This window comes from Narcine bancroftii, chromosome 2 (genome assembly GCF_036971445.1).
Source record: "Narcine bancroftii isolate sNarBan1 chromosome 2, sNarBan1.hap1, whole genome shotgun sequence".
NCBI classification, from domain to species: Eukaryota; Metazoa; Chordata; class Chondrichthyes; order Torpediniformes; family Narcinidae; genus Narcine; species Narcine bancroftii.
In genome coordinates, this window is record NC_091470.1 from 106,704,955 (window position 1) to 106,777,043 (window position 72,089).

The 72,089-nt window shown below is 40.4% G+C and overlaps 1 protein-coding gene across 2 annotated transcripts; it reads right to left on the reverse strand.

Annotated features, from left to right (window-relative positions):
- Positions 1–19,852: 19,852 nt before the first annotated feature.
- LOC138754091 (scavenger receptor cysteine-rich domain-containing protein DMBT1-like) lies at positions 19,853–55,624 on the reverse strand. Of its 2 annotated transcripts, XM_069917910.1 has the most exons (17): positions 55,508–55,624; positions 49,424–49,456; positions 48,552–48,866; positions 43,586–43,891; positions 38,090–38,404; positions 37,008–37,322; positions 34,246–34,560; positions 32,358–32,675; positions 32,204–32,272; positions 31,803–32,114; positions 31,650–31,685; positions 30,056–30,166; positions 29,819–29,926; positions 22,937–23,047; positions 22,442–22,555; positions 21,835–21,961; positions 19,853–20,675 (listed from the first exon to the last, which is right to left on the reverse strand). In XM_069917910.1, the coding sequence occupies exons 1-16, from the start codon at positions 55,566–55,568 to the stop codon at positions 21,879–21,881; spliced, it is 2,922 nt and encodes a 973-aa protein (XP_069774011.1). In that variant the 5' UTR covers positions 55,569–55,624; the 3' UTR covers positions 19,853–20,675; positions 21,835–21,878. The 2 variants fall into 2 exon arrangements, with proteins under 2 accessions (XP_069774011.1, XP_069774012.1); XM_069917911.1 differs by lacking the exon at positions 38,090–38,404.
- Positions 55,625–72,089: the final 16,465 nt, after the last annotated feature.

Sequence of the window (72,089 nt, forward strand, 5' to 3'; positions counted from 1 at the left end):
TCAGGAATTAAATTGGCTTAACGTTCTGATTCTTTCTGTTCTTGTGCCCTTAATATAAAAGATAAGGCAAATCACCAATTAGATGGGTGAAAGATTCACCGCTCAAGGACATATTTACCGTCCTAAATATATTTCACCACAGTGAAAACATTCAGAGACAAAAGGAAATGTTGCTTCCTCTGTTTCTCGATGTTCTGTTGACAATCAATTTAAGCGAAGCTAAATTTTAATTATGACAACGTAGCAAATAAAAACCGGATGCCATCAATATTCATAACAAACTCACAGTTCCAGATGATCAATCTCATCAGTATCAAGAAGGGCCGCAGCATTCTCCCGGTGGTCATTTACTGTGACGGCTTGAACATGATCCCTGAAGCAGTTTCTCCAAGATTTCTGATATTCCACTTCATCTGAGACTGAATTATTTTATAACTGCCTGACCTCTATCTCATGTTATACCATGACCAATAAAAAAACAATCCTTTGACTGAAATAAGGCGTGAACTGCAGTCTGTATGAATGAACCAATGGGAAACCACCTGCCAATTCATGGTAATAACAGGGTCATCGTTTTGCTTCCCCCTCTCCTGAGAAACAAATGGCTCGAGTGAGTCTGTGCAGAGACGCGACTTAAACTTGTACCAAGGAACATACAGAAAGTGAAGCGTACTCTCTTGCAAAGAGTGTATTCAAGGTCTTTTGGGTACTTTCTGTGACTCTCATTTCCCCGTAATACCTCCCACCCTTACCTACCGCACTTAATAGCGCTGAATCCCCATCTTGCTATTCTGAACAACCTCTTTCCAACATCTCACAAGGCCGAACGTCGCATTTTGTTACATATTCAAGGGGCTTAAAAAAACAAAACAGCAGAAATCTCTCGTTCATTTTATTCTTCTGAATACTTGGATGACGCATCCACTACAGACTGATCTTACATAGAGCGCGCCGAGTAAAAAATAAATGTAAAGTCCAGGATAAGCACAAATATTTTCGCGACGTTGCTGATTCTTTCGAGGTGGACGGATGATCTCCAGCCCAAGTAATCCTTCATATTTCTGCTAAAAAAATATTTCCATATAGTGCACATTCTCTCCCACCACCTTTTCTTTTCCCGGTATTGCTATTCCTAACCAGTGCAATGAATTTGCTTTATTGACATTTTCCCTGGATCAATGCAGGAACGTGCTGGGGAAAGTCAGCAGGTCACCCAGATTCGATTGCAACCAAAGTCTAACCAACCTTTCCGGGCTGGGCACTTCGTCATGTCTGATGATGGATTGCCTCAGATGCTGCGTGACCAGCTGAATTTTACTGCACATTTGTCTTGAACTTGAATCCAGGTTCTGCAGATATTATTTTTCTTTATCCCGTGGTAGAATTTTCCATGTGCTCAAAATCACTTTTTCATCATTCTTCTTCCTCTTTTTGAGAAAGTGGTGAAATTCTAGTGTCAATTTCTTATATGTGATGTCGGGGAATTGGCCAACGCGGTCAAACTTTCTTTCATTACAGGAAACTGTATCCAGCTGTCAGGATGCAAAATAGAGTTCTTTCTGTGTTCTTTCCACTCCACCATGGTTAACAGGCTTCCCGACGTTATCTCACATTTCCCTGTGCTTGGGTAAGTCCGGAAGATGCCCGTTTGACCACCACTTTCTCCAAAGATATTCAGCCATGCTATTGTGGCAAATCCACTTTCTCATAGGCTAATTGCTTTAAAATCAATTTAAATGTGAAATGACACGGACATAACTGAAAATCATCCCAATGTACAAAGAGAACAAATTACCATGATGTAAAACTGCAATGGTAGTAACATACAGCAGGCCAGGAATGCTTGATGAATAAAAAGTCTCAAGTCCTTGCCTTTGACTTTCCACTTCCTCCAACAATAGTGCTGACAGTGAATGGATACGAGCTAGTGCTGAGGTAAATGAAAGGGTAACGGGAGCAGAGACAGAAGGTAAGGAATGTTCATAGTAAGACAGACTGTGTACACTATAGAATGAATAGATGGTCCATTCAATGCATATGGGAGCAGTGTTTAGATACTGAAAGTTATGAATTCACTGTTGCATCACAAAATATGTGATCAACCATCAGGAATGTAGATGAAAATTATTCCCAGATTATTTTGATTTTCTTGAAACAGAATATCCTCTCAGTGAAAGTGGGAATGAAATGAAAATGAAAGAGGTATGTTCAGTAGCTGAACAATATTGGGAAAGAAAAGAAGTCGTGAAAGAAAAGTATGTTATAAATATTGTGGGAAATATCTCAGCCTGTGTCTTAGCTACAGTCAACAGTGACTCTTCCAATTCAATCGGCACCACTTTTCACCTTTCCCTTTTCCAATCGGATTCTATTCCAACCTTTCAGAAAAGCAATGGTTTTGTTTTCTCCTCACTGGCCAGTAGGGTCAACCAAATCTCTGGGTGTTTTTCCAAATGCAATCATGAACACAAATCTCCTCTTCCAACCGCAATGTCTACTGCATTAATGATACTTTCGCAGAAACAGTATTGTTATATTAATTTCATGAAAGACTATCTGCATTACAAGGAGCTAAATCTTAGTAAGTATTTGAGCAGATAGAGTATTTCTAAGGAAACAAATGTCAATTTATAACATCAGTGGTGAATGCAAAAAAGCTAATCAACTTGGGAAAGGAAGATAATGTTCAATCATTGCATCGTGGATAAATTTATAAAAGAGAACACACAAACATGAAGGTCATGTTAACTTTTGGAATGATGTTTAATACGTGATTCTTCGTTTGCTTTTTGTGAATTACACTTTATAGAAGACTGAGCAAAAACAGTTCAGGCTAACAATAAAAAAACATATTTTAGTGATACAGACATTAGAGAAACTGTCCTCTTGAGGTTGACTCAGAGATTCAGTTTATTTTTTTTTACAACGCATTCATTTATATTCACCAAGACATCTTTTGCTGAGTGATGTTTTATTTCATTAATCCTTCTTCTGTCCTCAACGTGCCGTAGTCTGTGTGTTATTGTGACCACACAGATACATCTTTCAGACAGGAATTCATTTTCGGTATTGTTGCTGCATTTTCCTATTTGGATTGACCACTTTGTCTATTGTCAGATATATGTGTTTATTCTACTCACACTGCAACCAGCATCTGGTATTTTTCCATTGTGGTGATATATTAGCTGAACAGGCACACTCAGAATTACTTGAAAATAACCTTGCCTCATATTTTCCGCATGGTTTTGGAATCACTGACACGTTTGTAGAAATCATAGTTTTTCAATACCAATGACCTTTAACTTGTCTTCTCTTCAAGCAACTGGAGATGTGCTTCCAAAATAGTAATTTTTTAGCATTGCACCTAATATCTTAAAACTTACAATAGTTAGTGGCACATACATTGGCCGCTATTTTTCTATCTATTTTTTCAAATCATTTAAATGTGTAATTGGACAATTCACAATGCAATCTTGAACATGAGGACCAGAATTATGCCAATGATATTCAAAGAAGCCATTAGCAGATGGATAAATAAACAGAAATGATAAGGAATATCGACCAAAGATTAGGATTACCAAATCATCTGTTGGAACATCATTAAGAAGAAAGAGCACTGTGGCGGCATAGTAATCACAAAGAGATGGGAGGCCAAGAAAGGCAACCAATCTAATAACACAGGAATTCTCATAACACCTGTCTGGAAGAGCAGAAGCACACTTCAGGAGACAGGTGTAAATGACTACTGTTCACAGAAGGCTTCATGAAAAGAAACACAGAGGTTAATCTGCAAGATCCAAACCATTAATTAATTACTGAAACAGGATGGCCAGTTTACATTTGGCCAAAAGGTATACAAAAGAGCCAGTAAAAATTTGTGCATAGGTCTTCTGGTCAGAGGAGACAAAGATTAACTGTTTCAGGTGGATGGCAAGTGCAAACTGTGTAGGCATGAAGGAACTGCCCAAAATCTAAATCAAACCACTTCATCTGTGAAAAATGGTGATGGGGGTGTTATGGGCTGGATATTTATGGCTGCACAAGAACTGCCAATGTTACCTTTAATGATTATATAACTTCTGATTGCAATAGCAAAATCAATTCTGAGGTACTTCAAACATCCTATCTGCTCACGTTCGAGCAAATGCCTGCATACTCATTCAATGGTCCTACCGAAATACACTGATCCCAAACATATTGCTAAAGCAACAAATGGCTTTTTCAAAGCTAAGAAATGGAAACTTCTCACTTGGGTCATGAATCAAAAGATAATTGAGCATGCTATGCCAGTCCTGAAGAGAAAATATCAGGAGAGTCGCCCCCAACAGAAGTAGGAGCTGAAGATGGCCACAGTCGTGGGCTGGCAGAGCATCAACGGAGATGATCTCTGCACCTGGTGATGTCCCTGAATCACAGAACTCAAGCAATCAATTCATGCATGCAAGGGAGTCAAAACAAAGTACCAGACTGACAACATTAACATGGATATTATTGCCATGACCCAAACTGAATCATGTACTGAAATGAGGAGTTTATGAAGAAAATATGCTGTAATTTTGACATAATCATAATGAAATGAACACATATACTCTTTAATAAAATCAGGAATGTGCACTTTAATCACATGTGAATTGTTTGATTACAAATGTAAAACTGTGGATCACAGAAGAAAATAAACAAATAAAATTGTGTGTTTCTCCAAACCATTATGGAGTGCACTTTAAAAGTCTCAGTAAAATTTGTTTTGCAGTTCAGCTGGCAGGAAGCACCTGACATTGTGGTATGAGACATGTTTCTCTTTTATTTGCCTTCTCCCCTGAAACAGCGATATGCTGATATATGTTTGTTTGCTTGCAGATCTCTGAATCTTCCCAGTTCTACTCCAGACATTTAATCCAAATGCCAAAGTCAATTTTTTCCAGTCTATTGCTGAAGGAATGGCATGAGGTAAACGACAGTATTTTTTAAATGAGATGCTTTTCACAATTTTAGGCACATCCATTGTTCTTCTCTGATGATCCAGAAACAATAATAAGTGTATGTCCAACATGTGCTCACAGCTAATAATGGATAATATAGATAACATCCTTCTGAACCTTGCAATCCGCATATCCTTGTTCCAATGAGTGAACCAGAATTGTTTGCAATACTTCCAATGCGCCCAAACCACATTTTGGTACAACATTTATACCCAATGGCTCCACTGATGCAGGAAGGTTTGGCCTCCATTTTGGACATCTTTAACCCCACCTTTTCAACTAAAGGTTTGAAGAATAAAACATAAGCATTGCAGTGTCCAAAGCAGGAAGTACTAGAGTTCACGTACTTCCCACACGAGTATATTAATGGTAAATCTCTTAAAGAACAAAAGGAGGGTGTTTTCTGAAACAGATTGACTCTGCTCAACAGACGATGCATCTCATGTACTCTAAACGAGCAGTTCTATTTTCCAGAACTGGTCCTGCCTTTTCTTCTGTTTAGTTATTGATCTCTAGCAACAAGCAGCAACAAACATTTTGCAGTGACTGCAACCTTGAACTGGACAGAACAGCATAATGTTTGAAAGTGCACATCTTACACAAGGATAATGCAAACAGGAAATCTAAATTTTCCTCGGATCAGACCGAAATATCCCTTAATATTTAACAATAGCCAGTTTAACTGCCACCCCCACAGAAGCTAATGTTGGATAACATTTCAGATCAAATCATATCACAACAGATTTATGATGAAGTAATACAAAAGAAATGTACAGTACCCTGCATAATATTTGGAGAAAAAGACAAGAGTCTCCTTCATTTTCCCTTGGACTTCACATTTTTAAAATTGTAATCAAATAATTCACATGTCATTAAATTTCGCATTCCTGTGATTTTGTAAATGGTATTTGTATACATTTAGGATTAAAAGAGAACTCCAGCACATTTTTTGCATAGTTGGCTCATTTCGGGGCACCAAAACACTTGGGACAGGGCAATGGTATGTAGATTGAAGCAGTCATGTTTAGCATTTTGTTGTATATCCCTTGCATGTAGCGACATCTTGAAGTCTGTGATTCAAATACATCAACAGGAACAGAGAATCTTCTCAGTTGATGTTCTGCCAGATCTCGTCTCAGCCATCCGCAGCTACTTCTTGCTTTGGTGGCTTGTTCACTTAAGATTTCTCTTCAGCATAAAACCATAGAAAAATTACAGCACAGAAACAGACCCACCTTAACATCTGGAATGCATGTTGAGATTATTGGCTGATTAGGCCACTCAATTGGTTTCCTGTTTTCGTTTTGAAAATCTCCCTTGTTGTTTTTGCATAATGTTTGTGATCGTTGTCCAGGTATATAATGGGTTTGGAGGAATTTGCCTGAACCTGAGCAGTTAAGTTATTTTTTGACTCATCAGAATATATTTTGCTACTGCACTACTGCATTCATCAGTCACATCATCAATGAAGATAACTGTGTTAGTACCTTTCATACCATAAATGACCAGGCCATGACATCTTCAGTGCCGTGTTTCACACCTGAAGTGGTTTCTTTGAAACTTGTATGTTCTATAATGCTTCCACACTTTGCTCGTGCCGTCATTCTGATAGAGGTTAATCCTAGACACATTTCTCCACAGGACATTTTTCTGAATTCTGCAGACTCTTTTCTATACTTCTTGGTAAATTGTGATGTGGACATCCTGTTTCACTGATTATCTAATGATTTGGATATTGCAATGCAGCCTCTGTGCTTCTGTGGACAGTAGTTATTGACACATACACAGCTACCTCATGAAGAGTGTTTCTGGTGTGCCCCACAGTCATTTGGGGAATATTCATGTGATGAGGATTCCTCTGTAATCAGGGGTGGATGCCTTCCTTGGACAACCACCTCTCTCTGATGACTGAGTTGACCACAATGTTCTTTATTTTTATGATGTTCCAACCTGTTGACTTCGGCCATCCTAAGGTTTGGGTGATGTCTCTTACTATTCTACTCCTGTGTTTCAGCCTCATAATGGCTTCTGTGACTAGCATTGGAACAACTCTGGTTCCCTAATTTTAAAAATAGCCTCTAGCAACTCAAAAGATTATCACAAGTTTAGAAGCATGCCGGATTCCCTTAAACCTGCACCAAAGAAGCAAGTACATATATCTGAGAATCACAAACCCCTGTGAAACCAAATGTGGCTAACAGTATGGTGCCCTCGACGAAGGGTCCCTTTATTAAATGTCCTATAATTTCTTCACGTTCAAACAAAAATATGTACAAATAAGTATTAAAATAACGTGCAATTTTCACTTTAATTACATATGAATTGTTTTATTTCAATTTGAAGCTCTGGAGTACAGGAGCAAATAAAGGGGAAATATTGTCTTTGCCTCAAACATGATGGAAGGCCCTGTAATTCTACACGAATATGCATTTCATCTGCCATAAGGCAAACAAATATTCGCCATTTACATTCCCCGGCGTCCTCTGCCGATAGACAAAAAAAAACAGAAGAGAAACATACCCATTTAGAATCACTTGTGTCCTCGGCTCGGCTTCCCACCCTCCCGTTGCCTCTGCACCCGCACTGTACTTCGTTTCCCCTTTGTCCCATCAGGAACGCAATCCATTTTATCAATCTCCGACATCATGAAGTGCCCTTCTGGATCCATTTTTGCCTTCAGCACCATTATCACTCCCGCTTCCGAAACCTTGATCTCATCTGCCAGTCTCCAGCAGTGCGTAGACTGGTGTGAGTATTTTGACCACAAGTCTCCAGCAGTCTGCAGCCTGTGTGGGCACTTCGCCCCCAGGCGCCATCATCTTGGGCCCAGATAATCGTTGTTGAACGACAAAACAAGAATAGTTAGATGTAAACAAAAAATATTCATCTTAACAGTGACACATTCATCTTCTAAATTATTCGAGTACCAGAAACCTGCGGGGCCTCGTGCATTCAGGACTTGTCTACATTCCATTGTAAATATTTTAAATCCGCAGCCTCATGTCAATGCTGCAATAGTTTGGAGATTTTCTCACATGTGCTGTGTCTGCTATGTGTCTAACAGATAGCTCTAAATAACACAAACACCATTACCTCATCAGAACTCACCTAGTGTTTGATTAGGTCACAATTGAGATTGTGCCTGCAGTTCTGGACATCACACCACAGAAAGAAAGCAATGATACTGAATAGGATGAAAAGTAGAAATGCCTGGAGAAAAAAATGTGTGGCATTGTTTCTGTGATACGTAGAGAGGGAACTGACTGTGTTTTTTAAATCGGAGCAAAAAGGCTGGGCAGGAATACAATAGATTTCTACCACATTATGGATGGTAGATCACAAGAAGCCTGTTCCCCATCGCAAAGGAATCTGAGAACAGTCAATGTACCATGTATGTTAATCACCTCGAGTAACATTGCAACATGAAAGTCAAGACCTGGAGAAAGTGAATGGCAAAGACTGCGTCCCCGCAACACATTAGATGCAACGGGTGGAATACGGGAATCACCAAGGAGTAGCCAGAAATCCACCAAATGCTGTTAAATGGGATAAGTAGAGATGTGTTCTTGTTCATCCACATTGAAATGTGGGGGCATAGGCCCTGTGTCTGGGATTAGAACTCGATTGCTCGATAATTGCTTTTTTAGTAACTTTGAGTTTGCCCTCAGCACCATTTTGACTCCCGCTTCTGAAACTTTGATCTCATCTGCCAGTCTCCAGCAGTGCGTAGCCTGCTGTGAGTGTTTTGACCACTAGTCTCCAATAGTCTGCAGCATTTGTGGGCACTTCTCCCCCAGGCACCATCATCTTGGGCCCAGATAATCGTTGTTGAACGACAAAAGAACAGTGAGATGTAAACAAAAAAAAACTTTGAGTTTATTTCAACATTTGACATTAAACACTGTTTTATTCATCTACAGCTATTTTCATTTGTATTATTGTAATGCCCTTTCAGCGTTCATACCAGGCTTTAACATGGGAGGGCAGGCCTAAATGTGACTATCATCTCATGCTTGGACAGAGGAGAGATCCGACCAACTTTTCTTCCTTATTAATCGACTGGACAAAGTGGGTTGGGAACACAAATTCATAGGAAAGGAGATGGGGCACATATATTCCACTTTAAGAAATGGCTGGGATCACAAGAACAGACACCAAGACTCGACTGTGAAAATGTTCGTTGTTTTCAGTAGAGTAACGAAATCTGTAGGTCAAAAGTATTCCTCGAGCTGTAGTTATTCGGCATAAATATTCAGATATGTATTGAATTTTAGCTACTTTTGAATTCAAATTGAAGAAATTATGAATTAATGAAATTTATCCTCGATTTGACCACATAGTATTAATATTCTGCTCCATGTTCCTTTATTTCCCTTCCCATCTCACACTCTTTTCCCATCCCTCTGGCTCATTTCCTCCAACTCACTTTTCTCTCCATTCAGAGGGCTACTCATTTCTTCCGTCACTTTTCAGTGTCCTGCTCTCGCAGCCATATACCCCTCCACCCTCTTTCCTGTATGCCTGTGCAAATCCTTTCCCGCTTCTTCCCTCCTCTCCTCTACTGCATCCATCTTTGTTATAGTTAGGCGCCAACCTGGTTTTTCTTTGGATATTGACGAAGGACTCAAGCCGGAAACTTGCGTGGCCCTTTACTTTCTGTAGCTGAACCGTGACGTGTTGTGTTTATGAAGCATTTCAGTGCTCTGCACTGCAATCCAAGCTGGTGCAGACTTTTCTGGTTGACTCGTAAACGACTACCGCTTCAAGTAGTCCCTGGCGTCCACTTCTGCCTCCAGTGCTCAACAGATAAACCACATCTGCATCACCGAAGAATGAAACCAGATGCAGGATTTTAAAGCCAATGTCATTCATTTCCTAAAAAGAGCCAATTTGGGTAATGATTAAACAAATCTTCAGTTGCCACAAAATATTGTGTGCAATTGTTTACATCCATCTGAGCGCCATCAATGTATCATGCCCAGTTATTCTGCGAAAGATATCATTATTCAGGTTCAGTCACTGCTTTGCACTCAATTTTAATAATCGTAATATTCAGCGTGAATGACACCCGCACCCAGTACCTTACGCTGGCCACTCACTCTCGTGACCTTCTGGGTGAAAACATTCATATCTTAACATACCTCTGTCAAATCTCCCGGCATTCTGCGAAGTTGTGGGGGAAACTGTCCTAACCTAATCATCTATCCTCCAGTCCCGAAAATTCTTGTAGATTCTCCTTTCACCTTTTCAATCTTATTGTTGCTTTCCCTATAGCAGATGACGAAACGTGCGAAACAAAATACACAAAATATGGCTTGAAAAATGTTTATATTGCTTTAACATAAAATACCAATTCCTGCACACAATACTTTGATTTATGAAGGCCAATGAACCATAACACTCTTTTGGACCCCACCCAGATGTAACGCAACTTTAAATGATTCACAAAATTCAGTCGCAATTAATGAAAGACATTAACATCTGATCAGGTTCTGGTGATGGAGATCGCTATTGATTGGTATTTATTGGTAAAACTCGTCATGTGTAACCAAGGGCTTGTTCCCGGCCTCTATGAATTACTTACTCAATGCAATTACATGAGCGAACTTCATCTGCTTCTATCATCCCTTGTATCCTAATTCCCAAGTATCCTAATTCAGTCCCGCTGCTTCATTGATCATAAGGTTAATACGATGTTCACAGTTTTCCTGTCCATCTATGTGTGCCATCACACCCCATGTGTTTCCAGAGTGTAGAGCTAAACATAGCTTTCAGGTCTTAAAATATACTGCGGCAAGGAAAATTAATAACAACACATAAACTAATATGGCAGGATCTGAATAAGATCAATGCCCCTATCTCGCTTTAGACTGGATTGAATAACACACATACCTACCAGGAAAGCAGTGTGCCTGGAAAAGCTCCTGTTATATTTTGTAGACTGAGGAAACTATTGTGACTGACTTCCCTCATTAGCATTTTTGGTCATTAATGATTATTTGCTTTTTTTCTGATTCCTTTAAGATCAACGTGATGACTTACTATTCAAGTTTTCTTGCCATCAACAAAGAAAACTAGTTCTCAGAAATTGCATTCACAGCGCCCTCTTGCCATTTGTTCTAAGAATGCACACCTCCCTTTAACTTTCCAACAACTGAACAGTACCTGAATTCCCGGCGGGAGAGACCAGCTGTTGGGACTTCATGTTCATTAGCATTTATTTCCCTTGAGAAATCCAAATGGGTAAAGTTTAAAATATTTCCTGTGGCTACCAAAACGGTGAAGGGGATATTGTGAGGGAGTGTTTAAATCCTCCTGGTACACCCTTTCACAGACATTATGTACATTACTGTGAGGCAAATATCACTTTCATTCCTTAACTGAACAAAGGACGGTGTTACGAAGTTTGGTCAACAAGTTAAGTAGCTTTTTTCATCCCCGAGAGACCAGACTTCAGTCTTGCCCTCATCTTTTATCTGAGTGGATTTTGCACATATTCCGTGATTTTGATCTGGGTGACCAGCTTTCTCGCCCCATGTCAAAGACCACTGTTTTGCTGGGCTAATTGACCACTGTCAATTGTCTGTTGTGTGTGGTTGAGTTTCAAAATATGTGTCGATGAGAATGATGGAAAAATAACAATGAATAACATAATTGGGTTTTGCAGGTCTGTGCATTTTCATTGGGATGTATGGCCTAATTCTATACTGTATGTCTCCTAAGTCTTCTTTAACTGCATTGAATTTGAGTCAGCGATATTTCCAATGAGATGTCATTGGAATTAATTCATCTCATTGAGAGAGCTGCAGACGCAAAAAAATTGAAATGGGACCGTTTATTGCAAAATGCAGAAAATCTCTCAATTCATATGTTGTTAACAATTGCAAAGTGTGAAAACAAATTTAGTTGGCATAACAGTATCATAATTTCTCCTGCTTCACCACGAGTATTTAATACTGCTGATAATCCACGTTAATAATTCATGTTTTATTTGAAGTTTTCAGTAACAGACATTCATCATTTTGAAACCTTGCTGAAGGTGGCTTAGTTTATAGTCTACATATTCATTACTCTGAAAGCAAAAGGTTGTTTTTAGCTTCCTTTTCAAAGTTCAGTAAGATAGCCATGCTCATGTATTTTCCAATCTGTCTCTATTGATAACTCAGTGAGAAGATGAGTAATGCAACAGGTTGTTCTTTTTGGTGTATCTTGGATTCGAATGCATTTTGTACAAACTATGAGTATATAAATATATGGAATTCAATATGAAACATAAGTGATGTTTCCTTGATTATTACATTTGCAACATCAGCTTTCAACGGTTATTGAAGATTACGCAAACTTAATATATGGATGTAAATAAAGGCATCATATAAACAACGAAAATTTAACTTGTTTCCATCAGGTTCCCAGGCATATACATGTGGATATAAATTAAAAGCAAAGGGTAAAAATTCTAATAAATTGTGAATCCATTTAGTTGAATTTTAAACATTCGTCCAATTTACACGTGAACCGAGCAGGATGAAGATAGTTGCATTCAATTTAAGCGGAAAACTATGAAAGAAAATTCAGCAACTGTATTTTACATAATATTGCGAGTGATGATAACACACATCATCAGGAAGGACAGGTGTGACACTGAGGTTAGACAGTTTATTGAAGACATTGATGTGCTGAGTGGCACATTATTGGAAATGTTTTTACAATAAGTTGATTTGTAAATTTGAAAAACTGTATGCTGATGTGCATGGAAAGCTGAAAGTAATGTTCTAGCCCTGAAATCGGATTTAGAAGAATGAATCAGGATATTAATGCTGGATTTACCTAGAATACAGGAAAAATGTAGGTTTGCATGATATACCTCCTTACTCTGTTGACAACATTCACTTGCAATTCACTTTATATTTACTTGTGAAACCATGTTGTAATCAATCTGAATATATCAGAGCAAATAAATGGGGAAAATAAGGTAGGACATAGTTAGAAAATTGAACAAAATGAAAAAGGCCGTTTTCTTTACATTCCCAGTAACTTGCGTTTTCTCCCTGATGAAGTTTTATTCCAATTCATTATCGTTAAATATGAACACCAAGTAGATGTGCACCACGCAAATAGTTTGATCGGTCGCATTCATGGACGCAGACCGTCATGTTTATCAATGCAAATCGTTTGATCATTATGCTTGAATTCGTTTGTATTCCGGGCAAAAAGCCTCGTGGTTTTCTTTGTTCCTGTCTCTTCCAGCTCCCCGAGCACTTTCTTCCAGAAGCAATCAACACTCTGAGTGGTGTACCTTCCCATTCAGACTTTACTTAAACACATCTTGTGTCTTTAAAACGGTGGCCTTTTAATTCGACACCATAACCCTTACAAAATAAGTGTGATTATCTAACATATCCAATAGGTCCATAAATTATGATCCACTTTAAAGGCAGCCTCAGCCTCCTGCGCACCATAGACAACAGTAGCAGCCTCTCGAAGTCCCACAATTCACATTATGTGACAGATTTCATCTGGTCCCGTGGAAGCTTACAGTGGTTGTCAATCAATATCTCTGAAAACACTTTCGCCATACACCCATGGAAGATCACAGATGGACAGATTCGTTGAAACTGGTTTGTCCACTCACGCCTGATAGTGATTTTAAGATATTTATAGACTCATATATTCCAAATAAAGCGAACACATTTTAACGAAAAAATAATAATTATCATGTAAATTATATGTTATTTTTTCCATATAAATACAAGACCTCAATTCATTATGCCAACGATCTATATTAACCTCGACATTATCTTTCCAAGTAATTGCAACACATTCCCGTGACCCTGATAACGAGAAATGAACAAAAGCTATCTTTAACTAATCCAACCACAAATCAGTCAAAGAAACCACATAACCCAAAAAAAAATCTTCTGGGTCTAATGGCAATTTAATTTTGTTCTAGATATGTCAAATAAATCAAGAGATAATCAGCAAATAGATTAATCTTATCTGCGTCATTTGCAATTCTTATCTGATAATATTCTTAGATTGATAATGTTGATCAATGCATCGAGAAAACATCCCAACCAACCAAATGGTAGTTGCGCTTGATGTGGAAAAAGCATTTGATTGGGTTGAGTGTAATTTTTATGGGTGTTGGAGAAGTTTAATTTCCGCCCCCTATTTACTGGTTAGGTTAAATCATGATATAAAAATCTGATTGCTAGCGTGCTGACGAATGGCCAAACCTCTTTGCCAGTTAAATCATGCAGGATTATATTCAAATAGTTCATTTGATGATAACTGTCTGTGCCTGTATTATGAACGCTTCTTTTCCTGAAAACAAGAATTTATTTAATTTCTCCCCGAACTTTCCATACTTGCTTCTTACTTTTACATGCTCTTTGCTTTGTTCTTCTTTTAGAACTGGCATATCCGCAACCACTCATCTAGCCCGAGCCCATAGGAAATGAAAAGAAGCAATGGGAGAGTTTTGCTTACCGTCCTCCCAGGGAAACTGTGAATTATGGAAACGGACCGTCATCTCATGTGTGAAACTTTCATTGTGACCATAAGCACATACGTTTGAGGAGCTGTCAACAAGAAAATTTGGGATCTATGAGAGACAATTCTTAAATAGATTATAAATGAGGTTGAATTTTGCCATCAGGGTCAAAGTCATAGACGGTTAGGGAAAGGAAGCAGAAATTGGGTTCTGAAGTATATAATCAGCAATGTTAGTTGGATATGTTGGCAGAGGATTAAGGGGATGAATGGCGGACACCCGAAACCTTCTTTACATGATGACGATGATTATCATTACATATCTGACATAATTAAAGAGCCAAGATAATCCCAATTCCTATTTAGAAGGGGATTTCAACCATCACCGGTATGGATTTAATGCTTCTCAGTTCCACGAAACGCCCCTTTGTTGGGCGCCGATGGTAACACAGAGTTTATGGTCCCCATTGCGGTTCATGTGCAGGTGGAACGGACAGTTTGAGAGCCCATGAAGAGAACGTAATACCAGTCGGACACGTAGATCATATTGAACTATGGCCCGATTAAGACGAGAACAATAGAATCGCCATTCTCGGAAAGGTAAATATTTTTCTATTAAACGTCATTAAACACAGTTTATTCTTTGATGCTTTACTTCAAATATAACTATGTATTGTGGATGTAACGGAGATATTACTCACAAAAGGTGTTGAGATCACTGTGGACAACCATGAGCATGAGCGAATCAGCGGCCGCACTGCCCGCCCTAAAACGACAATCTTGGGAATATATGTTTTTGCTGTCATCACTTTTATCATCGGCAGGGCCCGTATCTGGGTGGAATTAGAGATTAACAATGGCAAGATAGAGCGAAATTCCCACTCGCATGATGCGCAGTTTGATGGATGAAATATCTTGATCTTCATCCTGGATGTTAACACGACGCACAAATACTGCACGCTGATTTCACATATAAATCCCGACAAAGCAGTCTGAGCAAACAAATAATGGTCATTACTTCGTTCCATTCCACTCTTAGTTGCACTCGAGTGAGATGTTTCAAATTCAAACATGTTCACTGGCTTCTTTTAACATATGTCCATTAAAAATAGTTATATTACCTGTTATTTCGCGACAGACGCATCCGGATAGATTTTGATCACAAACTGATAAAATAATATAAGATAAAGTGGAAAGTGCCAAATTGCGTCAAACCATAAACACGGGAATTGTTTCCATGAGGAGGTTCTGGCTCCAGAATTGCAGCATCCGAAGGGTCGCTCGTGTAATATTCTATTAGATTGATGAAATCAATCGTTCCAGAGGCTGAAGGTCAATGCAATTACAGTTATTGTAGAGATTATTTTGGATATTGAGGCAGTATTCACCATTGATTATTATGAAAATGACGGTATCGGCATATGGCACAAGACATCATTGCAGAAATCCATACAAGACAGCGGGATCATGGAGGTGGTGATTTTATTTTCGGTCAGTAAATCTTTCTGGTCTTGTCTATCCGTTTAGCCTGTCAACCCCCTATATTGTGGCTTCTAATCTAGTGCATGCATTAGGGCTAGTATTAATCGGATCATGTGGGTCACTTTTGGGGAATGTATGACCTATTCAAAGAGAATGGATGACACTTGAACCGAAAGGTGTCCAAATTAGTTAAAACTAATTTGGCACGAGCTTCGATCCAGTGCTTGGGCTGATGATGGGTGAATCAGCTACTGAAATTCCAATATTTGGGACTGTAAGATTTCACGTAACCTTTGAAATATCCGTGACACCAGCCAGAGGATTGGTCCACAATCAGACAACGAATACCCAATGATCAATGGAACGACGAGATTGGATTATATTCACATAGGACAGTGTCTGGAATTTGTTTGAAAGGAAGAAACTGAGGCATAAACATAAACTTTGCGACACCACCTATCAGCACAGTACAGTAGTTGATGAGACAAGCGATCCGCCCTGCAGTGCTATGCAGTGTAGCGAATGATTGCATAAATCCCAGCTCCACGTTCTGCACGGATATCACCCAGTATGTATCCAACACGCCACTCTTGCCACGAATGTCCTCTCGGTGAATTCAATCGTGCGTCCCCTCATTCGTCAATAATTTCTACTCGGTTTTAATGATTTAAAAAAGCATTATACCTACGCATGAAGGCTAAGTGAATTGAATAATCCAAAAAAGAAGTTTCTCTGAATTGATTGATCTGAACTCGGCACGTGAGAACATTACACCCTACTAAATCTGTAAGTTACTATTTGACTTGAAAGCAAGATATGTTCGGATCTCAAAAGTCTGTTTACTCCCTGTTCAGAAAGCCCCAGCCAAAGCACCACCCAGTTTGTGCTCTTCGAAAGTCACCCGCCGTGAATTAAGGCTGATGTTCAAACGTTACTCGGGTGCATTGAAGAGTGTCTATCCTGCTGTGGTTACCGGCGATCCCCCCTCATGCCGAGAGATATTTGGCCAGAATTGGGAAATCATGGCTTCAGCAATTTTACTGTGTTCTGGTTTAAGTGGCGAGCAATGAAATCTAAAAGCACCCTGAAAATTCCAGTGCCTTGTTCTTATTTAATAGTGAATATCAATGGTCCTTCTTGATCATTTTTTAGCAATGTTCATATCAACGAACAATTAAGTATTGATTATCAGCTTTTTAATTAAAAATACCAAATATAAATTTTGATTCAAAGTATAAATATTGATCATAGGGGGTTACCAAATCTATGAAGGGGATATTGCGAGGGAGTGTATTCATCCACACTGGACGCCCTTTCACAGATATTATGTACTTTAATATGAGGAAAACATCACTTTCATTCTTCAACTGAACAAAGGACTGTGTTATAATGTTTGGTGAACATGTAGAGTAGATTTTTTAAACTCCGAGAGACTTGGCTTCAATCTTGCCCTCACCTATTATCTGAGCGAATATTGCACGCTTTCCGTGTTTTTGCTCTGCGTGACCAACTTTCTCCCCACATGCCAAAGACCAACGTTTTGCTGGGTTAACTGACCACTGTCAATTGCCTGTTGTGTGTGATTGAATTGCAAAATATGTGCCGATGAAAATGATGGGAAAAGTAACAATGGAATGAATTCCATAATTGGGTGTTGCTGGTCTGTGCATTTTCATTGGGATCGATGGCCTATTTCTATACGTCTCCCAAGTCTTCTTTAACTGCATTGAATTTGAGTCAGCGATATTTCCAATGAGATGTCATCGGACTAACTTCCTCTCATTTAACGAGCTGCAGGCACAAATAAATTGAAATGGGACCGTTTATTGAAAAATGCGGAAAGATCTCAATTCATAGTTTATTGACAATGCAAAGTGTGAAAATAAATGCCGTTTACATTATACTTTGCAAATGTAGTTTGATTCATTTCCTGCTTCACCACGAATATTTAATTCTGTTCAAAATCCACATTATTAATGTGGATTCCGGTTTTAAGAACTATTTTCAAAAGTATAGTTTGAAACCGAATTGTGCTATCCACTGACTTTTTCCATTGCAAGGTGGAGTATTATGGAAACGTATAGTCGAATCTTTTATACATTTAAACTTTTTATGTGTCATTTGGTAAACAAAAACTTTTGAAATTAACACCAATAAATGAAGAAAGAAGAATTGAAAATATTTGACGTGGGATAAGCAGCAAGTGGTGACGTAGTCGACGGACTCTTCTTACATAATTCAACTGCAGACAATTTCAGATCAATTTTGGGAAATAGATTTCCAACTAAGTCATTCCTTCTGAATATGGTAGTGTAGTAAAATCGGGATTTGCTTATAGCACCCATTGATCATTGAGTATGTGGCGCTGAATTTCCTTTCCGAAATGTCGGAGTCAATGATTGAATAATATTTTGTGAGCATTTGGAGAAAGGATTTAGGAGTTACGTGTATTCATGAATTTCTTTCCAGAACTAAGGGGATTTTATTTTATAAAGGAGCAGAATTAATTGGACTGAAATTTATTTATCCGAGTGCGAAATAGGTGACATGACAACCTCTACACCAGGGAGGGCCAAATTCACAGAGGGCCAAAATTAAAAAATTGTACTAAGTCGAGGGCCGAACTAAATATTGATTGAAAATTTTCAACAACATCTGTATGTTTTCTCTTCTTTCAACATATGTATTGTTAAACTTTTTCTTATTAAAATAAATGTTTAATAATAGTTTTGGATAAACTCTTTCCAGAAGCATTAACAAATGAAAAATAAAATATTCAATAAATAATATTTCTCTATAGAGGATTTGTCAAATGTTGCTAGTGTGCTGTCGAATGGTAAAATCTGAGGGCTATTGAGAATGTGGGAGAATAACATCATTCCTGAAACAATCAAATGGCTATCTGATTGTGGGCATGAACTCTAGCAGGGTTATTAGCCATGCCCTTTTTCCATTGGTATAGATATCCTTTGATTTACACACTTTCAAGTTTTATGCCTAATGAGCTTGTATCCAGGTGCAGGACCATTTTTAACCAGGAATATATTTATCACTGTGACATGAAACTATTGGAAGATCGTTTTATCCTGAGATTAAAGTTCATAATACTTACTCAGGCCTGTGTGCGGGAGGGCGGGGTTTGCGGGTGATCGGGTTGGACAACGACAGTGGGGGGGCATCTGCTCCCACTGCAGGGCGACATCTCGGCAGATCAGCGGCCCCGTCACCGTGAGTCGCGGATCGGCCTGCGGCAGGGAGAGGGTGTGGGCAATGGTCCTGGCGAGGTCAGGCCCGAGGCTCCGGTTCCGGGCGCTGGGAAGAAGCCTTGGCTTCCCCTGATCCCGGCCATGCCCCAAAACCAGAGTCCACAGTGAGACCCTGCAACGTAAACAGAGGAGGTCGGGGCAATTAGCAGGCTGACGCCAATGCATTCTGGGATTTGTTGTATTGCTGTGCATGCACTATACTGGCGCGGCGGCCAGCGGGCCACCTCCAATACATTTTTTAAATGATCTTGCGGGACAAATATAATTATATCGGGGGCCAAATTTGGCCCGCGGGCCAGAATTTGACATGTGTGCTCTACACCATTTCGGTTCTGCTGACTATCCAAAGTTATTTTCTGTTCTTCAGCATCTTATTACATTGCAGAGGGAATTTTAGAGATTGAGTCCACAAGTTTAACAAATATTTAAAATTACTTCAATATGGTATCCTTCAAATTAGAGATCTTCAGTCATTTCTTTTCTAAATGCCAATTCCTCTTACATGTTGCAGAGGCACTTACATTGGTGACACAAATCATACATCTGTACGGGCATAAAACTGAGGTCAGACATTTTATTGAAGACATTGATGTGCTGAGTAGATCATAAGTGGAAACGTTTTTTAGCAATAAGTTGATTTGTTTATTTTTATTTGAAGGTTTCAGTAACAGACGCTCATCATTTTAAAACCTTGCACCAGCTGGCGTATTTTACAGTCTATCTATTCATTACTCTGAAGTGCAAAGATATTTTCTTCTTCCATTTCAAAGTTCAGAATGAAAGTCGTATTCCAGTCTGTATCTATTGCTCACCCAGTGAGAGAACGAGTAATGCATTAGGTTGATCTGTTTAGTATATCTTGGATTTGAAAGCATTTTCGCAAACCTATGAGCATATCAATATAAATTTCCATATGAAACATAAATGATGTTGCCTCTATTAATACATTTACAATATCAGTATTCCACAGTTACTGAACATGATGCAAACTTAATGTATGACTGTAAATAAAGGCCTCATATAATCAACAAACGAATAATTTGATCACATCTGGTGCCTAATCATATATATATGGATATAATTTATATGCAAAGAAAAAAATTCTAATAAATTGTGAATCCATGCAATTCGATTTTCATCATTCGTCCAGTTCATGGGTGTAAAGATTGTAACATTCACGTTATGGGAACATTATGAAGTGATTTCAGTAACTGTATTTTCCATAAGATTACGAGTGATGATAGCTCAAATCACAAGGCAGAATAGTCGTGACTAAGGTCAGACAGTTTTTTGAAGCCATGAACATGCAGAATGGAACATTATTGCATTTGTTTACAATGAGTTGATTTGTAAATTTGAAGAAATATGTGTTCATCTTCATGGAAAGCTGGACATCATGTTCTAGCTCTTATAACAGACTTAGAAGAATATATCCGGATATTAATGCTGAGTTTACCTGAAATATAATCCAAATAACAGGACATTTAGCTTGACATACCTCCTTACTTTGTTGACAACATTCACCTACAATTCACTTTATATTTAATTGTGAAACCATGGTGTAGTCTATCTGAACACATCAGAACAATTAAATGGGTCAAATAAGGCACGATATTGAAATAAATGTAAACTTGCGTTTTTCACCCTGATTATGTTATATTGCAATTCATTATAGTTAAATGTGCACACCATGTCGAATGTACACCATGGAAATGGTTTGATCGGACGAATTCATGTCCTCCAACCGTCATATCGATCAATGCACATCGTTTCCCAATTTTGCTTGAATTACTTTGCATTCCGGGCACGCATCTTCATCTCTTTCATTTTCCCTGCCTCCTCCACGTCCCCGTGCAAGTTGTTCCACAACTTATAAACATCCTGAGTGGAAAATCTTCCCGCTCAGACTTTTCTTAATCATGTCACGTGTTCACTTAAAAACGGCGTCTTCTTAATTAGTCCACAGAACCTTTGCAAATTAAGTGCGATTATCTAACATATCCAATAGATGCATAAATTTATGATCCAGTTCAAAGTCACCCCTCAGCCTCCTGCATCCCACTGACAGAAGCAACAGCCAACCAAAGTCGCGCAAGTCACACCATGTTACGGATTTCATGTGGCTCCGTGGAAGTTTCCACTTGATTGTAAATCATTAACTCTGATACACACTTTCCTGATATACACATTGCAGATCGCGCCCCATGGTGTATACAGGCGCGAAGTTGTCATTCAGGACACCACACCTACTCAGTTCACTGACTTCCACTTTCGTCCTGAAGAGGACCTGGCTATCCATTTGTCTGAAACATATTTAGTAAAAGCTTTTGGAATAATTTATTGATTGTGCTGACCCAGGCTCCCTTATGCCCACTTCTCATCCACTATAATCTTCAAATAATTAATTTGATGACAATTTTCTGCGCCTGTCTTACGTAGCCTTCCTTTCCTGAAAACAAGAATTGATTTAATATCTCCGTGAACCTTGCCATCCTTGCTACTTCTTTTTACATGCTCTTTTCTTTGTGCTTCTTCCAGAACTGGCATATATTCAATCAGTCACTTAGCGCTAGCCCATAGGGAATGGACACAAGCAATGGAAGCATTGTGCTTACCGTCCTCCAAGGGAAGCTGTGAATTATGGAACTGGACTGTCCTCTCATGTCGGCACTGGTGGTATGAACTTCGCATTGTGACGATTATCACGTGCGTCGGAAGAGCAGACAACCAGAAAATTGGGATCTATGAGAGACCATTCATAAATAGATTGAAAATGTAGTTGAATGTTCTGACCAGGGCCAAAGTCATAGAGGGTTCGGAAAAGGAAGCAGAAATTGGGTAATGAAGTTATATAATCAGCAATGATGGTTGTGTATATTGGCAGAGCATCAAGGGGATGAATGGGGGACACCAGGATATTCTTCACATTATGGTGATGATTATCAGTAGATAGTAAGGAGCGAGGATAATCCAAATTCTTACTAAGAAGGGGATTTCAACCATTACCAGTTCCTCGAAAGGGCCTTTTTTAGGGAGCCGGCAGCAAGATAGATTATCATGACCATTGATGTTGGATCGAACTTGGATCATATTGAACAATCAGAATCGCCATTCTCGCATTTATACATTGTTTTTATGAAACTTGGCATTAAACATACTTTATGTGAATGCTTTGTTTCAAAGACAACTATATGATGTGGGTGTAACTGAGACATAACTCACCGTGGACAACAGTGAGCGCGAGCGGATCATCGGCAGAACTGCCTGCCCTCAACCGACAGTCTTGGCAATCAATAATTTTGCTCTCATCACGTTGAGAGTCGACAGGGCCTATATCTGGGAGGAAATAAAGATTGACAATAGCAAGTCAGAGCGAAATTCCCACTCGTGTGATTCACAGTTCGACGGATGAAATATCTTGATCCTTGTCCTGGATATTAATACCAGGCACAAACACTTCGAGCACATTTCACACATCAGTGCCGACAAAGCAGTCTGATCAAACAAATAATGGTCATTACTTCGTTCCATTCCACACTTAGCTACACTCGAGTGAGATGTTTCAAATTCAAACATGATCACTGGCTTATTTTTACATAATCCCATTAAAATAGTTATATTCACTGTTATTTCATGACAGACATATCCGGAGAGATTTTGATCACAAACTGATTAAATTATATTAGATAAAGTGGAAAGCTTCAAAATGTTTCAAACCATATAATCGCGAACTGTTTTCATGAGGAGGTTCCGGCTCAAGAAGTGCAGCATCCGAAGGGTCGCTCGTGTAATAGTCTATTTGATTGATGAAATCAATTGATCCAGAAGCTAGAGGTCAATGCAATTACAGATATTGTAGAGATTATTTTGGATATTGAGGCAGTATTTACATTTGTTTATTATGACAATTACGGTATCGTGATATGGCACAAAACATCATTGCAGAAAACCATACAACAAGACAGCGGGATCATGGCGATGGTGATTTCTTTTTTGGGAAGAAGTCCTTTCCGGCCTTGTCTATCCATTTATTGTGTCAACCCCAACGGTATGGCTTACAAGCTAATGCAAGCCACTGGACTACAAATTATTGGATCATTGGGATCTCTTTTGGGGAATGTATGACATATTCAAAAAGAATGGATGACACTTGAGCCAAAATGGTTCCAATATCCCGGCGGCCAGGTTTAATAGGGCAGTCATGCAGAGTTTAAACTAAAGGGACAAGGGATGGGAACCAGCGTGCTTCGGCTGATTATTGGGGGAAAGAGCAGAAGAGAGAAGAAAGTATACAGCAAAGATGACAGGCAGTCGACGAGACAAAATAATGTCCAGAGGGATTACACATACCAAGACATTCAAACACTGGTCTGTAAGCATTGTACTGAAATGTGCGAAGCATTCGAAACAAGTGGATGATCTTGATGTATAGATGCAGGCTGGAGGGTATGATGTTGTGGCCATTACCGATTCGTGGTGAGAGGGAGGATGCCATTGGGAAGTGAACGTCCAAGGATCCATGGAGCATCGCAAGGAAAGGAAGATAGATGGAAAGGGTCCCATGTCTCTGCTGGTAAGCAACAATATTAAATAGTTGGAAAGAATGGACATAGTATCAGAAGAGGTTGATTCATTATGAATTGAGTGAAGGAATCATAAAGGATTAAATACACGAAATGGCAGTAATGTACAGGCCTTTAATCAGCATCCCGAATTTCCATTATAAAATACAACTGGAAATAGAAGATGCATGTCAGAAGGACAGTGTTAAGATAATGATGGACAATTCTAACATGAAAGTAGATTGGAAAGATATGACTGTGCGAGATATTAAGAGCAAGATTTCGTGAAAAGCCTATGTTATGGCTTTTAAAATAGCTTGTTAATGCGCCCACCAGGGGATAGGCTGTCCAAATTTGGAGCTGGGTAATGAACCAGAGGTGATTAGAGAGCTAAAAATAAAAGGATCTTTTTGAGGCACTGATCAAAATATGATTGGATTCACTTTGAAATGTGAGAACGTGAGGCTATATTGCGGTGTGTCGGTATTTCAGGGAATCAAGAGTAAAACGGAGAAAGCCAGGGAGTGGGACTGAGTGGGTGGGTGGATCAGTGCATGATTCGATGGGCGAATAGGCCAATTACTGCTCCTATATCTTGTCATCTTGCGACTTTGTCATATTTCCTTCACAAAGAATACGGGAAATTGCAGGAACTGTCAGCGGTTCAGGATGTGTTTGTGAAGAGGAAAGGGAATTAATAACACAGTTCTACTTTCTCCCACCAAAAGCCGTATAAATCAAACTTCATGCAATTTAAAATTCGGGGAACAAGGACATGTGTGGCCAATAAATAAAGAGTGTTTTTAATTGGATGAAAAGCTACAGATCGAGAAGAATCAAACTTTTAATGAATTTTGAAGGTAGCGGGCGGGCACCACCCGGGAAAACATGCGTCAATTCCGGCTTCCTCTTAAACATTTGAATGTGAAATATTTGATCTCCCTTCAAACGCTTGAAGACCTCCTGTTTCCAGCAACCACAATCTTTTTTGCCAAATGAGCAATATTTATTAAAATAAGAATAACAGTTGTTTTTAATTAAATCCAGTCTGATATTCAGAAATGATAGATGGAAAAGAATTATCCAATCTCGAAGCCAAAACCTTAGCCAAGAATTTTACAGCAAAATTTTTAACTAATTATTTAAAACTTTTAAAAATAATATGAAAACATTACGTGAAGAGAAATAGTATAAACAAATCAACAACAAACAACCCTCCCTCCACCTCTCCCCTATCCAGCCCCGCAAGGGGAGCCTAAAAAAAACATACTTCAAATAGTTATAAATGTAAAAACAATACAAAATTTTAAGATATTTCTAAACCCATACATTCCAAAGACGGAGATCACATTTTAACAAATAAAGAATAATTACCATGTAAATTATGTCATTTATATCCATATAAATACAAGATCTCAATTCAGTATGCCAACGAACTATATTTATCTCTATAATTTTTCAAAGTAATCGCTACTCTTTTTCATACCACTGATAACGGTAAATGATCAAAAGCTATCTGAAACTTATCCAACCCCCAACCAGTCAAATATAAACATATAATGCAAAAAGAAACTCTGGGTAAAATGGTGGTTTAATTTTAAATAACTTAATGACACATAACTTCACAGTCTTCCTAGGGTATATCATACGTTAAATCAATTTGTCATTTATTTCTAGATTTCTCCAAATTTGATTTATCTGCACTCTCTTGCATCAACATAAATAGTTCTGAAACAAAACACCTTCTTGTTATAGAAGAAATCAAAGACTCAAGTAATCTCATATCCCTTCCATATTTATCCCTTATCAAATCTATAAACTGATAATACACAAACAAAGAATTTACTGGAATTCCAAATGTTTCCCTCCATCAATTAAAAGAAAAGAACTGTTCCTCTTCACGACAATCCTGAATCACATTTATACCTTCAGGATGCTATGCTTTTAAATACCTGTTAAATATTTAAAACCAAATAAGCTGATTTTCATATAATTGAGTTTGAATTGATAAATTACTCTTCGTTCCTGTAACAGGATTTCTATTAATCTATATCCTTAATAATAACTTTAATGCCGGCATATTTTAAACCTGCAAAAAACTCAAATTCCATTTATATTTAAACTGATGAACATCAGGTTCAAAAATAAAAGCTAATTCCACCTTAGGTCAACTTGGGGGATGCTTAGTATCCATCATTCTACTATAAACTTTAACCTTGCAGTTTCATAATAATTTTGAATATAAGGAAACCGAAGACCTCCTAATACATACTTACACGTCAATGACTGTAAAGCTACTCATGCTAATTATCCCTTCCATAAAAGTTTCCTCACCACTATATTCAAAAATTGAAAAAAGCCCTTTGGAAGTAAACATGGAATAGACTTAAGTAAATACTGAATACGGGGAAAATATTTCCTTTAATACAATTTACTCGACCTATTCATGTTAATGGGAGATCCTTCCATTAACTCACATCCATTTTAAACTTTTTCAATAACATAGAAACATGGAAGATAGGAGCAGGAGTAGGTCATTCGACACTTCGAGCCTGCTCTGCCATTCAACGAGATCATGGCTGATCTTAAAGTTCAGTACCCCGTCCCCGCCTTCTCTCCGTAACCTTTAATACCCTTATACTGAAGAAATAGATCTAATTCCCTCTTAAATATATTTAATGAACCTGCCTCTACTGCCCTCTGTGGCAATGAATTCCACAGAAAGTAGAACTGCGTTATTAATTCCCTTTACTCTTCACAAACACACCCTGAACTATGAGATCCCCTCTCAATCTTCTAAACTCCAGCGAGTACAATCCAAATTTGTTCCATCTTTCCTCATAAGTCATTCCTGCCATTCCAGGTATCCGCCTGGTGAATCACCTCTGCACTCTCTCCATTGCAAGAACATCCTTCCTTAAATAAGGTGTCCAAAACTGCACACAATACTCCAGGTGTGGTCTCACCAAGGCCCTGTACAGCTGCAGTAAGGTATCCTTGTTCCTATACTCAAACCCACTTGATATGAAGGCCAACATACCATTTGCCTTTTGGATCGCCTGCTGTACCTGCACACTCACCTTCAGAGACTGGTGTACAAGTACCCTGGGTCTCTCTGCACTTCCCTATCTCTTAATCTATTGCCATTCAAATAGTAATCTGCCCTCCGGTTTGTATTACCAAAGTGGATAACCTCACATTTATCCACATTGTAGTGCATTTGCCATGTATCTGCCCAGTCCCTCAATTTATCCAAATCACACTGGAGCTTCCTGACCCCCTCTTCCATGCACACAACCCCTCCTAGCTTAGTGCTGTCTGCAAATTTGGAGATATTACATCCAATCCCCTCATCCAGATCATTAATGTTAATTGTGATCAGCTGGGGTCCTAGTACAGATCCCTGTGGCACCCCACTGGTCACCACCTGCCACTCAGAAAATGAGCCATTTATCCCAACTCTCTGTCTTCTACCTGCCAGCCAGTTCTCAATCCACATCAATACTTTTCCCCCAATCCCATGAGCCTTGATTTTTGAAGCCACTCGTTTATGTGGGACTTTATCGAAGGCCTTTTGGAAGTCCAGGTACACCACATCCACTGGCTCTCCCCCATCTATTTTACATGTCACCATCTCAAAGAATTCCAATAGATTTGTGAAGCATGATTTACCTTTTGTAAATCCATGTTGACTCTGTCCGATCCCTTCTCTGCTAGTCATATGCTCCACTATTACATCCTTAATGATGGATTCCATCATTTTTCCCACTACTGATGTAAGGCTCACCAGCTGATAATTCCGCACTTTTCCTCTACCCCCCTTTTTAGATAGTGCGGTAACATTAGCTACCCTCCAATCCATGGGTACTGATCCTGAGTCTATCGAGTTCTGGAAAATAATTCTTAAAGCATCTTCTATCTGAATAGCCACTTTCTTAAATACCCTAGGATGTAGATTATCAGGCCCTTGGGATTTATCTGCCTCTTTCAATCCCATCAATTTCCCAAAGACCATGTCCTTAGAGATACTGATTTCTTTCAGTTCCTCCCTTGCATTAGTCTCTATGTTTCCCAACATCCTTGGGAGGTTATTTGTATCCTCTCTTGTAAAAACAGAACTAAAGTAAGAATTTAATTGGTCTGCCATTTCCTTATTCCCCATTATATATTCCCCTGATTCCGACTGCAAAGAACCTACTCTGGATTTCACCAATCTTTTCCTCATGACATATTTATAAAAGCTTTTGCAGTCGGTTTTTATATTTGCACGGGACATAATTTAATTTACATAAAGATTTATAATCTGCTTTCACAATTCCTCGTAATTTTTAAATTTTATCAGACCATCTTAATTTTATAATGTGTTTTCACGCTTCATAAATTCCTTTCCAAACATGGCAATATTTCACTCTTATCCAAGTTTACCTTGTACGCAGATAGCACACCAAATTGAATTAAACATTCATGTAAATACTTCAAACATCAATGTGGATAATGATCAATTTATGTCTGAGGTTTTTCTACCATTAGATCAGGCTGATGAAAATATTTTGTTTGCAGAGGATTTTAATTGTGTTTTTGATTACTGGATAAATCTCCAAAAAGTATAAGGAAACCAAAGATGGTGGTACAATTGGGATCTTTAATGAAGGATTTGAATATAGTTGAAATTTGGAGGAGGATAAATCAGACAGGAAAAAAAAAGTTCCTTTTAATTTATCCAGGCACGATTTATTTTCTAGAATAGATTTCTTTTTGATTTTGACAGATCTTCAAGCTGGAGTTGTGCAGGCTGAATATAAGAGTAGGATTATATCTGATCACTCAATGTTGTTTACTTCTTGTGGTGGATCAGAGGTTATGTAATCAACTTATCGGTGGAGATTTAATGTAATGTTATGGAAGAAGCAGGTGTTTATTACTTTTGTTAAGGTACAAATTGTTTTTGACTGAAAATACTAATTCAGTACGTAGGAGTTTTATTTTATGGGATGCTTTGAAGCATTTTTACGAGGTCAAATTATTAGTTATTCTACAAAAGTTTTAAAAAGTAGTATTTGGTGGAAAGTTTGGCTTTGTGTAACTGAATAACTGATTTGGAAAAAGAATTTCAGAAGAAGGTGAGAGAACATAAGAAGTCAGCATTACCTAAGTTGAAATTATATGATAATACTTTACAAACGTATCAGTATGAGCATCTAATTCAAAGATCTAAGCAATGTTATTATGTTAGATGAAAGGGCTCATAAGGTATTAGCCTAACAATTAAAAACGGACCATTTGTCGAGAACTATTAATCCTGTTGAAAAGAATACAATGATTACTTATAAACCTCAGGAAATTAATGACCAATTTTATTCATTTTACCAGAAATTATAGACTTCTGAGGGAACTCAGGATGATGGTTCTATTGAATCCTCTTTATCTCAGTTGAATTTACTATATTAGGAGAGGAAGAAGCGAAGGAACTTGAATCTGCGTTTACAGATTTTGAGATTAAAGAAGCTGTAAGGAGATGCCTAATGGAAAGTCGACAGGAGATGATGAACTTTCAGTAGAATTTTTTAAGGTGTTTTATGAAGATTTGTGTTCCATATTTATGGATGTGCTTCAGCAAATAACAAATGAACAGTCATTACCAGAATCGTATTCGAGTGCGATCATTACAGTTATTCCAAAGAAAGAGAGAGATCCATTGAATTCAGCTTCGTGTCGACCAATTTCTTTATTAAATGTGGACTATAAAATAATAAATAAGGTATTGGCATTTGATCGGGTTGAGTGGAATTTTTTTATTGAAGGCCTTGGAGAAATTTAACTTCGGCTGTCTTTTTACTGGTTGGGTTAAAGCATTATATAAAAATACAAATGAGAGGGTGGTGGCGAATGGTCAAACTTCTTTGACATTTAAATTAACTCGATCAACGCGTCAGCAAACACAATCTTTGATTTCAATATTATTTCTTACAGTTGGTGCACTATAGAGATGTGAGCGCTATTCTCAGTTGAAGAGTGGTGGTCACATACAAATACGCACCTGAACCATGCAGATGACTGAAATTCTTTTCGGTCAGCGTGTTGTCAATGTCTTCATAAATTGTTTCGTAAAAGGCAATGGCTGATCCTCTGCCACGCATTAATGCAGCTGTTCAAGTGAGGGAGAGGTTTATTCACTGTAATGTTGACAAATATTTGAGGAACGCGCCACAAACAGCAGTTGAAATTACTCATGAACTTTTGGCTATGAAAATGCAGAGTGAAAAATAAAACTCACCCCGTCTCCCCGACCTTCTCTGTACTATTGTCATCAGCGCGATTAGCTCAGCGAAGAGGAGGACCCCAAGGGTGATGCATACGGCAACTATGATTGAGGGTGTCTTGTCACCTAGCCAGAATATCGACATGAAATATAGATGTACAGCTCCATTTGCAATTGACGCTGTTTTTACACATTTGTACTGAATGATTTTGATGGTAAGGCACTAATTGTGTACAATTCCATGTCTCCAACAAATAAAAATGCTGGAAAAACTCAGCAGGTGACGTAGGATCCAAAAGAAGTAATAGGTAACGAATGTTTCAGGCCTGGGCCCAAGTATGTCCGGGTGAGTTATTCAGCACGTCCCTCCACTACACTCCACCCAGGCATTCGCAGAATTCCTTTCAATACACCTTCCAAATACCATTGGTCCGCATTTCCCCAGATCTATGACTGAGCAGATATCAACTCTGAGGTTGTTTTCGAGACAGGCATCATTGTGGATAAACATACCTTGGAATGGGCATAGCACATTGTACAGGACGCATGATGACTTGTGCCACAAGGATAAACATGTCTTAATTAATTTGTTCCTGAATGCTACTGAAATCCCTATATTTGGGACTTGAACATGTCACGTAACTTTTGAAATATCCACAACTCCAGCCAGAGCCATAGTCAACCGCCTGCCTAAGTAATTTTTAATCATCTATGGAGCAACTGAATTGGATTATATTCACGTAAAACTGTGCCTGGAATTTGTTTTAAAGGAAGTCACTGAGGCATCAACATCATCCTGGGGTATTCAACAATCTGCATGGAACGGTGGACGATGAGACAAGCGATCCGCCCTGCAGTGCTATGCAGTGTAGCGAAACATTGCGTAGATCCCAGTTCCACATTCTACAAGAATATCACCCAGTGTGTGTCCAACACCTGCAATTATGCCGTTAAGTGCACTTCAGACAACACGCATACGCCACCCTTGCCACGAATATCCTATCAGTGAATTCATTCTTGCGTCCCATCATTAGTCAATAATTTCTCATCGATTTTAAAGGTTTAACAAGGCATTATACCTGCTCATGATGGCTTGGTGAATTGAATTATCCAAATAAAAAGACCATTTTCTGAATTGATTGATATGAACTCGTCCGAATTGATTCGGATCGAAAAAGTCTGTTTTTTTCCCTCATCGGAAAGCCCCAACCAAACCACCACACAGTTTCTGCTCTTTCAAAGACACTCGCCATTCATTAAGGGTGATGTTCAAACGTTACTCGGGAGTCTTGAAGAAAGTCTCTCCCGCTACGGTTCCCGGCGATTACCTCCTCATCCAGAGAGATATGTGGCCGCAGTTGGGAGATTCTGGCTTCAGCAATTGTACTATGTTCTGGTTTAAGTGGCGAGCAAAGAAAACTAAAAGTACCCTTCAAATTCCAGTGCCCTTTTCTTATTTAATATTGAATATCAATGGTCCTTATTACTCTGTTCTTATCAATGTTCATATCAACCAACAACTAAGTAGTGATGATCAGATTATTATTTAAAAATACCAAATATTAGTTTTGCTTCAAGGTATAAATATATTTTATAACACTGTAAATACCTGAATCGGTGGAGCCTGTCTCCGACAAAAATGGATCTGTGGATGATATTGAATCGCACATTCAGAGACTTCATTCAGTGAGGATTGAGAAAACGAAATTACGACATGAAGGGATGGATTGAAGAGAAGGTGGAAATGTGCCAAAACACGTACCAGAGCAAAAGACAATGACGTCTTCCTTATGGTCACAGTCGTGTTGGCCGAGTTGTGAGGAGGGGCAGCTGGAGAGAAGGGATTCACTTCCTGTGCATTTCACTTCATCCAACAAGATGTCACCGTGGCCGTTGTCAATGGTCGCCGCTCCTGGGGTCCAACGAGCAGGGCCACAGCGCAACTGTCTGCAGACTACATCTGCATCGGCTAGATCCCAGGAGTCGTCACACACAGTGCCCGAACGATCATTCCACAGTATCTCCAACCTCCCGGAGCAACTGTTGCTACCGCCAACCAGCCGTAAGGACAGTTCTGAGAGGAACAGAAAATAAATTATTAAATTAATTTAAACTGAGAAATAGGCGAATACATTTCACACAACTTTACATGCACTGAATCACCTGCAATTTCCGATTCTGATTCTTGAAGGCAGACCTTTCCCCTGTCGGATCCCTCCGGCACTTGGGCTTCTGTTGACAAGAGGAAGATGGTGACAGATTTATAAATCTCTTCTGTTTAAAATGTCAGCCGCGTTTCATTCCACCCTAATGTTACCTTCACAAACAACGGCTGCATCCTCCTTGTGCTGACAGTCGTGTTCTCCCCAAGGGGCTGATTTACATTGCCAGAGGGTCGACTCGTGCGATGTACAGTCCAGCTCATCGAGCCATATTTGCCCAGAGCCTTCTCCATATTTCACCGCATCAATTTCAAATGATTTTCCGGGTCCACATTTTAGTTGTTTACAGATCACATCTACAGCCTTCCAGTTCATTCCGTCGGAGCACACTGTTCCCCAGGTCCCATTGTAGAGCACTTCCACTCTTCCTTCACATCGATGCCCTCCGTTCTTCAGGCGCATTTCTTTGTGCTCTGTCAACGGAAGTGGTTATGGATATTTCATACCGCCACCAGAAAAAAAATCTGTTTTGACTTATAGATAAACAAGAAATACAAACGGAAAATCTTGAAAACACCACAGAAAAAGGCTGATCGGGCGGAGCATTAAAATACTATAAAAGCAGGAGCGCAATCGGCTAAAAGAGGAAGGTTTGGGTTTAAATGTCTGGAATGTGCATGATTGCTCTGTCTTTGAACTCAATGCGGTGGTGAGAACCGCTCCAGTGAGGTATCCTTTCAAGGATTCGCTGTTCTGAAAGATGGTTCCACTGTGCAGCATTTCCAAGGGGTTGTCTCCTTCATGAATCGCTCCACTTCGTCTGTCCGCAGGTTGGGGTACAATGAGGAAGATGTGACACCATTGCTTTCGAACATTCTCCGACGACTCAAAAAATCCCTGCAGCCGAAATGAGGACGGAACCTCTTCCAATTATTAAATTGCATTCTATGTCATAAAATTTTCCGCTCTGTCATGCGTTTGCGGAGCATTGTCCTTCTGTCCGCAAGAATGGACCTGAGCCTATCTTCCGCTTCAAATAACTCTCCCACTTCAACTCCAATTTTTCCATTGGTGAGGCCCTGTGCTGGTGCATGGAAATATAAACTCAACCTTGCAGAACAACACCATATCTTCTGTCTGGACTCGTACAAGTTTCAGTTTTCCATAACATTCGCACTTTTGTAAAGTAAATTAAATTTTATTCCAGTTCTAATTGATCACATCTATCTTTTATCGTATCCATTCAGTTGTTTTCTCCATTAATGTAACCTCTCGGGATCTCCCGCAGCAATATATCACACAAACTCAAACGCAACCGTCACGTTAATGTCCAGCATATTCGAAATATTCATTTCATTCTTCCAAACCCACTCCCGACTTTTCTCTATCTCATACAACATGGTTTGTACTCCTTTCCCGAAGTGGCTCGGTCGAGAAACGTGAAATCAGCCTCTTTCCAAAATGTATTGCTCTGTTTGTTAATTAATTGGCAGCAATCCTGAATGCACTCCGCAAAATTTAACTCGGGAAAAGCAAGGGGTACATCAGCATTGAAAAAATGAACGGTCGTGCTCCTCCCCCTGACCTTTCTAACCTTCACCCCAAAACCTTTCTTCATGTGGCAGCCAGCTTTTTGATCATACATTGAAATTAGCTCATGCTCGAAACATTGGTTATACCTATTTTCTTCCTATGGGCGCTGCGAGACCTGCTGAGTCAACCAAGTTATTAGTACTTCGACAGAATTTGATGGCAATCAGACTTTCGTATTTCAATGCATTTCTTTCATAAATAGTGTTAAATGGCGATCAGAATCTATAGTGACTGAGCTGAGATGAAGGTCTGTCTTTGTTAGAGTTCGTAGAATTTGGACTGGACTTAATGATAATCAGAACACTGAGAAAATATCGCTGAATAGTGGACCCAAGGAATGGAAATGTAAGAGTTAGACATGGTTTGTGTAAGGACGGAAAAGGAATTAAACACCACATAACTATGATAATTGTTATGCGGCAGAAAAGGACACATTTAATGCGCCCTCACCAGAACATGTTATTGTCACATCCTCTTTATGCGTGCAGTCGTGTTCTCCCCACCTCGCCCTCAGGCATTCCCAGAGATACGATTCGTTCCCCAAACATCTCACTTCATCCAACCAAACTGGCCCAGAGCTTCGTCCGCAGTAACGGGGACGGTTCTTCTCCAAAGCAGTTCCGCAACCAAGATGCCTGCAGACCACGTTAGAGTCAACCGCATCCCAGGAGTCATCGCAGACTGTGCCCCAAGTACCATTGTAATAAATCTCCAGTCGTCCTGCGCATAAATCTCCCCCGTCAGACAGTCGTACTTGCAAGTGGCCTGTGGAACAACAAATCAGAAAGGCATTCGCTTCATTACGTCTTGATCACATCACAGAGATAAACTGGACATTGCCGAATGCTGTGGTGTAGTGCAGTACACATCAATGCAGGATATACACAGCAGATCATAACGAATGAATTTAGAAGGGAGGTTATGCTGCAATTGTACAAGGTACTGGTAAGGCCATATCTGGAACATTGCGAACAATTCTGATCTCATTACTTAAGGGTGGATGTAATGGCACTGGGTGAGGTGCAAATGAGATTCACTAGGTTGATGCTCGAGATGAGGAGTTAGCCTTTGTGCAGAAATGGAGTCATCTGGGACAGATTTCGCTGGAATTTAGATGAATGACAGGGGATCGTAAAGAAACGTATAACAATTATGAAAGGAATGTTTAACATCGATGTATGTTCGTTTTAGTTCCGTTGGTTGGGCAGAGTAGTAGAATTGGGGACGCAGCAACAACATTCAGGACAGAGATGATGAGCAACCTCTTTTCCCCGACAATGCTGATTCTTTGGAAGTCCCTGGCATTGAAATAGTGGAGGATGTCGCAGTAAATATATTTAAAACAAGGCTGCATATATTTTACATAATAGGTGAATTAAGAGATATGGTGGAAATGAGTCTATCAGCAGATAAGCCATGACCTTATTCAAATGCAAAGCAACCGCAACGGCCGTGGTGGGCTAATCCTCTTCCTATTCATGTTTTCATTCCGTATTCATGGAATGTAAAAGACACTCCATCCTGCAGGATTGACGAAATTCTAGCAGAGGCGAATGTAACAGGGTTGGGTGAGAGATATACACAGGTGCGCGGGAGAGAATGCAGTCGGAAGTTGTTTGGGAATGTGGGCAAAAATGTGTTCTCTAATGGAAGGAAGAAAATGGGCTGGATATCTGGAGAAGGGGGTCAGAGCGATAAGGGAAACAAGGAGACGGGCAACAGGAGTTCCCAATAAGTAGAATGTCTATATTTATTCCCTGTCGTCGGAGTCTGTCGAGACGTAATGTAAGGCGCTGTTCCTCCAATTTCCTCGTGGCTTGAACCTGGCAGCACACGTGACCGTAGTAAACACGTAAGAATTTCAATCGGGTGTGGAATTGAAATGACACGGGACAGTGCAAGGTCTCAAGAAATGATCTCCCGGTCTTGGTCCGCTCTCCAGGATGCAGAGTGGGCCGAATAGGCAGCAACAAATGCAATACATGCCCCTTGTACATACACAGGTAAAGTGATGCTTAGGGCTGTTTTCGACTGCATTGTTTCGCTGTGTTCACTTCTATCCAAGCTCGAACTTCTTTCTATTGGATAATGAAGTTTCTGCTCTAATTGTGACTTACCGACAGCCAAATCTGAAATAGTACTTGAAGCGTAATTGCTGCTCTTTCCCATCTCCTTCCCCGAAATAGTAAAGCTTGAGCTGTCTCATGCCGTCATTTCTAAAAGAAATGACAGATGTTTCATTGGACAAGCAGCAATGACGCCTTGGTCTGGTAGGGATATGCCAATTGCATCCCATTCGTCAGCACTGAGTTTGATCATATTGTGTTTAGCATTTACAAAGCTATCCTGACGGATTTTGGGGAACCCTACAACAGTTCGGTTTTTAAAATATAATCACATTAAGTTTTTTTTAACATGTGAAATTTTTCTTCCTCAACCCCCACTTCATACAGGTGGCCAATGCTGCCAGCTCGAAATTGGACTCCACTTTAAAATGGGAAATGCAGCAACGGTTTTGAAATTTGACTTTTTTTTTCATGAGAGAATTGATTGTCCAAACTTTGATTTATCTAACATATATACTCTGAAATGGATTCATTTAAACACATTCCTCTACATCAAAAATATCATGAAGAAATCTGCTTTCGGACTTCCCGGGTGTACTAGTTCCGAGATGGATTTGCTTCATCCGTCATTTTAACAGTCCCGAATAGGAAATATACTTTCTGGTGTCTCTCGATATCCAACATTGACGATGTTCGCCATAATTCCCGGACATTCCATCCACACATCTACCTGTTTTGATTTCTCATTTTCTTATTCACAATTTTTTGTTTACCTTTTATAGAAATGTCTTGAACACATTTAAGAAACCCTGTTTCTTATGGTTTATTTAAAGCACAGCAAATATATTAATATATTTGTTTCGTTTTTGACTCTTCAATTGCGACCCATGATTTTATTTAATGTGACCAGAGGACAAAATATTTGGCCACTGTAATTTTACCCTGAGGTGGTGGTGTTTGTGGAGAGCTGTGCCCAGAACAAAATAAGTTTTGTGTACGTTTTAGGCCATTTCCTGAATGTGCAAGAACGGGAAGACACGAGATTTTATTATTATGTGGTTCCGATGTTCTTTACTCATCATCAACCTTCCCAGCAGCTTGCCATTTCCCAGGTGACATTTTGTGGCAATGACATTACTTCCTCACCTGAACACAGGACCCCAACGCCTCTGCTATTGCTGGAAAAATAATTCAACGCGAATGTGTTGCAATTACGGAGCTGCGATTCGGTTCCTTCACACTGGACTTCATTCACCCACACCGGCCTTTCACTCTCTCTATATATTGAGGAGTTGTAGGCTGATATAGCAGAGCCGCAACCCAGCTCTGCGCACACTACGTTGGAATCATTGATACTCCAGACGTGATCCTGCACTCTCCCCCAGCTGCCATTGTGGTACACCTCCACTCGGCCGTCGCAGCGGCTTCCTCCGTTGGTCAGTCTGAGAGACCAACTTTCATCTGCAAAACCAAATATGTTGGGTGAACCGGTTAAAGTGAAACCAAAATATCCAATCAATTGTAAACTTTTGTCTGGGGAGCTGGCGGGTCTTTTTTTCCGCAGCACTAGGCTGCAAGTCATTTAGGCGGACCTACTTCATAGGTGACCTATCCGTGTCCAAAGTCAAACCAATTCCGATCAGTTTCTCTGCCCGATCTCGGATAATCCATTTAACAAGGGCCAGACAGTCGATAGAACATAAATAGATTTTAAAGTCTTCTCGAAGTTTTCACAAATATTTGTTTTTTTCTAATATCCCGCAACACTTAATGATATTTATAAACCAACCGTTTCCCATTCTGTTCCACTCCCCCTTTAAATGTTGGAACATTTTTTCTCATTGACCCAATGCACACTTCGTAGCAACATTTCAGTGGTAACGCTTACTTCAGCAACAGTCATTGCCTTGCCTTGCCTCTCTTAATAATAACCATATGACAATAGTGTGCAAACAATATCCAGTTCACCCAATCGCAATTTCTCTATACCCTTCGAGACATGGCTTATTTCCCGACTTTACATGTTGGCTACAGATAGCAAATAAGAATTCCAGGCACTCAACCTACTTCAACAAAGAAGTAGAGCCTTTCACCTTTCATTGAGATGCAAAACACAAATAAGTTACACAATAGGACTATCAAATAATAGTTTCAAAGAAGTAGCTTGAATGCTCCTTCGACTGGAAAACACTTTCATTATTTCAAATCTACTAACTATGGCGACTCACCTGAGCAGATGAGTCCAGAAATGTTTCCACGTGAACATCTAACATTATCCAAGGGTGAAAACGGGCAATCGGCAATTCGGGACTCGTTCCCCTGGCAGCGGTAGCCCTCCTTCCACATAGGTCCGGTTTCCTCACCAAATTGGGCACCTGATGGAGTTCCGATGACTGCACCGCACTGCAGCTGTTCACAGATCACGCTCGCACCTTCTAAACTGAAGTGCGCCTCACAAAGGGTCCACCACTGGTCTCCGTGTAGAATTTCCACCCTTCCTGAACATCGGTTTTTCCCGCCAACTAGTCGAGGTCCATGGTTCCCTGTTTGAGTAAGGAATGAACCAGAAAACAATCCTTAAAATGGGAATGAATGAAAATTCAGATAGGTATTGCTTGATTTTTTCACTTTCTATTCGACGATTTTCCATGTATTACTGTTGAATAGGATGGTCTCTGGTTCCATCTTGATCGTTTTCCTGAGATTGTTTTGAATTTCTTTTTTTTTATTTAATTGTATTTCCAAATGCAAATTTATCACGACTTACTTCATTAAATATTTCATGTTGCCTTTCATAGACTCAATAAATTTTAAGCACACAAAACAATCCCTTCCAACACCAGTATAACAAATATATTCCATTTCTATTCCCCCCTTATCCCCTTCGAAACCTACCTCACCTCGCCCGCCCCTTCCCTGATACCACTCAAATTAAAGTATGTAAATTATACAGATACGAAAACCAGAAGTACTGGTGGGTCAAGACCCCAACAACAACTAGGAAAAAGTCATAGAGAGAGAAAACAAATCACCAAAGGTAAGGGATAGTAATAAAAAAAAAGAATAATAGAGCACATCGTCTGCGCCACCTCTCTTTTCCTTGATCCTGTTCGTTTCTCTGTTGAGTCAGAGTTTTTCAATGTTCTTGTCCGTGGGGGGAATAGTCGTATCTGCAAACCAATATAATTCAGATATGGTTTCCACACTGACTAATGTCATATTTCCTTCTTCAATTGTATGTTGTTTGCTCCAGGCGAAATCAAACTTTCCATTTCCATGTTCCATCGTGTAAGGTTAATTTGACAGAATTCACCCTGACTGCTCTACATTTCCTGGCTACCGCCAAGGCGACCTTCCCAGGCTAAATTTTCTTCTTGGGTAGTATAATATACACGTGCATAATCTTCCCCAAATGTATAATTCCGGATCTTGTGGAAAATCCACCTTCGTAATTTTTTTCAAAATATCCCCAGGTCCTCCCAGAAGCATTTCGCCTTTGTTCACAGCCAGGTTGAATGGATAATGGTTCAGTCGCAACGGCATACCAGAAGCACATTACTGAGATTTCTGTTTTAGTTTTATGTCGTTTTTGAGGTGCGAGGTGCAGTTTATGCAGAAACATGAAATGCCCCAACTTGTACCTGGCATTAATAACAGTTGTCATGCTGTCCAGACCCATATCTGACCAGCACTGATCATGAATCATGATCATGAATTTTTGTGCTCAACTCCGATTCCCAACTTTCCCTTGACTTGTGTAAGATCACCTTTGTCCCTCACTTTGGAATATGAAATAGATCTTAGAAATAAACACACACATTGAATTTCGAATTAGTATCTCCATGTCACTACATATGGGCGTGGTCATAGATGGTCCCAATATATTCATCAAAAATTACCTTAGTTGCAGATAGCAGAAAAACGTATGACAAATTATATTTATTTCTCAATTGCTCGAATGACATATGCTGCTCTCATTTGTAACAATATGAGATACATCTGGTTCCTTTCTTGCACCAGGTGGCCAAGATAATATTGTGTATATTCACGGTTATTAAGTTTTTCTGAGTCAAGGACGCTTTGGGAGATCCCAACCTTAAATCCAATACATTGATTTATTCTATGCCATGTCTGAAGTACATGCTTTAATTTGGGTTTATCGGTTTTCTTTGAGATTAGCATAGTTGTCCCATTTATACATAAACTGCCTTGCTATCTTTTCACCTCCTGCATGTAGTCAAATTTGAGTCCATGAGGGAGACCCCTTCCTCAAAAGATGAGGCAATAAACCTCCCCTGGACTGCCCAGTAATCGTTTTTTTCTCTTTGGGACATTTTATACACACCAATTAGTAATCCCAAGTCAATTTTACAATGGAGATTATAGCCACTTTACCATTCCACTGGAACGTACTGACACATCCGCTGGACATTGTAAATAACCCCTGGGACAATGGAATAGGTAATCACAGAAATAGATATTGTAGCTTTGGTATCACCTTCACTTTAGCACAGTTAACTTTGGTCACCAAAGTTATGGGCGAAGTTCTCCATCTACCAAGGTCCACTTTAATTTCCAGTGTACAAGGAGATAATTGTGTTTGAATAAGTTGCATAAATCCTTGTCTACTTTAAACACAGATACCTAATGTCTTCTTGTGGCCATTTGAATTAGCTTTCCAGTTGGTGTAATCGAAAATCCCCCTTTGCCAGAGGTGTGATCTCACGCTTGTCCAGTTTTATCTCATAGCCCAATACCAGTATGGCCATAAGCCTGACCAATGATCTATTATGTGTCCAGCAAATATGCTAACACATGATCGGTGAATAGCTGATTTTCTGTTTCATCTGGCCCAGCTTGAAACCCTTAATGCCTGGACACCACCAAATGGCTTCTGCCCGTGACTCAATGGCTAACATGAACAGCGTTGGAGAAAATGGTCAGCCCTCTCTACTGGACCTACTCAACTGAAACACGGAGACATCTGCCCAATGGTAATAACTTAAGCTTGGGGTTTATAGACGAGTATACTAACCCAAATAATAAATGTTTGTCCCAGTCCATATTTCTCCAGTCCCTTGATCAGTAATTCTCATTCATTTCTCTTAAATGTCTTGTCAACATCCAGCGCTATGGCCACTCCTGAATCCATCCCTGAAAGTCCCAGATAGTAAGCAATCAAGCTATGTTGCTTGCGGATTCCTCCACAAATCCAGCTTTATATGGATTCATTCTATTCAGCATTCTCTGTTGGTATTTTATTTCCTATTTCAGCTATTTCTTCTTCCAAATTATTGATCACCTTTATCTGCTTTGTTTTGAAACCGTTGGTGTATTCAAATAACTGGACCCTTAAATAAGCTTTCAATGCATTCATATTAGGAAATTATCATCAGTAGAGGAGCGTTTCGTCTCACAGAAAAAATAAATCTATCTGAGTCCTAACAAAGCTATAAAGTTTTGGTTTACCCAACACAAGCTAGTTCAGGTGCCATCTGTACACTATGACCTGCTTATCTGGCATTATGAAGGATATAGCCAAGGGTCAATGGTCTTGCAGCAATTTCCCCCTTCCTTCTAATATTCTGATACTCATCTTCCTTCCTGTTTGTCTTCCATAGATATCTGGTAGAGAATATTGTGATCCAAACAAAACCTAAATCAACTAAAATATTATTGAGCAAATAATTCAGAGAAATCCAGAACATTCCTCCAATTAATCCTTTCCCCTTCCCTTCTGTCCTGTGATCTACCACAGAACCTTGTCGGCACCAATCCCCAAAATATTACCACCAAATCTCCAGATATATTGGGGTGCGCCCATCTCACTCTTACCCTAGTCTCTCCACTTTTCTTCGAACTCCCTGTAATAATTCATCCTTTAACATAACCATTATTCTATAGATAGTAACAGATTAAAATACAATGAAATATACCCCTCAATCATAACAGTTAGAGCATATACAATCAATAATTCAACCAACTATCTATTTATATTTAGACCAGGGAAGGCGGCAGGGTTTCCACAAAATCCAATGCCTCCCGAGGGTCTGGAATAAGAAACCCCTCTTCTTCCCAACCACCCCCACTTAATATCTTTAAAATTGTTGGGTGAAGGAGGGTAAACTCAGTCCTTTCTTTCCTAAGATTTCTTTTAACCAAGTTGAATCCCCTTCTATTTGGCTAAACGAGTTCAATCGCTCCTGCATACTCCATAGGACCCCCCTCTCTCCTTCGCTTCCCTCGCCACCGCCCGTCAAATCCTACCTATGTTGTTGTTGCGAAGGAAGCTAACCAAAGCAGGTCTGGATCATTGGGTGGGGTGCAGGAGACCGGTGGGCCTACTCCATCTCCAGATTATTCTCAAATTTCTCCCTCCTCGACAGCTCAGGTCCCACCGGGTCTCTTTCCTCTGTATCCCCAACAACTCAACGATTTTAATATTGTTTCTCCTGCTACAAATTTAGAGAGCATCCATTTCCTCCCATATGCTCTCTTTCTCTTTCCACACACGTCCATCTCTCTTTACCCTTTTTTTTCCAACCTATATACTACTCTTTCTATTCTTTCCTCTGTGGATTCCACCATTTCAGTTAAATTGTCTAGTCTCTCTTGGATGGCATCTTCCTTCTTCCATGCCACTAATTTTAATGTATTCTTCATCTAGTGGATAGCATCAATAATGTCTCTGGTCGAGGACACAGACCTCTGCCTCCATTTTCTTTGACTTTCTCTTTTGTTTCTTTCTTTCCACCTCCTCCTCCTTCCATTCGGACTCCTCCACTTCTTCTTCCGAAGTCTTCTCTGCCGTCCTCTTCATCCCAGCCCCTCCCTGGTCATGTAGCCCGACGTCTCGCGGGCCCATCGCCGCCGCCATCTCCTGGTCCCCACAGGGATCTGACTTACCAGGTGAGGGGTTCCCCCTTGTCGCCGCCGCCGCCGTCTTCACTGCCTCTCCAGGATGTGCTGCCCGCTGGCCTCCGCCGAACCTCCGTGGACCGCCCGACGTTATCTCGGCCTCCTCGCTCACGGCCCTCCCCAGGTAGCCTCGTCTTCCCTTTCCTACAGCTGCATGGACTTGTGGCCGGTCTCTTTCTCGCTTCCACCAAGAGGCGATCTTCTCTCGTTTTCTCTTCTGTCTTGATTCAACCCTTTTTCGTTCATCCCATTTTCTCTTGTATCTTCATTATTTCTTCCGTGCTTTCATTCTTTACGTTTTTTAAAGGGGGTCTTCTTTTTCCTGTCTTTCCTCTGGGGAGCTCTGTTTGCCACCTACTGCCTCTCCGACGCCACCTTACACCATCTTTCGATTTCCTAATAATATCCTTATGTTTCTGTGCAGCATTTCGTTTTTCATTTATACTGAAACTTTGGAGTTCAGCAGAGCTCTGTTAGTAAATCATTTTCATTGCTTTCTATTGGCGATCGCTTTGAAGCTCAGACGACTTTGCCTTGGTGGCAGATGGTTCGTTAATCGGTTGGAGGTCGTTTAATGTGGGTATTTTTAATTTCATACTTCTGAACATTCAATGAACAGTGTTGGCCAAAGAAACATGTTACATTATTAAGTTTTTATACCCAGGACAATATGATATCAATAATACATAGCAATTTATTGTATCGATGCATTTTATGAAAATTTTATAACAGAAAATTATGGATGACCGAATGCTTTGTGCACGATGAAAGCCAAATACAGCAATATTTAGAAATCTGTTACTCACCAGTACAGATCACATCGACACCATTTCTTTGACTGCAATGATGGGTTCCCGCAGAAAGTGGACAGTCCGACAAAAATAGTTCTTCGCCATTACATTCCAAGCTCCTTTTGGACGCAGTTCCCTCTTCAAAATAAGCTCCGCTTTGCATAGATACGGCAACTCCGCATTGAAGATGACGGCACACCACATCAGCATCATCCATATCCCAGTGAGCGTCACATATCGTGTACCAGGTATCAACAAACATCACCTCCAGTCTTCCCGAGCAGCGATCATATCCGGATACTAATCTTGGTACTCTGTGTTCTGAGAAAGAAATGAACCACAGTCATGATAACACAAATTGTAAAGTCGGCTTACAGACGAGATCAGAAAATGCTGTGCTGAAATTAATGATGCTTCGGTCTGGACTGCTGCCGATGAGATTTCTCATCCTCATTCTTCCATTGAATTTATTTTTTGCGGGTGGAATAATTTTGACGCCCAAACGCATAGTTTCCTCTCCTTTTTTTTTCCCAAACTGAGATTATATTAAAAGAAAATACATAGCAAAGTCTCAATAAAGGATACTATAATCCCATTCTAACAACCTCTGCCTCAGGGACACCTTTCCCACTTTATCCATTTCCATTAGGGTATAAGAGCTGTCCAATAACATTTCCTCCCTTCCTCATTCATTAAAGTCTGATCAAACGATGTCGAATTCTTCCCATTATTTCATGCTATCACCTCCATTATAAACCCTCTGGATTCGCTGGAAGAATGAAATTTACGTTGGGATAAACTCTGGCCACATAGGCTCAATTTTCCTGAACAAGTCTCCACTGGAGTCCAGTCCCATACAATCACACCTTATCTGATAATATGCTGCGAACAGTTTTTCCCTCATTGTCATTTTCTTCCCAGATTCCGTCCCTCTCTTCCTTCCTTCCAATGTCTGCCAGCTCACATTTCCGGCGACAACTCTTGATTCCACCCATTCCCTGCAGTAATGAGCCTCCTCACCACATTTGGCTTTTAATTAGTGGCTCAGGGAGTATATGATGAGAGGTTGGCTCCATGAATATTTTGGGTTTTGTCTCCAGGAAACACAGGAAGAAAGTTATTAAATCAGGGCGCCTAATAGTGTTCCCTGTTCAAATGAACTCCACCGATCAGCTGAAGTAAAGTAATCGATTTAAACACGAAGTAAAGTAATCGATTTAAACATCCTGCTGTATAAATTTGAATAAATATGAAATGTTGACACTTCTTACGAGAATGTAACAGAAATAATTTCGACAAAGACTATGTCGGACGAAGTTCAAAAGGAAAGTCTGCAGGAGTTGTGATTGTCGTGCAATACACAGAAATGCTGGAGACACTAAGATGCTGCGTGACCTGTTGAGTTTCTCCGGCAATTTCACGTCTGGGGATGATATATTTACAATATCTCCGGACAGAAATAGGCCCAAGTTAAATTCTATGCCCTCTATTTCTCCTTCATTAAGTCAATCCCTGTAAATACTGGGGAAGTTAAAGAACTCACCTCTACAACAATATTGTCCGAAAATCTGCCATTAATTTGATTGTTGATATTTATTTATTTTTTAATTCGGCTGATTGAGAGGGCTCGGATCAAAACCTAGCGCAGTGATCGACCCTTTCTATCTTCGAGCAATCTGTATCATCTGTCGTGATGTTCGTGTACATTGGTCTGTTGACGCGGATATCATTTATTTAAGCCCCCATCACGTTTGAAATTTCGATAATCTGGTCGGGTCTGCCTAATCTATGGCAAAAAGGGAACAACGAGGCCACTTATGATCTGAAGGAATCACAAGTAAACCCACTGCCCTGTTGAACTGAATATGAATCGAGACTACAGCTCGCACTCAGGAATCCCGACTTGTTAACGTGTGAAACCCTGTGTATGTATAGGTATATTACCGGAAGCTTATTTGAAACCCCATTTTGAGATCTGGATTCGGCCTGTTAAAATCATCTTTGTTTTCCATATAATAGGAGATGGTTTGCTGTATAATGTTTTGCCTGCGATAAGGGAAATAGAAAGGAACTCTGTGGTGACCTGAACGAGAGTGGTTATCATCTGGAAAATACTGATGGGGCAAATTTCTTCGGCAAGACTGAAGTGGCTGATGGTAAGGAATCTGTTTTTAAGTGTCCAACGAACAAAACAATCTCTGAAAACCAAGCGGTAACCATTTACATTTCAAGCACCAAAGTCTCGTGAAGATTCATAAATTTTAAATCTATGCACAGTATAACAATTGCCTGATACCGGTAAACTTGGAGAAGTGGGAAATGAGTTTGAACTGTGAATCAAATATCTTTTCTGAATTTACACATACATACACATTACATACACATTTGCTTAGATCTAAAAGGGTTTAACTTAGGTTAAGTTAAGTTCATAATAATAATTTAAGGTTTGATCCTGTTTTTATGTTTAAAGCTATTAAAATTTGTCTTGGTGCATTTCTATCGCTGCTGGGTTTTGGGGTCCTCTGGACCCTTAAAACATGGTGTAACCCAGTAGGATTCCTCCCAATAACCTCGCACAATATAACTTTTAATCTTCAGCACCTATCGACGTTAACGCCGGTGCCAATTGAGTAGTATGTGTGCAGATTCCCAATGACTGAGAAGTCATATATAAGTCAAAGACTTCTCTCAATCAATTTCCTCTCTAACTGTCCTTTGTCTAATTGGTGCCTGCTCAGGACGTCCTGATGCAAACCCTCGATCCGGACAGCAAACTCAAAACCTTTGCTTCCACACCTGCTGTTTATAAGATGGGACATCTGATTTTGGAACCATAGCTTAATGGAACAGACACAGGCCCTGCAGCTCATCTAACTGTGCCAAATATTGTTCTGCCTAGGCTCATTGCCAGTGTGCGGACCATAGCACGTCAGTGCTTTACTTAGAATTACCAGGCAGAACAGTTGGTGAGGGTAACAGAAAGATTGTTTTTGCTTGTACACACACCAAATGGGAATGTCTTCCAGAAGAATCATCTTTCCGGGTTCTTCTCACAGAGTCCTTCTCTTCTTAGCCACACCAGGAAGACTAGACACCGCTCCTGGTTTCCACAGAGAATAAACTCAGACTACCATTTGAGAACCCTGCTAAGCAGCATATTCAGCAGTCTAATCGTCTGTCTAGCATTTTCTCACACTCCCCTATGCTACCAGCTCCCTCTCTAATTCTCTGCCCTTTTCCTTCCTGAGGTACCAGGCACCGTTCTTTTTCTTTCAGTTTGTAAATGTTGTAGTTTCAAGGCTTTTCAAAAAACACATGGACTCAACTCTCTGGAAATGATTCAGTTTCGGGGATGTGCTTGAACATGTTTGTGAAGCACAGATCTTTCTGTTTGCACCTGCCCTTGGAAATTTTCAAGACTTTGTTTTGTCTGTGAACTGCATGCAACCAAACAGCTAACCAACTTCTAATCCCTTTCATAAGCATATTTTTAATTAATCCATTGTATCACAATACAAGGTTCATCACAATGGTCGATAAGTTCACTGGGGGTCGATCTTCCATCGATTCATGACTTTACTGGGATCACAGCCATAAATTGGGCTCAATGGATTCGAGAAATCACTTCTATCCAGCACATATCATCTTTGACCCACCCAACCCTCTTCATGGACCTCCGCAACAGACTCTACTCGCTGGCACCCCCTCTACCAACCCAACACAACGGACACCTGTCGAACATCCTCAAAGAGCTGGCCTCATCGGATTTCATTTTCTTCCAGCGTTGCCCGCATTCGTCCCCACTGAAGCGCCCGCATGAGGGTCGTATAAAGTCCTGCAGCGTTCAGGAAAGACTTTTACTTTGGACATTGCGAGGACGGCGGAATTATTTACAACAGATAGACTAAAACTAGCTCACGTGTATCTGGAACAACCAGAGAGGAGGGCTCAACATAAAGGGAGGGGTCGGACGCCCAAGCGGCGTAAGCCGGTTCTGGGGGCGGGGGTTGTGCGGTGGCGAAAGTGTCCTGCGGCGAACACGCTCCGCTTGTAATACCGCGCAGGCGGGGAACTCCAGGCAGATGGCGCTGTCGGGGCTTACTGATTACCGGGTGCATGAGGCCATTGCTCGCGCCCCGAACAACGCGATGACGTCATAGCCACGTGGGGCCGAACTGCCGTTGGCCTTAAAGGCGCGCGCGCGAAATTCAAATAAACGGTTGTCCTGAGGTGTTTCTGTGTGTGAAGCAGCCGGTGCACAGTCCGACCTCTCACAGGAAGGACCGCAAACGGACTAGATTAAAGGGACCAGCGGAGGCCCCTCCGTCACGTGACCCTGACATGCAGATATGTTCTTGCTACTGTATCATCTCTCTGTATAAATCAGAGAAAATACTCAGTAAAAACCCACGGGAAAAGTGGAGATGGGGGGGGTGGTTGGGATTTCTGTTCATTTTGGGGACCCGCGAGACAGCAGATGCTGGAATCTGAAAAACACCACAAATTACAGAACTAACTCCAACTGTCAAGGATTCAGGCGGACGGTGGGGGGGGAAGGTTTGGGGTGAGGGGAGGGGAGGGGAGGGGAGGGGAGGGGAGGGGAGGGGAGGGGAGGGGAGGGGAGGGGAGGGGAGGGGAGGGGCGGGGCGGGGCGGTTGGAGGGGAGGGGAGGGGAGGGGAGGGGAGGGGACGGGAGGGGAGGGGATGGGAGGGGAGGGGAGGGGAGGGGAGGGTGGGGGTGGGTGTTTGTTTGTGTTTTGGTCCGTACGAACATGGTGCCGATTATTTACCGGTTCTCGGCGTCGAATTGAAACTGGAGCGAGTTCTCTAACACACATTGTGATCGCAATATAACAGTAATAATTCCCGTCAGAAACTGGGTGTAAATTCACATCAGTCGCGATCAGTCGGTGGTTTTACATCGCGGTGTCGCGGAAATATTCAAGCGGTGGGACAGAAGTGAGTAAAGGCGGATCTTTACCTGAGCAGATAACGCCGACATCGTAGTTGTGTGACCATCCATATAAACCCCATTGGTACGATGGACATTTCCGCAGAGCGGTCTCTCTCCCGGTGCACCGAACATTCAACGTCACGACTGGTCCGGTGCCCGGTCCAAAGTGAGCTTTGCGTGGGGCTTTCAGCGCGGACCCGCAGCCCGTCTGCCGACACACCACAGCCGCATCGTTCATGTCCCAGCCGTCATCATCCACAGTTCCCCAGACACCCTGGTGGGAAACCTCCACTCTCCCGGCGCACGGACTTCCCCCATTCACCAGCCTCAACACGTCGCTCTCTGAAACAAAACAGAAACGTTAGGACCCGGCTCGCCCGCGGCTCATCCCCCCTCTCGGCGCCCCGCGCTCCCAGCTCACACCCGCTCACACACTCAACGTTCACACATCTTCCACGGCAGTGCCAGTCTGTGGTATAGCCCGAATAAACTGCCTAAAGTGTCGAGAACAGGCAGTCTGGTGAATGTCCTGAGAACCGCGTATCTCCCGGTTATTCCAGGGGAGAAGGCGGCCCCCAGGACGAAAAGAGCGTGGCCGTTTGCACACGATGGAAAGCGTTTCGGTTGTAGCCAGATCCGATTGACCTGTAGTGGACCCGACACGTGGTGGTTGCGTGATCGGATTAAGGGAATTGGGCATCAAAGCGTCGGCCTGTCTTCAAAAGGACCAAGGTGGGCTGAACTGTGCGAGTTCATTTGGTCAGCGGGGCAATAAGGTCCGGGCAGTGCACCGCGCCGTTTAAGAATGTCACCCAGGTGAAGGTCTCCGCTACAAATCCCCAGTAAGAACCAGTCTCAACAGCCCCAAACTAAACACAGTGAAGATTAAAAGACATTACCTGACCGGTCAGCCAAACAGTTCCTGAGGCGATCTGCAATGAGAAATTCAGATTTAAATTGGAGCGACCTGTGGGTTTGGGAGGTGGGAATGAGGACTTCATAGGGCGGCAGTCAACAATTTAATGAAACTGAACGGAAATAGAACCGACGGCAAATGAAGAGTCTCTTTGGAACCATTTTGCAGAAAATGGTTTGAGATTCGCACCTGTTTTTTCTTTGTTTATGTAACTATAATCAACCCCCGGTAACTAATAATTCAGATCCTCCCTTAATATAAAACGAAAATAGATTTCAGATCTGCTGACACCAGGAAGGTATTTCTCCCGTGAGTGGATTAGTTTTCTACAGTGCGGCTGGTAATGAATCTGCTGCTGCCATCGTCATGGGACAATTTGCTGCATTAGTGGGATTTCGGCCCGTCGAGATATCAGCTAGATTTGTGATCGATCAGTTGAGGACATCGACATTCGCCTTTGCCCGTTTATCTGGAAAGTTGCTGTAATGCCTTTCTATTTATTCCAGTGGAAATTGCCTGGTGGAGAAGAACCCCTCTTTCCCTCCTCCACTGTTGATGTTTCTGGCGCTCATTCTCTTTCGAGCTGAGATTCTCATTTTAATTTGAAATCCAATAAGCCAAGTTCCATATGGCACACGTTAATTTTAAGGGTTCTGCTTCCTGCTGTTGAATTCTAAGGGATGAAGAGCAAGTTAATTTCACGGAGACGTACAGCACGGAAGAGCTCGCTCGGCTCAACACATTCAGGCGGAACAAGTTGGCAATTGTGCTCGGTACCTTTTGCTGGCAATTCGTCAGCCGTTCCTGTGCATGTTCCTGTCCAAATGTCTTTTGCACGTAAACAAAATACCGCTTCTACAGTCTCTTTAAGCACCGTTCCAGGCAGGGACGGTCGTCCGAGTGCAGAGTTCCCCCTCAGGTTCCCTTTAAACCTCAGCCTGAACCCCTGGCCTCCAGTTCGAGATTCGTCTATTCAGTGATAAAAGGACTGTGAGCATTCACTTTACTAATGCTCCTCGTGAATGTCAGGTCGCCTCCAAGGCTCCTTTGCTCGTGGAACAAAGGCACAGCGCATCTAACATATTACTCTGTCTTTTGCCCTCTTGTCCATGCACCTTCCTCGTGAATCTCCTTTGCATTTTCACGAAGATTTTCTTGTTCTTCCTGCAAATAAACAACCAGAATTCTTGTCTCACTCACATCTTGTACAACTAGACTATGTGGACTCGACTTTGGACGGACACTGCACCCATGCCTGCCTGACTCCTCCATTCGCAGTCCACCAATCAGAACTACACCCAAACACCAAGCAAGACTGTCCCATTCCTCCAAAACCAATCTTGATTCCAACCAGACAACTCCTCTGTTCCCGAGATCTAGCCTCCCAGACGAAGCTGCCATATAGGATTTTGTCAAAGCCAAAATATACAACATCCACTGCACAGCGCTTGAACGTCTTCGCCACATTTTCCAAATATATCTTCTTTCCTCAACATTATCTTCTACAGAATTATTATTTTTCCATGTCCGGCTATCTGAATGTGGAAACTGAGGTTACGTTGTATTTTCGGATTTACTTGCGGAAAATTCGTGAACACTATTACAAGGATTTGACAAAGTGGGTGCATTTTTGCAGCTCGGTCTCATGGATCGGAAGGGCCTGTTATTGGGTTGTTATCTCAAAATTTATATTTCAACGTGTACACCTTTTTTCTGTCCCAGATTATCCGAAACGGATAGGAACAATTTGCACGCAGGCTTGAGTGCTCTTTCAGACGTTGCTCAGGTAATAGGCGCTTACTCTCGAAATGTCATTTTCTTTTGGTTCTGTGGGAAATACTAGTTTTATTTTACAACTTCAAGGCCTTTGTTCACTTTTTCCCTCCTATCATATATACTGATTATATTCGCTCAGAGAGATTGAACAATGAGTTACTGACTGCTAAAATACAGACACTCTTTATTTTAGAGACTAATCTCACTCCAGAATGATATGTACATGTCAGACCCATCCCCACATTGGAGAATATATTTTGTCTGGCGTGCTTCACGATTCTATTAAAATTTCAAGCATGTTAAATCAATATTATTCCATCTCTGCGATTTTGTAACATTATAAGATTCTAATTATTTACTCGTAACGATTGAAATTGGACTGATCAGCACTTTGGGTCGAGACAGAGCCAAGAGTCATCACATTTGTTTTATTTAACCGCTCGTTATATCCCTTCATCCAAACACTCTCCACGTATGTCCATCAACTCTCCCTTGTTCTTTTTCGCGCTTCCAATAAACAGTCATTGATGGCAACCAATTAGCCTCCCGACTCGCAACCTATTGCCTGTGGGTGGAAGCCACGGTACCCGGAGACACCTGCAAGAACAGCGGGAGAACCTCGGAGGTTCGCGCACAGTACACAGCGCCGGAGGTTAACATTGGATCAGAATCGCTACAACATGATTGAGGGGTCAGGCCCGACACTGTGGTTACCCGTCACTCGCCATGGATGTTGCATAACCTGTTGGGTTTCTCCAGCAGTATTCCTATTACATTTCACGCGACATCGAGTTCCCGGTGCAGCATTAATAAAATTGAAAAGAATTTAAATGTAAGAGGTCTGTTCGTTACGGAGAGCTGCAGCCTGACCCAGTTGTAATCCTGTGGTCAATTGATGTCTGGAGGTTGCACGTGCTCCCTTTGACAGCGCTGGTACCCCCTCACGCAACAACGATGAGCACGAAGATAGATTAATTGGGCAATGTAAATTCTCCTTCCTCTGGTAGAAAGAGTTTACCTGAATATTATTGATATTAATCGTGAAATGCGTGACTGTTGCTCGGAGCGGATTCGGAAAGACCTCGGTTCTCTATCCATGCGCCTTAGCTCCACCGCTCACCACGGCATTTCCCTGCACTCGGTTTTAGATATTTAGAAATATCATGGAGTAAATCCGTCAGTTAAGGAACATCATGATATAATGAAAATTTGAACAAACAATGTCAACTTTCAATACAAATGATGTAAACTTTTAAAAATTCATTTTGCATGAGTGTTACTCTGGGACTCATTTTCCTACATGTTTCACAGAGAAATATTTGTGTTACAGATTTCGCATCTCCAAAGCTATGTTCATTAATTAGCTAAGAAAACACGTTTTTACGATCTAAACGTTTTTGGCATCTATAGCAATATATATTAAGGAACACAAAGACAGTTAGGGACTTTAGCCATCTGAATGACACGTCATCTTAACAGCAAAATCTTGGCGATCAGAATGAAATAAAAATACAAGGCGGAGAACAGCTGAGAATGGACATTATTTGTAAACACAAGGTATAGTGTAAATGGGAAAACAGTGATCACACTCCTGTTAGGTCGTGTTAGGGTAAAAGTTGGGAAACGACAAATCTTGTTCAGACAAACGAGCATGGAGCAGGCAATGCCCGAAACCTTCCCTTTAACACAGTGAGCATTTGTTGTTAATGGAGATTAACATATAATTAAACATGAACTGTCCAATTTGAGTAAGTAAGCCACCGACCGAGAAGCGCACTCAATATTCCTGTCAAGGAAGGGGAAGGAGATTAAGAAGCAAGGGTTCATGTCTGCCTTAATTTAGGCTCCCAAGTGAAAAGATGGTGAGAGACATTGACCGTGTGGATGTCGAAAAACACAGTCCCATGGCTGAAATGACCAATAACAGGGGGAACAGCTTTTTGTTGCTTGGGCTAATTAAAAGGAGCATGGACGAGGTGAGTTTTGTCACGTAGAATCTGGGGAGTGCAATGAATGATCTATCCGTAAGGATTTCGGGAGGGTCGTGCAATAAAATAGAATAGACTATTAGATGGGGCCATGGACTGAGAAAAATGAAGGGCGATGCAGTAAGGAAACTATCGGCATTTGTTGGAGTAAAGAGCTGAAGTGTTAATTCTAAGCTGGAAAATTCTGTTCTATGAGAGGAATCTTCAAAAAAGAGAAAAACAACATCGATAAACACAACGGACTCGGAAGCTCTTGAGAGAAGAGACGCCCGCAAGAATTGATGGCGCTGACAGAGCTGCTTTGACGTCTGCGCTGCCCCCGCTGCCGAACGATGGAGTGCGTGGAGCGGAGATACAGCATTCCCCTCGGGGTCCAAACTCCCAGTGTGACTATTGCGCTGCGGACAAGCTTTACACGGCCTATAAATGGAGCCGACGGTGGTTTTATTTGAAAATCTGGCGCCCGCGGTGTCTGGCCCAAGATGACGGAGCCTGTGATCGGCAGCAGCCCCGAGGAGTTGCAGACTCCAGCGAGCACGAGAAAACGGGAGACGACTCCCCACGACCCCCCCCCCCCCCCCTCCACCCAGCCTCTCTTCGTTTCGAAGCTGAGGCAGAGTTGACTACCCACAGAAGGGTGACCAGGCCGGCGGAACAGTGAGGAGTTCAGAGTTTGAAGAACACACAGACGACAGTCTGTTGATGATTCAGGGCCAAGAATCTGTGCAGGATGGGGACTGCTGGTGACTTCGGTCGAAGGGTTCACATCAGGCTGCGGACTGCTGAAGACTGGCTCGAGTCTGGCTGAAGGGACAACCGGTAATAGATCCAGGATGCGAGAGGGTAGGGCGGGCACCAGATGTTTCCTGACCGTGTCGGAAGTTCCGAGATGGAGCTCCGGCTGCGGATGGTTTGGACTGGAATCTATGTAGCTGCAGGAAGGCTGGAGAAGACTCCGCGGACACTCGGGGTCTCTGGGGAGATTCACCTTTGCTTCTCGTTCTCTGACTTTACGAAGTAGAGCTAAGCAAATTGCATGTAATATTTCACATGACGGAAAGGAACCTTGAGTTATCTTTCGGTCTGTTCTGCTGCCAATTTTGTTTAATATTCACTATTGTTCTGACATCAGATGCCGTTCTCCTGATGAGAATGACACTGAACTGTCTATCCAACGATTTCTGCTTCAGTTTATGAAGAACAGAAGAATCCAGTCGCCATTTGTCACCAAATTGACTAAACACCTTTCACCTGAATGCAGCTCGTGGAAAGACATTTGGAGGAAAACTCAAAACAACACTTAACGTTATTTTCTGCACTAACTCGGGAAGATTAAAACCAAATATTTGTCGGTTTTCTCCGGGCGCACCAAAGGGCAAACTGGATATTTGATTTGAAACATAATATCATACGTTTGAGGAAAACGGATAACAAATTAAACTCCGCCACTCTTTAGAAATGTCAGTGGCACTATCCTCCCAAATGTGCGTTTAGGATTAATCTCTATTTAATGTGAATGATGTGATGATTCTCAATCAGGGTCACATTTAATCATGCAAAATGTAAACCTTTCTCAATAATATAATTGTAAATATATTAGTTTAACATCGTCAGTCCCTGCATCGCATGGTGGGTAGAATGAGATCGACACTAAGTATCAGCGTGAGGAATGTGTTCACCGAGTCAGTCAGCCGCAGCTGCAGGTTCGGCTCTGTTCTCACACGCTGAGCTTACCCACTCCGGTCTCTGAATTCACTGTGACCCTGCAATGATTCTCCCTCTACCTCGTATGAACCATCCTATTCGAAGATGATCTCACACAAGTCACCTCTGCGGAATTCCACTCTTGCCAGAAATATTGATGGGTATTTAAAATATCACCATCAATGTCAAGAAATCCAAATATTTCTAAAGTCGCCGGCTGAAATGAACAAGCGTATAATAACAAGCAAATCAGTAAGAGTTTTCATGGCCTGGAAAGGAGGCAAATCATTTCACTGTCTATTCTCGGGGTCAGGAATTAAATTGGCTTAACGTTCCGATTCTTCCTGTTCTTGTGCCCTTAATATAAAAGATAAGGCAAATCACCAATTAGATGGGTGAAAGATTCACCGCTCAAGGACATATTTACCATGGAAAAGATATTTCACCACAATGGAAACATTCAGAGACAAAAAGAAATGTTGCTTCCTCTGTTTCTCGATGTTCTATAAGTTAACAATCAATTTAAGCGAAGCTCAATTTTAATTATGACAACGTTGCAAATAAAAACCGGATTCCATCAATATTCATAACAAACTCACAGTTCCAGTTGATCAATCTCATCAGTATCAAGAAGGGCCGCAGCATTCTCCCGGTGGTCATTTACTGTGACGGCTTGAACATGATCCCTGAAGCAGTTTCTCCAAGATTTCTGATATTCCACTTCATCTGAGACTGAATTATTTTATAACTTCCTGACCTCTATCTCATGTTATACCATGACCAATAAAAAAATAATCCTTTGACTGAAATAAGGCGTGAACTGCAGTCTGTATGAATGAACCAATGGGAAACCACCTGCCAATTCATGGTAATAACAGGGTCATCGTTTTGCTTCCCCCTCTCCTGAGAAACAAATGGCTCGAGTGAGTCTGTGCAGAGACGCAACTTAAACTTGTACCAAGGAGCATACAGAAAGTGAAGCGTACTCTCTTGCAAAGAGTGTATTCAAGGTCTTTTGGGTACTTTCTGTGACTCTCATTTCCCCGTAATACCTCCCACCCTTACCTACCGCACTTAATAGCGCTGAATCCCCATCTTGCTATTCTGAACAACCTCTTTCCAACATCTCACAAGGCCGAACGTCGCATTTTGTTACATATTCAAGGGGCTTAAAAAAACAAAACAGCAGAAATCTCTCGTTCATTTTATTCTTCTGAATACTTGGATGACGCATCCACTACAGACTGACCTTACATAGAGCGCGGCGAGTAAAAAATAAATGTAAAGTCCAGGATAAGCACAAATATTTTCGCGACGTTGCTGATTCTTTCGAGGTGGACGGATGATCTCCAGCCCAAGTAATCCTTCATATTTCTGCTAAAAAAATATTTCCATATAGTGCACATTCTCTCCCACCACCTTTTCTTTTCCCGGTATTGCTATTCCTAACCAGTGCAATGAATTTGCTTTATTGACATTTTCCCTGGATCAATGCAGGAACGTGCTGGGGAAAGTCAGCAGGTCACCCAGCATCGATAGGAACCAAAGTCTAACCAACCTTTCCGGGCTGGGCACTTCGTCATGTCTGATGATGGATTGCCTCAGATGCTGCGTGACCAGCTGAATTTTACTGCACATTTGTGTCTTGAACTTGAATCCAGGTTCTGCAGATATTATTTTTCTTTATCCCGTGGTAGAATTTTCCATGTGCTCAAAATCACTTTTTCATCATTCTTCTTCCTCTTTTTGAGAAAGTGGTGAAATTCTAGTGTCAATTTCTTATATGTGATGTCGGGGAATTGGCCAACGCGGTCAAACTTTCTTTCATTACAGGAAACTGTATCCAGCTGTCAGGATGCAAAATAGAGTTCTTTCTGTGTTCTTTCCACTCCACCATGGTTAACAGGCTTCCCGACGTTATCTCACATTTCCCTGTGCTTGGGTAAGTCCGGAAGATGCCCGTTTGACCACCACTTTCTCCAAAGATATTCAGCCATGCTATTGTGGCAAATCCACTTTCTCATAGGCTAATTGCTTTAAAATCAATTTAAATGTGAAATGACACGGACATAACTGAAAATCATCCCAATGTACAAAGAGAACAAATTACCATGATGTAAATCTGCAATGGTAGTAACATACAGCAGGCCAGGAATGCTTGATGAATAAAATGTGTCAAGTCCTTGCCTTTGACTTTCCACTTCCTCCAACAATAGTGCTGACAGTGAATGGATACGAGGTAGTGCTGAGGTAAATGAAAGGGTAACGTGAGCAGAGACAGAAGGTAAGGAATGTTCATAGTAAGACAGACTGTGTACACTATAGAATGAATAGATGGTCCATTCAATGCATATGGGAGCAGTGTTTAGATACTGAAAGTTATGAATTCACTGTTGCATCACAAAATATGTGATCAACCATCAGGAATGTAGATGAAAATTATTCCCAGATTATTTTGATTTTCTTGAAACAGAATATCCTCTCAGTGAAAGTGGGAATGAAATGAAAATGAAAGAGGTATGTTCAGTAGCTGAACAATATTGGGAAAGAAAAGAAGTCGTGAAAGAAAAGTATGTTATAAATATTGTGGGAAATATCTCAGCCTGTGTCTTAGCTACAGTCAACAGTGACTCTTCCAATTCAATCGGCACCACTTTTCACCTTTCCCTTTTCCAATCGGATTCTATTCCAACCTTTCAGAAAAGCAATGGTTTTGTTTTCTCCTCACTGGCCAGTAGGGTCAACCAAATCTCTGGGTGTTTTTCCAAATGCAATCATGAACACAAATCTCCTCTTCCAACCGCAATGTCTACTGCATTAATGATACTTTCGCAGAAACAGTATTGTTCTATTAATTTCATGAAAGACTATCTGCATTACAAGGAGCTAAATCTTAGTAAGTATTTGAGCAGATAGAGTATTTCTAAGGAAACAAATGTCAATTTATAACATCAGTGGTGAATGCAAAAAAGCTAATCAACTTGGGAAAGGAAGATAATGTTCAATCATTGCATCGTGGATAAATTTATAAAAGAGAACACACAAACATGAAGGTCATGTTAACTTTTGGAATGATGTTTAATACGTGATTCTTCGTTTGCTTTTTGTGAATTACACTTTATAGAAGACTGAGCAAAAACAGTTCAGGCTAACAATAAAAAAACATATTTTAGTGATACAGACATTAGAGAAACTGTCCTCTTGAGGTTGACTCAGAGATTCAGTTTATTTTTTTTTTACAACGCATTCATTTATATTCACCAAGACATCTTTTGCTGAGTGATGTTTTATTTCATTAATCCTTCTTCTGTCCTCAACGTGCCGTAGTCTGTGTGTTATTGTGACCACACAGATACATCTTTCAGACAGGAATTCATTTTCGGTATTGTTGCTGCATTTTCCTATTTGGATTGACCACTTTGTCTATTGTCAGATATATGTGTTTATTCTACTCACACTGCAACCAGCATCTGGTATTTTTCCATTGTGGTGATATATTAGCTGAACAGGCACACTCAGAATTACTTGAAAATAACCTTGCCTCATATTTCCCGCATGGTTTTGGAATCACTGACACGTTTGTAGAAATCATAGTTTTTCAATAGCAATGACCTTTAACTTGTCTTCTCTTCAAGCAACTGGAGATGTGCTTCCAAAATAGTAATTTTTTAGCATTGCACCTAATATCTTAAAACTTACAATAGTTAGTGGCACATACATTGGCCGCTATTTTTCTATCTATTTTTTCAAATCATTTAAATGTGTAATTGGACAATTCACAATGCAATCTTGAACATGAGGACCAGAATTATGCCAATGATATTCAAAGAAGCCATTAGCAGATGGATAAATAAACAGAAATGATAAGGAATATCGACCAAAGATTAGGATTACCAAATCATCTGTTGGAACATCATTAAGAAGAAAGAGCACTGTGGCGGCATAGTAATCACAAAGAGATTGGAGGCCAAGAAAGGCAACCAATCTAATAACACAGGAATTCTCATAACACCTGTCTGGAAGAGCAGAAGCACACTTCAGGAGACAGGTGTAAATGACTACTGTTCACAGAAGGCTTCATGAAAAGAAACACAGAGGTTAATCTGCAAGATCCAAACCATTAATTAATTACTGAAACAGGATGGCCAGTTTACATTTGGCCAAAAGGTATACAAAAGAGCCAGTAAAAATTTGTGCATAGGTCTTCTGGTCAGAGGAGACAAAGATTAACTGTTTCAGGTGGATGGCAAGTGCAAACTGTGTAGGCATGAAGGAACTGCCCAAAATCTAAATCAAACCACTTCATCTGTGAAAAATGGTGATGTGAAAAATGGGCTGGATATTTATGGCTGCACAAGAACTGCCAATGTTACCTTTAATGATTATATAACTTCTGATTGCAATAGCAAAATCAATTCTGAGGTACTTCAAACATCCTATCTGCTCACGTTCGAGCAAATGCCTGCATACTCATTCAATGGTCCTACCGAAATACACTGATCCCAAACATATTGCTAAAGCAACAAATGGCTTTTTTAAAGCTAAGAAATGGAACCTTCTCACTTGGGTCATGAATCAAAAGATAATTGAGCATGCTATGCCAGTCCTGAAGAGAAAATATCAGGAGAGACGCCCCCAACACAAGTAGGAGCTGAAGATGGCCACAGTCGTGGGCTGGCAGAGCATCAACGGAGATGATCTCTGCACCTGGTGATGTCCCTGAATCACAGAACTCAAGCAATCAATTCATGCATGCAAGGGAGTCAAAACAAAGTACCAGACTGACAACATTAACATGGATATTATTGCCATGACCCAAACTGAATCATGTACTGAAATGAGGAGTTTATGAAGAAAATATGCTGTAATTTTGACATAATCATAATGAAATGAACACATATACTCTTTAATAAAATCTGGAATGTGCACTTTAATCACATGTGAATTGTTTGATTACAAATGTAAAACTGTGGATCACAGAAGAATATAAACAAATAAAATTGTGTGTTTCTCCAAACCATTATGGAGTGCACTTTAAAAGTCTCAGTAAAATTTGTTTTGCAGTTCAGCTGGCAGGAAGCACCTGACATTGTGGTATGTGACATGTTTCTCTTTTATTTGCCTTCTCCCCTGAAACAGCGATATGCTGATATATGTTTGTTTGCTTGCAGATCTCTGAATCTTCCCAGTTCTACTCCAGACATTTAATCCAAATGCCAAAGTCAATTTTTTCCAGTCTATTGCTGAAGGAATGGCATGAGGTAAACGACAGTATTTTTTAAATGAGATGCTTTTCACAATTTTAGGCACATCCATTGTTCTTCTCTGATGATCCAGAAACAATAATAAGTGTATGTCCAACATGTGCTCACAGCTAATAATGGATAATATAGATAACATCCTTCTGAACCTTGCAATCCGCATATCCTTGTTCCAATGAGTGAACCAGAATTGTTTGCAATACTTCCAATGCGCCCAAACCACATTTTGGTACAACATTTATACCCAATGGCTCCACTGATGCAGGAAGGTTTGGCCTCCATTTTGGACATCTTTAACCCCACCTTTTCAACTAAAGGTTTGAAGAATAAAACATAAGCATTGCAGTGTCCAAAGCAGGAAGTACTAGAGTTCACGTACTTCCCACACGAGTATATTAATGGTAAATCTCTTAAAGAACAAAAGGAGGGTGTTTTCTGAAACAGATTGACTCTGCTCAACAGACGATGCATCTCATGTACTCTAAACGAGGAGTTCTATTTTCCAGAACTGGTCCTGCCTTTTCTTCTGTTTAGTTATTGATCTCTAGCAACAAGCAGCAACAAACATTTTGCAGTGACTGCAACCTTGAACTGGACAGAACAGCATAATGTTTGAAAGTGCACATCTTACACAAGGATAATGCAAACAGGAAATCTAAATTTTCCTCGGATCAGACCGAAATATCCCTTAATATTTAACAATAGCCAGTTTAACTGCCACCCCCACAGAAGCTAATGTTGGATAACATTTCAGATCAAATCATATCACAACAGATTTATGATGAAGTAATACAAAAGAAATGTACAGTACCCTGCATAATATTTGGAGAAAAAGACAAGAGTCTCCTTCATTTTCCCTTGGACTTCACATTTTTAAAATTGTAATCAAATAATTCACATGTCATTAAATTTCGCATTCCTGTGATTTTGTAAATGGTATTTGTATACATTTAGGATTAAAAGAGAACTCCAGCACATTTTTTGCATAGTTGGCTCATTTCGGGGCACCAAAACACTTGGGACAGGGCAATGGTATGTAGATTGAAGCAGTCATGTTTAGCATTTTGTTGTATATCCCTTGCATGTAGCGACATCTTGAAGTCTGTGATTCAAATACATCAACAGGAACAGAGAATCTTCTCAGTTGATGTTCTGCCAGATCTCGTCTCAGCCATCCGCAGCTACTTCTTGCTTTGGTGGCTTGTTCACTTAAGATTTCTCTTCAGCATAAAACCATAGAAAAATTACAGCACAGAAACAGACCCACCTTAACATCTGGAATGCATGTTGAGATTATTGGCTGATTAGGCCACTCAATTGGTTTCCTGTTTTCGTTTTGAAAATCTCCCTTGTTGTTTTTGCATAATGTTTGTGATCGTTGTCCAGGTATATAATGGGTTTGGAGGAATTTGCCTGAACCTGAGCAGTTAAGTTATTTTTTGACTCATCAGAATATATTTTGCTACTGCACTACTGCATTCATCAGTCACATCATCAATGAAGATAACTGTGTTAGTACCTTTCATACCATAAATGACCAGGCCATGACATCTTCAGTGCCGTGTTTCACACCTGAAGTGGTTTCTTTGAAACTTGTATGTTCTATAATGCTTCCACACTTTGCTCGTGCCGTCATTCTGATAGAGGTTAATCCTAGACACATTTCTCCACAGGACATTTTTCTGAATTCTGCAGACTCTTTTCTATACTTCTTGGTAAATTGTGATGTGGACATCCTGTTTCACTGATTATCTAATGATTTGGATATTGCAATGCAGCCTCTGTGCTTCTGTGGACAGTAGTTATTGACACATACACAGCTACCTCATGAAGAGTGTTTCTGGTGTGCCCCACAGTCATTTGGGGAATATTCATGTGATGAGGATTCCTCTGTAATCAGGGGTGGATGCCTTCCTTGGACAACCACCTCTCTCTGATGACTGAGTTGACCACAATGTTCTTTATTTTTATGATGTTCCAACCTGTTGACTTCGGCCATCCTAAGGTTTGGGTGATGTCTCTTACTATTCTACTCCTGTGTTTCAGCCTCATAATGGCTTCTGTGACTAGCATTGGAACAACTCTGGTTCCCTAATTTTAAAAATAGCCTCTAGCAACTCAAAAGATTATCACAAGTTTAGAAGCATGCCGGATTCCCTTAAACCTGCACCAAAGAAGCAAGTACATATATCTGAGAATCACAAACCCCTGTGAAACCAAATGTGGCTAACAGTATGGTGCCCTCGACGAAGGGTCCCTTTATTAAATGTCCTATAATTTCTTCACGTTCAAACAAAAATATGTACAAATAAGTATTAAAATAACGTGCAATTTTCACTTTAATTACATATGAATTGTTTTATTTCAATTTGAAGCTCTGGAGTACAGGAGCAAATAAAGGGGAAATATTGTCTTTGCCTCAAACATGATGGAAGGCCCTGTAATTCTACACGAATATGCATTTCATCTGCCATAAGGCAAACAAATATTCGCCATTTACATTCCCCGGCGTCCTCTGCCGATAGACAAAAAAAAACAGAAGAGAAACATACCCATTTAGAATCACTTGTGTCCTCGGCTCGGCTTCCCACCCTCCCGTTGCCTCTGCACCCGCACTGTACTTCGTTTCCCCTTTGTCCCATCAGGAACGCAATCCATTTTATCAATCTCCGACATCATGAAGTGCCCTTCTGGATCCATTTTTGCCTTCAGCACCATTATCACTCCCGCTTCCGAAACCTTGATCTCATCTGCCAGTCTCCAGCAGTGCGTAGACTGGTGTGAGTATTTTGACCACAAGTCTCCAGCAGTCTGCAGCCTGTGTGGGCACTTCGCCCCCAGGCGCCATCATCTTGGGCCCAGATAATCGTTGTTGAACGACAAAACAAGAATAGTTAGATGTAAACAAAAAATATTCATCTTAACAGTGACACATTCATCTTCTAAATTATTCGAGTACCAGAAACCTGCGGGGCCTCGTGCATTCAGGACTTGTCTACATTCCATTGTAAATATTTTAAATCCGCAGCCTCATGTCAATGCTGCAATAGTTTGGAGATTTTCTCACATGTGCTGTGTCTGCTATGTGTCTAACAGATAGCTCTAAATAACACAAACACCATTACCTCATCAGAACTCACCTAGTGTTTGATTAGGTCACAATTGAGATTGTGCCTGCAGTTCTGGACATCACACCACAGAAAGAAAGCAATGATACTGAATAGGATGAAAAGTAGAAATGCCTGGAGAAAAAAATGTGTGGCATTGTTTCTGTGATACGTAGAGAGGGAACTGACTGTGTTTTTTAAATCGGAGCAAAAAGGCTGGGCAGGAATACAATAGATTTCTACCACATTATGGATGGTAGATCACAAGAAGCCTGTTCCCCATCGCAAAGGAATCTGAGAACAGTCAATGTACCATGTATGTTAATCACCTCGAGTAACATTGCAACATGAAAGTCAAGACCTGGAGAAAGTGAATGGCAAAGACTGCGTCCCCGCAACACATTAGATGCAACGGGTGGAATACGGGAATCACCAAGGAGTAGCCAGAAATCCACCAAATGCTGTTAAATGGGATAAGTAGAGATGTGTTCTTGTTCATCCACATTGAAATGTGGGGGCATAGGCCCTGTGTCTGGGATTAGAACTCGATTGCTCGATAATTGCTTTTTTAGTAACTTTGAGTTTGCCCTCAGCACCATTTTGACTCCCGCTTCTGAAACTTTGATCTCATCTGCCAGTCTCCAGCAGTGCGTAGCCTGCTGTGAGTGTTTTGACCACTAGTCTCCAATAGTCTGCAGCATTTGTGGGCACTTCTCCCCCAGGCACCATCATCTTGGGCCCAGATAATCGTTGTTGAACGACAAAAGAACAGTGAGATGTAAACAAAAAAAAACTTTGAGTTTATTTCAACATTTGACATTAAACACTGTTTTATTCATCTACAGCTATTTTCATTTGTATTATTGTAATGCCCTTTCAGCGTTCATACCAGGCTTTAACATGGGAGGGCAGGCCTAAATGTGACTATCATCTCATGCTTGGACAGAGGAGAGATCCGACCAACTTTTCTTCCTTATTAATCGACTGGACAAAGTGGGTTGGGAACACAAATTCATAGGAAAGGAGATGGGGCACATATATTCCACTTTAAGAAATGGCTGGGATCACAAGAACAGACACCAAGACTCGACTGTGAAAATGTTCGTTGTTTTCAGTAGAGTAACGAAATCTGTAGGTCAAAAGTATTCCTCGAGCTGTAGTTATTCGGCATAAATATTCAGATATGTATTGAATTTTAGCTACTTTTGAATTCAAATTGAAGAAATTATGAATTAATGAAATTTATCCTCGATTTGACCACATAGTATTAATATTCTGCTCCATGTTCCTTTATTTCCCTTCCCATCTCACACTCTTTTCCCATCCCTCTGGCTCATTTCCTCCAACTCACTTTTCTCTCCATTCAGAGGGCTACTCATTTCTTCCGTCACTTTTCAGTGTCCTGCTCTCCCAGCCATATACCCCTCCACCCTCTTTCCTGTATGCCTGTGCAAATCCTTTCCCGCTTCTTCCCTCCTCTCCTCTACTGCATCCATCTTTGTTATAGTTAGGCGCCAACCTGGTTTTTCTTTGGATATTGACGAAGGACTCAAGCCGGAAACTTGCGTGGCCCTTTACTTTCTGTAGCTGAACCGTGACGTGTTGTGTTTATGAAGCATTTCAGTGCTCTGCACTGCAATCCAAGCTGGTGCAGACTTTTCTGGTTGACTCGTAAACGACTACCGCTTCAAGTAGTCCCTGGCGTCCACTTCTGCCTCCAGTGCTCAACAGATAAACCACATCTGCATCACCGAAGAATGAAACCAGATGCAGGATTTTAAAGCCAATGTCATTCATTTCCTAAAAAGAGCCAATTTGGGTAATGATTAAACAAATCTTCAGTTGCCACAAAATATTGTGTGCAATTGTTTACATCCATCTGAGCGCCATCAATGTATCATGCCCAGTTATTCTGCGAAAGATATCATTATTCAGGTTCAGTCACTGCTTTGCACTCAATTTTAATAATCGTAATATTCAGCGTGAATGACACCCGCACCCAGTACCTTACGCTGGCCACTCACTCTCGTGACCTTCTGGGTGAAAACATTCATATCTTAACATACCTCTGTCAAATCTCCCGGCATTCTGCGAAGTTGTGGGGGAAACTGTCCTAACCTAATCATCTATCCTCCAGTCCCGAAAATTCTTGTAGATTCTCCTTTCACCTTTTCAATCTTATTGTTGCTTTCCCTATAGCAGATGACGAAACGTGCGAAACAAAATACACAAAATATGGCTTGAAAAATGTTTATATTGCTTTAACATAAAATACCAATTCCTGCACACAATACTTTGATTTATGAAGGCCAATGAACCATAACACTCTTTTGGACCCCACCCAGATGTAACGCAACTTTAAATGATTCACAAAATTCAGTCGCAATTAATGAAAGACATTAACATCTGATCAGGTTCTGGTGATGGAGATCGCTATTGATTGGTATTTATTGGTAAAACTCGTCATGTGTAACCAAGGGCTTGTTCCCGGCCTCTATGAATTACTTACTCAATGCAATTACATGAGCGAACTTCATCTGCTTCTATCATCCCTTGTATCCTAATTCCCAAGTATCCTAATTCAGTCCCGCTGCTTCATTGATCATAAGGTTAATACGATGTTCACAGTTTTCCTGTCCATCTATGTGTGCCATCACACCCCATGTGTTTCCAGAGTGTAGAGCTAAACATAGCTTTCAGGTCTTAAAATATACTGCGGCAAGGAAAATTAATAACAACACATAAACTAATATGGCAGGATCTGAATAAGATCAATGCCCCTATCTCGCTTTAGACTGGATTGAATAACACACATACCTACCAGGAAAGCAGTGTGCCTGGAAAAGCTCCTGTTATATTTTGTAGACTGAGGAAACTATTGTGACTGACTTCCCTCATTAGCATTTTTGGTCATTAATGATTATTTGCTTTTTTTCTGATTCCTTTAAGATCAACGTGATGACTTACTATTCAAGTTTTCTTGCCATCAACAAAGAAAACTAGTTCTCAGAAATTGCATTCACAGCGCCCTCTTGCCATTTGTTCTAAGAATGCACACCTCCCTTTAACTTTCCAACAACTGAACAGTACCTGAATTCCCGGCGGGAGAGACCAGCTGTTGGGACTTCATGTTCATTAGCATTTATTTCCCTTGAGAAATCCAAATGGGTAAAGTTTAAAATATTTCCTGTGGCTACCAAAACGGTGAAGGGGATATTGTGAGGGAGTGTTTAAATCCTCCTGGTACACCCTTTCACAGACATTATGTACATTACTGTGAGGCAAATATCACTTTCATTCCTTAACTGAACAAAGGACGGTGTTACGAAGTTTGGTCAACAAGTTAAGTAGCTTTTTTCATCCCCGAGAGACCAGACTTCAGTCTTGCCCTCATCTTTTATCTGAGTGGATTTGGCACATATTCCGTGATTTTGATCTGGGTGACCAGCTTTCTCGCCCCATGTCAAAGACCACTGTTTTGCTGGGCTAATTGACCACTGTCAATTGTCTGTTGTGTGTGGTTGAGTTTCAAAATATGTGTCGATGAGAATGATGGAAAAATAACAATGAATAACATAATTGGGTTTTGCAGGTCTGTGCATTTTCATTGGGATGTATGGCCTAATTCTATACTGTATGTCTCCTAAGTCTTCTTTAACTGCATTGAATTTGAGTCAGCGATATTTCCAATGAGATGTCATTGGAATTAATTCATCTCATTGAGAGAGCTGCAGACGCAAAAAAATTGAAATGGGACCGTTTATTGCAAAATGCAGAAAATCTCTCAATTCATATGTTGTTAACAATTGCAAAGTGTGAAAATAAATTTAGTTGGCATAACAGTATCATAATTTCTCCTGCTTCACCACGAGTATTTAATACTGCTGATAATCCACGTTAATAATTCATGTTTTATTTGAAGTTTTCAGTAACAGACATTCATCATTTTGAAACCTTGCTGAAGGTGGCTTAGTTTATAGTCTACATATTCATTACTCTGAAAGCAAAAGGTTGTTTTTAGCTTCCTTTTCAAAGTTCAGTAAGATAGCCATGCTCATGTATTTTCCAATCTGTCTCTATTGATAACTCAGTGAGAAGATGAGTAATGCAACAGGTTGTTCTTTTTGGTGTATCTTGGATTCGAATGCATTTTGTACAAACTATGAGTATATAAATATATGGAATTCAATATGAAACATAAGTGATGTTTCCTTGATTATTACATTTGCAACATCAGCTTTCAACGGTTATTGAAGATTACGCAAACTTAATATATGGATGTAAATAAAGGCATCATATAAACAACGAAAATTTAACTTGTTTCCATCAGGTTCCCAGGCATATACATGTGGATATAAATTAAAAGCAAAGGGTAAAAATTCTAATAAATTGTGAATCCATTTAGTTGAATTTTAAACATTCGTCCAATTTACACGTGAACCGAGCAGGATGAAGATAGTTGCATTCAATTTAAGCGGAAAACTATGAAAGAAAATTCAGCAACTGTATTTTACATAATATTGCGAGTGATGATAACACACATCATCAGGAAGGACAGGTGTGACACTGAGGTTAGACAGTTTATTGAAGACATTGATGTGCTGAGTGGCACATTATTGGAAATGTTTTTACAATAAGTTGATTTGTAAATTTGAAAAACTGTATGCTGATGTGCATGGAAAGCTGAAAGTAATGTTCTAGCCCTGAAATCGGATTTAGAAGAATGAATCAGGATATTAATGCTGGATTTACCTAGAATACAGGAAAAATGTAGGTTTGCATGATATACCTCCTTACTCTGTTGACAACATTCACTTGCAATTCACTTTATATTTATTTGTGAAACCATGTTGTAATCAATCTGAATATATCAGAGCAAATAAATGGGGAAAATAAGGTAGGACATAGTTAGAAAATTGAACAAAATGAAAAAGGCCGTTTTCTTTACATTCCCAGTAACTTGCGTTTTCTCCCTGATGAAGTTTTATTCCAATTCATTATCGTTAAATATGAACACCAAGTAGATGTGCACCACGCAAATAGTTTGATCGGTCGCATTCATGGACGCAGACCGTCATGTTTATCAATGCAAATCGTTTTACCATTATGCTTGAATTCGTTTGTATTCCGGGCAACAAACCTCGTCGCTTTCTTTGTTCCTGTCTCTTCCAGCTCCCCGAGCACTTTCTTCCAGAAGCAATCAACACTCTGAGTGGTGTACCTTCCCATTCAGACTTTACTTAAACACATCCTGTGTCTTTAAAACGGTGGCCTTTTAATTCGACACCATAACCCTTACAAAATAAGTGTGATTATCTAACATATCCAATAGGTCCATAAATTATGATCCACTTTAAAGGCAGCCTCAGCCTCCTGCGCACCATAGACAACAGTAGCAGCCTCTCGAAGTCCCACAATTCACATCATGTGACAGATTTCATCTGGTCCCGTGGAAGCTTCCAGTGGTTGTCAATCAATATCTCTGAAAACACTTTCGCCATACACCCATGGAAGATCACAGATGGACAGATTCGTTGAAACTGGTTCGTCCACTCACGCCTGATAGTGATTTTAAGATATTTATAGACTCATATATTCCAAATAAAGCGAACACATTTTAACGAAAAAATAATAATTATCATGTAAATTATATGTTATTTTTTCCATATAAATACAAGACCTCAATTCATTATGCCAACGATCTATATTAACCTCGACATTATCTTTCCAAGTAATTGCAACACATTCCCGTGACCCTGATAACGATAAATGAACAAAAGCTATCTTTAACTAATCCAACCACAAATCAGTCAAAGAAACCACATAACCCAAAAAAAATCTTCTGGGTCTAATGGAAATTTAATTTTGTTCTAGATATGTCAGATAAATCAAGAGATAATCAGCAAATAGATTAATCTTATCTGCATCATTTGCAATTCTTATCTGATAATATTCTTAGATTGATAATGTTGATCAATGCATCGAGAAAACATCCCAACCAACCAAATGGTAGTTGCGCTTGATGTGGAAAAAGCATTTGATTGGGTTGAGTGTAATTTTTATGGGTGTTGGAGAAGTTTAATTTCCGCCCCCTATTTACTGGTTAGGTTAAATCATGATATAAAAATCTGATTGCTAGCGTGCTGACGAATGGCCAAACCTCTTTGCCAGTTAAATCATGCAGGATTATATTCAAATAGTTCATTTGATGATAACTGTCTGTGCCTGTATTATGAACGCTTCTTTTCCTGAAAACAAGAATTTATTTAATTTCTCCCCGAACTTTCCATACTTGCTTCTTACTTTTACATGCTCTTTGCTTTGTTCTTCTTTTAGAACTGGCATATCCGCAACCACTCATCTAGCCCGAGCCCATAGGAAATGAAAAGAAGCAATGGGAGAGTTTTGCTTACCGTCCTCCCAGGGAAACTGTGAATTATGGAAACGGACCGTCATCTCATGTGTGAAACTTTCATTGTGACCATAAGCACATACGTTTGAGGAGCTGTCAAAAAGAAAATTTGGGATCTATGAGAGACAATTCTTAAATAGATTATAAATGAGGTTGAATTTTGCCATCAGGGTCAAAGTCATAGACGGTTAGGGAAAGGAAGCAGAAATTGGGTTCTGAAGTATATAATCAGCAATGATAGTTGGATATGTTGGCAGAGGATTAAGGGGATGAATGGCGGACACCCGAAACCTTCTTTACATGATGACGATGATTATCATTACATATCTGACATAATTAAAGAGCCAGGATAATCCCAATTCCTATTTAGAAGGGGATTTCAACCATCACCGGTATGGATTTAATGCTTCTCAGTTCCACGAAACGCCCCTTTGTTGGGCGCCGATGGTAACACAGAGTTTATGGTCCCCATTGCGGTTCATGTGCAGGTGGAACGGACAGTTTGAGAGCCCATGAAGAGAACGTAATACCAGTCGGACACGTAGATCATATTGAACTATGGCCCGATTAAGACGAGAACAATAGAATCGCCATTCTCGGAAAGGTAAATATTTTTCTATAAAACGTCATTAAACACAGTTTATTCTTTGATGCTTTACTTCAAAGATAACTATGTATTGTGGATGTAACGGAGATATTACTCACAAAAGGTGTTGAGATCACTGTGGACAACCATGAGCATGAGCGAATCAGCGGCCGCACTGCCCGCCCTAAAACGACAATCTTGGGAATATATGTTTTTGCTGTCATCACTTTTATCATCGGCAGGGCCCATATCTGGGTGGAATTAGAGATTAACAATGGCAAGACAGAGCGAAATTCCCACTCGCATGATGCGCAGTTTGATGGATGAAATATCTTGATCTTCATCCTGGATGTTAACACGACGCACAAATACTGCACGCTGATTTCACATATAAATCCCGACAAAGCAGTCTGAGCAAACAAATATTTGTCATTACTTCGTTCCATTCCACTCTTAGTTGCACTCGAGTGAGATGTTTCAAATTCAAACATGTTCACTGGCTTCTTTTAACATATGTCCATTAAAAATAGTTATATTACCTGTTATTTCGCGACAGACGCATCCGGATAGATTTTGATCACAAACTGATAAAATAATATTAGATAAAGTGGAAAGTGCCAAATTGCGTCGAACCATAAACACGGGAATTGTTTCCATGAGGAGGTTCTGGCTCCAGAATTGCAGCATCCGAAGGGTCGCTCGTGTAATATTCTATTAGATTGATGAAATCAATCGTTCCAGAGGCTGAAGGTCAATGCAATTACAGTTATTGTAGAGATTATTTTGGATATTGAGGCAGTATTCACCATTGATTATTATGAAAATGACGGTATCGGCATATGGCACAAGACATCATTGCAGAAATCCATACAAGACAGCGGGATCATGGAGGTGGTGATTTTATTTTCGGTCAGTAAATCTTTCTGGTCTTGTCTATCCGTTTAGCCTGTCAACCCCCTATATTGTGGCTTCTAATCTAGTGCATGCATTAGGGCTAGTATTAATCGGATCATGTGGGTCACTTTTGGGGAATGTATGACCTATTCAAAGAGAATGGATGACACTTGAACCGAAAGGTGTCCAAATTAGTTAAAACTAATTTGGCACGAGCTTCGATCCAGTGCTTGGGCTGATGATGGGTGAATCAGCTACTGAAATTCCAATATTTGGGACTGTAAGATTTCACGTAACCTTTGAAATATCCGTGACACCAGCCAGAGGATTGGTCCACAATCAGACAACGAATACCCAATGATCAATGGAACGACAAAATTGGATTATATTCACATAGGACAGTGTCTGGAATTAGTTTGAAAGGAAGAAACTGAGGCATAAATATAAACTTTGCGACACCACCTATCAGCACAGTACAGTAGTTGATGAGACAAGCGATCCGCCCTGCAGTGCTATGCAGTGTAGCGAATGATTGCATAGATCCCAGCTCCACGTTCTGCACGGATATCACCCAGTATGTATCCAACACGCCACTCTTGCCACGAATGTCCTCTCGGTGAATTCAATCGTGCGTCCCCTCATTCGTCAATAATTTCTACTCGGTTTTAATGATTTAAAAAAGCATTATACCTACGCATGAAGGCTAAGTGAATTGAATAATCCAAAAAAGAAGTTTCTCTGAATTGATTGATCTGAACTCGTCACGTGAGAACATTACACCCTACTAAATCTGTAAGTTACTATTTGACTTGAAAGCAAGATATGTTCGGATCTCAAAAGTCTGTTTACTCCCTGTTCAGAAAGCCCCAGCCAAAGCACCACCCAGTTTGTGCTCTTCGAAAGTCACCCGCCGTGAATTAA

Coding starts and splice junctions, on each gene's coding strand:
- LOC138754091 (XM_069917910.1), bottom strand. CDS start 55,568: ATGACCACCGGGAGAATGCTGCGGCCCTTCTTGATACTGATGAGATTG. Junction 32,273..32,357: donor TGCAGCCGTTGTTTGTGAAG/GTAACATTAGGG, acceptor TCTTGTCAACAG/AAGCCCAAGTGCCGGAGGGA. Junction 32,115..32,203: donor ATCAGAATCGGAAATTGCAG/GTGATTCAGTGC, acceptor TGTTCCTCTCAG/AACTGTCCTTACGGCTGGTT.